Source organism: Chenopodium album, chromosome 7 (assembly GCF_948465745.1).
Source record: "Chenopodium album chromosome 7, dcCheAlbu1.1, whole genome shotgun sequence".
NCBI classification, from domain to species: Eukaryota; Viridiplantae; Streptophyta; class Magnoliopsida; order Caryophyllales; family Amaranthaceae; genus Chenopodium; species Chenopodium album.
The window spans coordinates 25933822-26005910 of NC_137840.1; the positions used below are offsets into that span (position 1 = coordinate 25933822).

The 72089-nt window shown below is 37.6% G+C and overlaps 2 protein-coding genes across 2 annotated transcripts; one reads left to right on the forward strand and one right to left on the reverse strand.

Moving 5' to 3' along the window:
* Positions 1-23113: 23113 nt before the first annotated feature.
* On the forward strand, positions 23114-24502 carry LOC145640105 (uncharacterized). The gene is made up of 4 exons (XM_081691416.1): positions 23114-23605; positions 23775-23906; positions 24000-24065; positions 24497-24502. Exons 1-4 carry the CDS (start codon positions 23453-23455, stop codon positions 24500-24502), a joined length of 357 nt encoding a protein of 118 aa, XP_081547542.1. The 5' UTR covers positions 23114-23452.
* A 439-nt stretch (positions 24503-24941) lies between these two features.
* On the reverse strand, positions 24942-38277 carry LOC145638969 (DUF21 domain-containing protein At1g47330-like). The gene is made up of 12 exons (XM_081690050.1): positions 37968-38277; positions 37053-37129; positions 36879-36962; positions 36671-36784; positions 34366-34452; positions 34099-34238; positions 33932-34019; positions 30228-30301; positions 28694-28806; positions 27378-27616; positions 25668-25714; positions 24942-25345 (listed from the first exon to the last, which is right to left on the reverse strand). The coding sequence occupies exons 1-12, from the start codon at positions 38155-38157 to the stop codon at positions 25279-25281; spliced, it is 1320 nt and encodes a 439-aa protein (XP_081546176.1). The 5' UTR covers positions 38158-38277; the 3' UTR covers positions 24942-25278.
* Positions 38278-72089: the final 33812 nt, after the last annotated feature.

Sequence of the window (72089 nt, forward strand, 5' to 3'; positions counted from 1 at the left end):
ACCTGTTTAATTAGGAATGTGTCTTGGCCTCTTGAAGAAGGAGAATTCAGAAAAATGCATGGCCGTGCTCAAAGGGATTACATAGTAATCATTTCTTTTGTAATTCTCACTCAGTTTTCAAGAAAAGATTTGTAGACTAATATGATCACGACATGAGATGCAATCATATTATCAAATCGACACACATTAACTTAAGGAATTTGAATATTGCGCACTTGTCTCAGACAAGTGGGAGATTGAAGGAGTTATGTCTTCGACTAGTGCAATTACTAGATATATCAAGGATCACTATTATGGAGATAATAAGTTCATTCTATAGGGTCGTCAATGTTTGGTGCTAGATATGACAATTGATCTTTGGGCTAGCTTAATAGCCCAAAGCCTTATAGAATGGATCCTACAAGGTCACACATAAGAGTATTGGGTTAAACAAGTTAGAGGCCCATTATTGGGCCTCATGAGTTCATGACATACCATATTGATATTTGGGCTTGGATAATTAGAAGAGTCTAACGGGTTTTGGACTTGACATGGTTTTATTTCTAGATATGATCTATAAATATAAACCATGCCTAGGATTGCTAGATAGAACGATTGACATACAGTAAATTGTCACACAAGCAACCAAGCATTCCAAAACCCTAATTCTCTCTCTTTCTATTCGGCCCTCACTCTTTCTCCTCCCTGTCCGTACGGCTCTCCCTTGTGGGCGGCGCGTGTGGTGACGCGTGGGTGGTGGTGTGGTGTGTTTGTGACTCGGATCTCCGTTGAAGGTTGATTGAAGCGTTCAGTCACAACTAACTAGCATTAGTAGAGGTTTAATCCGTGCTCGTGGACTAAGTAGAGGAATCACACGTGGGGTTCTTGTTCTCCTTATTGTTCTTGCTCGATCACTTGTGGAATCACGCTTCAAAGGTATTATTCTTACTCTTTATGTGTTGTGCATGAGATCCTTGGTTAGGTGCTATATGAATATGATTCATGATTGTTTCCGCTGCGTAGTACCTATAATCCCCTACAATTTTAACATTAAAATATGATTGTTACGATGCTTCCTATGTTCTTCCTAATATTTATGATTGTTAGTATCATGTTAGGGTTAAAGACTTGATTTTTATTGTTTAGTGACATACTAGGGTTTGTTATTAATCTTGTTAGTATCATGTCTAGGATCTTGCTATTTTTTATGCTTTAATATTAACATGAACATGATAATTATTATAATTGTTATAAGTTATGATGATTATGAATATTATTGTTATTATTATTCTGATGATGATTATTTTATCTATGATGATATTATTATAATTATTATTCATAATTATTGATTATGATTATTATGTTGCTTGATATTTATTTATCGCTTGATCACACATTTTTATGCATGTTTAAAAGGGAATTGGTACTTGTAATCACGCTTAATAAGATATTTAATAATCTAGTTTAGGGTTAATTGTGATTATAATTCAAGTGATCACCAATAATAGATTTATTTGTGCATTAATATTCAACCAACATAGATAAACAGGTTTAGGGTTAATCTTATTGATTGCATGTTAATTAAAAAGCGCACATGAATACGATCACAATAAAGTAGTGGCCTATTATTAGGACAGGTTCAATCTCTTTTAGGTTGAATTTATACCTTCATCCCCGAACCCTTATTTGGTTCTAGACCTTATGGATTTAACGAACTCTTGGATCGTTAAGGGGTGTAACCTTCACCTCGTGAACGGTTTACAAGTTCCTAAAAAACTTGTTGGCGACTCTTTTGCTCTATCTTCTTCCCTTTTGGATGCCACCGTACTTTAGTGTATGATCACAGTGGGGTTCAAGCTAGGGGTTTAACGCTTGAAATTATTCCCCACAGTTTTTTGGCGACTCCACTGGGAGGATTTCTATTTTAATTCCTGAATTTGTTTTGGCAATGATTTAGAATGAGTGGATGAGAGTCGAAAAGTTCTAAGTATTTCATGTGCGTAATTTTGATTAACATTACTGTCATGTGCATAAAAAAGATCTCATTGGAAAGACCATCCGACCATCCGTAATGAGTTAAAAACATAGGATTTTACACGTAGGAAATTTGAGGAATATCTTTCACAACTAGGACTGAAATAACACCGCGCGAAACTGGAAAATTTTATCGAGTACAGAAAGCTGCTGAGACATGTGGGAAGTAGCGTCAGGGGCCAGAGCTTGGAGCCAGCATTTTAGTCGTAGCGCCAGACGCCAATATTGGCGCCAGGCGCTACAGTTAAAAGCTGGCGCCAGTCTCTATTTGTTGGCGCCAATTTCCCCCAATACCGAGCCAGTAAAATGCGTTCTAATTTTGACCAGTTTTTCGTATTGTTTGCTCGATCCTACTTCCTGATTGAATTTTTTCTCACTTTTCTAAAACCCATATGTGTTCTACATATGGACATAACCCTCTGGGAATTCATGCTCCATCTACCCGATTGAACGCTCCATGCAACAAAGAGTACATCCGAGATGTTGAATTCACCAAACCATGGAAGCGAGTTTTTTCTAAAACTCGCGGTGTCCCATCCACTCGCGCCAACCCTTCACGGTTAGGCTTCCACGCTGTGCATCCGGACAATTAACCATGGACCCTCTATTGACTAACCCATATCCCAAACTTTAGAGAACTAGAGCCATGGTTAGGTTGCAAACTCATTGCATCATATTGTGCCTACTTGACTACTTGTGCATTATTTGTTGTGCATACTCTATGTGATTTTTCCTAACCGTTTGTTTGACTAGTGTTAAGACTAAATAAACCGATTAATGACTAAAGGACTTTGTTTAATTAATTAATTAATTAATTAGAGCTAATAAATATACCTAAAATCGAGTCATAGTTCCTTTAAGTCAACTCGGATTTTTATTCCCGTATACTGCACAAGCGTCAACTTGTTTTGGTTATATCTGGAGTTCTAGAAAGAAATACGAGTCGTACAACCTATGGATCTGTAGCCCCGAGTTTTACCTTTAATTTGGCGTTAGTTTCATACAAATCAGTGTCACAGATCAAAAGTTATGACTAAAATACCACAGTCTGTCCAGTTTAATGCATATACGTGAAGTCTTAACTTAGTCTTTGCTTGAGTCTAGTCACATAGTCTAGCCACATGGTCATGACAAGAGTCTCAACATGTCACCTACACTCACTAGTCTTATCACACACTTTGAGTACACATCACCATGGCCATGTCTTAGGTTCATGCATGAGTCGGTCTTTTCCGTCGTTTAAGTTGGGGGTACATTTTATTCCTAGTTCTTCATATCCCTCCATCTACATCATTTTTCCTCCATATTCTATTCTATTTTTTTTTTCTTCACTTCCTCCATCCATTGCATGTTGAATAAATTTTGAGTCAAATAATTAACAATAAGTATACCCAAATTCCTGTTCCACACTACTTGGTCGAGGAGAGAAGGGCGATTAATCAATGACAACCTCTTTGTTCAAGTCTCATGTTTTGATAAACCGATTTGTCAAAAGAGGAAGGCTAAGAAGATAATGGCAACTCAAGAGAAAGTTAATGAACTTAGGAGTCAATTGACTAACGTGACTGAGACACTGAAGATACTCACACTCAAGATCGATGATCCCGTGAAGCAACAACAAATGGACCTCATGCAAGAGTGTTTAAGCAAGTTGTCTAGCGACTACAAGTTTCAAGAGCTTATATCACAAGGGGTCTCGGTGGACAAAGATCTTCTTCCGCAGAAGTTCAACGCCAACGACATCCCAAAATTAAGAGCAATATATAACCCTTATTTTCATCTAAGAGCTTTCAAAACTATAATGAACATTAAGGGTATCGATAAGAAGGTGTTCCCCTCTCTGTTCCCACTATCTCTTGAAACCATTTTCCAACAATGGTTCTTCTCCCTTGACAAAGAGAAAACCTCTACCTGGGAATCGATAGTAAACGCTTTCGTTGATAGGTAAAAGTGCAATATCCAAGTTGAAACCGACCATAGACAACTTGACATGCTAAGACAAAAAGATAATGAAGGCTTTACTTCTTTCTTTAATAAATGGAGGGAAACTTTCGCTAAGATGATTGAGGTCCCCACCGAAAAGGAGTCTGTGAGGATGTTTATAAAGAATCTCCAAGAAAAGTGTTCAAAGCACTTAAAATATCAACACAACTTGAATACTTTCAAGGCCGTTTATTACATCGGAATTGAAATCGAAGACGACCTCGCAAAGCAAAAAGCTACTAACAATAGTAACCACGGTGGCTGGAAAGGAAAGAAGAACGACAATCCTTCTTCTTCCGAAAACGCCCATTCTAGTAATAATGTTAGTACCTTTGACCATAATGGTGTCTTAGCCATGGACAATCAAGGATCTAAAAGGAAACCCAGGCGAGAGTTCACACCCATTGGAATGACCTACGATGCTGCTTTTGATCGTCTCTATGATCGAGGATTAATCAAACCTATTGGCCCTACCAAGGATCCAACACCAGAAAATCGATCTTCGAGATGGAATCCAAACTCCTATTGCAAGTACCATCGAGGGCGCAATCATACCACTGATGAATGCTACAGGTTTCAAAACCTCATTCAAGATCTCATAGAGGCAAATAAGATCCCATTGCCTCTAGCTAGCGAGAAGACTGGATGATGACGAAGCGAACAACACAAGACAAGACGCGAGCTGCAACGACAAGATTTCACGACCTCTTTTTCTATTTCTTTTTCATTTTTTCCTTTCCCTAATAAGTCTAGCATAGACACTTTTTTTCTCCTTAGATTTATTTTGTAGGATCATTATATATTTCCTTTTAATGAAAATGAGCATTTATTCTCTTATATATGATCATTTCATTACATTGCATTAAAAAAAAAAAAAAAAAAAAAAAAAAAAAAAATCATTGTCGAATTAAGCACAAGGTATACCGATGATTTGAGGCACCCCTTTGTAGCCACATCATATCTCTTTTCACCTTTCAAATATACATCCTTTTCTCATAAGCCACTTTGAGCCTCGTCTAACGATAGACCTTTCTTTTTCAACCTACATCTACCTAACCGTGGGATGGGATGGTGTGAACTTATGCAGTTCTAAAAAAAGCTTGAATGATTTCAAAAGATCAAAATAAAAATAAAAGCAAATATAAATAAAAGTGTATAAAAGGGCAAGTGTTCCAATGTCTTTGATATGAAAATATCTTTGTTATGAACACGTCTCAGATTGCGTCTCTTATCGAGTGCTCGGTATCGTGCCTGAGAAACATGAATGCCGAGTGAGTGATAGACCGCATGATCGGGATTGTCCACACTTATAAAAATAAAATAAATGCTAAAGCAAAAGAAAGAGCTAAAAAAAAGAGTAGAAACTCAAGCATGAAAATACAAAGATTTAGAAGCAAGGTTGCACACCTTGGGGGCTTATCTAGGGTCTTGATCCTTTATCCCCTTCTTCTTCAAACCTTTAGCCTAACCATGTTACAACCCTTAAAAAGACCTTTTTGAGGTTTACACACTTGTGCGAGGTTCGGCTAGAGCTACGTTCGGCCTGATTCCTAACGGATACGTAGGCAACCTCACATCGAGGTGCGGCCGTAATATAAATGCATTCATATTCAAATTCACACACTTACACCATGATCATATCAAGGGATCTCCAATGCTCATCCCTATTCACTTAGAGCTAGACTTGGGGGCTTGATCCCTACATCATTAGCTTACCTAGCCTAAGAGTCACTACCATTTGACTCTTTTAATTAATATCTTTCCACACACTTAGGTCTTGCGGCCTAACTTTAGTGTCACTTTCACACACATCACAAATACATGACCAAAAATACTTCCCTTAGGAACCCTTTGTCATGGAATCTTAACACAACGTTGAAGCATGCCTTGTCATATCAACATCACTCATCACTAATAATTGTCATTACATAGAAATATGAAGTGCTTAGCCTCCGTGCCTAAGTTACCCAAATACTTTCATCATGGAGTCAACAATTGAGATAGCCTAGGATGGATTAATCCTTGCACCTTGAGAGATAGTATCAAATGACATTTGACTAAGCTCATTCAACATGCACCTTCAAACACTTCGATTCCTTTTCACGTCTTTCTTTTTCGGGAGAAAGTCGGTACTCTCCACAAAAATGAAGGAAAATTTTTGCTTTTTTGGCATTTTTGAGTCGCACGATCACATTACAATGCACACATGAGTCATGTACACATTGAGTCATGTCATGTCATATCACTTTGATTTGAGTCACTCATGTCAAACACTTTGAGTCGAGTCAACCTCGAGTCAGTCAATCAGCGAATCAAGTTTATACCTTGAGTCGTGTCAAGTCAATGAGTCAAGAAATGCTAAGCCTTAGGTCAACCCTAAGATAATTAAAAAGATTGGCAAAGTTCTATAGTCAAAATAAATACAGGTGCAGCAGAATAGGGAAGACCCTATCACAGCGTTCGGCGATAGAGTCAATTCTTGGCGCCGGAGATATTTCAGCAGCGATAGAGCTTGAAGCCTCTCAAAAAGGTGATTTCGACCTCATGCAACAACTTTGGGTTCCTTGGTACGCCAGTTAGCCCCTATAAGCAATTTGACATGATTAGTAGTCGGCTCGATTACAATCATAGTAAGTGATTGACCTGACAAAAAATCGTCTCACTTATCTTAAGCGCCTGAAACACTGGCTCATTACAATCGGTTTAAAAGCAAGCACTTAAACGACAATATTTCCAAATATGGATTGTCGCGCATTCTTCTTAAACGACAATTTTTCCAAGATTGGATTGTCATCTCTGGCAATATTTCCAAAAATGAATTGTCGTGCACCTTCTTTAAACGTCAATTTTTCCAAGATTGGATTGTCATCTCTGGCAAGGTTTCCAAGCGTGGATTGTCGTGCTCCTTCTCTGTTTGGCAAGTTTTTCCAAGTTCGGATTGTCATACATTCATAGATCTTTGGCAGATTTTCCAAGATTGAATTGTCATACACCTAGTTCCCTATGGAAAAATTTCCTAAAAGGATTGTTGTAGGCCTCTACTCATCATAAATTTTGGCAAAGGTTCCTCAACGTGGATTGTCATTTAGTGGCAAATTTACCGAAGGGGATTGTCGGTCGACTCTTTTTTGCAAATGTTCCAAGACGCAGATTGTCAATTGTGGAAATATTTTCCTAAAAGGATTGTCGCATAGCGTTGGCAAATTTCCAAGGTGGATTGCCTTCAAGAGTTATATTCCAAGATGTGGATTGTCGATCGTTGCAAAATTCTTATGAAAGATTGTTACGAAGCATTGGCAACTTTTCCTAAAAATTGGATTTTGGCAAATTTCCCTAAATCAGATTGTCATACATCATACAAGAGTTGTGATGGCAACTATTCCCAAAGAAAAGAGGATTGTCATCACAGCAAAAGCACCAACATACTGGTTCACAAGCAACAAAGCGCCGACGTACTAGCATAGCAGCATTAAGGATAAAAGCAGTGATCTTTTCGAAGACTATCACAGCGGAAATTGGAGTCATATAAAAAAGAAGCTCTTTGTTCAGAGACGCGTGAACATATCAAAAAGAAGCTCTTTGTTCAGAGACGAGTGAACATCAAAACAGCAAGGTGGCGTTCCCTATATTGTGGAAAGTTGTCACAAACAGCTGAGGATTGTTTCAAGAGAAGCAATCTTCGATGGTATTCCCTTGGATGTGGAATACTATCATAGCGGAGGAGGATAGTTTTAGGCGAAGCAGTCTTCTATATTGGAAGCAGTTACGGGCGTAGCAGTTTTCAAGCGGGATGGAATTCTCTAGCTTGCAGGAGGTCATCAAAACAACAGTAAAGCGGCAGCAAATCGGTTACTTTCAGAGACGTGTGCTCGACGGTGCAAGATACGCGTTTCTTAACTCTTTTATCTGTTTAACTAATGCTAGTTTTGCAGGTATCGACGTTACAAGAGTGGTTTAGGATCGCAGAACGTTCTGAATCATTCTCCGTCCCTATTGATTCTTTGACTTTTGTTTTCGAAACTTGTTAGTAACTCTTTTGCTCTAGCTAGCTTCCTTCCCTTTGGACACCACCATGCTTAAGTGTATGATCATAGTGGGGTTTAAGTTTGGGGTAATGCTTGAAATATTCCCAACAGTAGATATGTCAACAATGCTTGACTTTTTCATTAAATTTGTCAAAATTACATTGTTGGGGCCATACGGCCTTAATTACATTGTTCGGTCATCAAGACCTAGATGCATATAAAGCTTTTTGGCTAAGTAAGAAAAAAACTTTAAACATAATATTTCTTCAGATTATCCACGTTCCAAGTTCGAGGAATTGGACGCCTGTGTAGGGCTTTAAGACGATAAGTGTCATCTCGGACTTCTTCTATAATTTGGTACGGCCCTTCCCATTTTGAGGTTAACTTCCCGTCTTCATTTTCTCGGTCGACCGCTTCCATAATCCTTAAGACCAAATCACCCATCTTCATTGGCCGCTTAGACACTCGGTGATTGTAAGCTCTCATCATTCTTAATCGATAAAATTCATGTCTAAGCGCCGTATTGCCCCTTGCCTCTGGAAGAAATTCCAAAGCGGTTTTCATTGCCTCCCAATTTGCATTCTCATCATACAACATCACTCAAAGAGTAGGCTCATACATCTCAATAAGGAGCATAGCTTCAGCACCATAAACTAAGAAGAATGGGGTTTCACCAATCGAACACTTTGCTGTGGTATGTATGGACCCCAAAACATTAACCAACTCATCTGCCCACATACCTCCTGCTTTTTCAAGCTTCCACTTGATGTCGTTGGAAATCATCTTATTATAGGCCTCCCTTGACAATTAGCTTGTGGACGGCCGACCGAGGCAAAACAGTGAGTGATGCCCTGGTCACTTAGCCATTCTTTGAGTTGGCGAGTTTCAAACTGAGGTTCGTTATCAAAGACCATAGACTGAGGCACTCCAGAACGAGTAATAACATTCTTCAAAATGAAGGTTGATACGTCCGTCCATTTAATGCCTCAAACAGCCTCGGCCTCTACCCACTTTTTAAAGTAGTCAACAGCTACAAGCACATATCGCCGACCGGATGTTGGTGTATACGGCCCTAAGATGTCCATGTCCCATTTTGCAAAAGGGAGGGGGCTACTTATGGCTGATAGGCTGTCGGTTGGAAGTTGGATCAGGGTTGCAAATCTCTGGCACTTGTCACACTATTTTCATGGTGTCAGAATTGATGCTCGGCTAGTAATACCCCATGTGGGTAGCTTTTTCAGCTAAGGCACGTCCGCCAATATGAGATCCACAATGCCCTTGGTGGAGGTCGTCCTGCACATCATGCCCTCTTTCTGGAGTAATGCACTTCAAGTATGGTTTCACAAAAGCTTTTTTGAATAATTCCCCTCTCTTCATTTTGAACTAGGCCGCCCACTTCTTCATCAGCCATCTCTCTTTCAGATCGTCCGGGAGTATCCCATCCTCAAGTATAAGATAACTCTGTCCATCCATGAGGAGCTTTCATCTATGATTTGCACAGGCTCGGCATTGATACTTGACGAGTGGAAAACTAAGTCGTTATCTTATCTTCCCTCGGTCAAACTAAATTTATAAACACTGAACAAACCTAAATACGAGTATAGAGGCAAGTCAAGGGTCGAACCTAAAGGAACAGTAATGTTCAAGCACTTTCAATTATGTGCCTAAGCTAGGTCAAAGTCTATAGACACCCATTTGTGTCTCCCCAAAACCAAACCCAGTGATGAGTACCTTTCACGTCGAATCATAATCGAATGAAGCGAAAGTGTGGAAAGTCTAGTATTGCGGATAGTTTTAATTGCTTTTCTCTTCTCTCTGTTTTTAAAAACTTATTTTAAGAAAATAGCCAATCCAGTTTGGTTGGTCCATGATATGGGTCCAATAATAGTGTAGTTGGATGGGGCTTGCAAAGACCTTTCCAACAATATATTATAAGCCCAATTCCGATGAATATTGAGGAAATTATGGCCAATTTACTAAACTGGGCCCGGTTTGAGCCTTATATGCGGCCCAATGATCTAGGGGAGGGCCTAATATGATTTATCATTCCTAATGCAATTAGGAATGGTTTTAGTCTTCTAGAATTTTCTAGAATGTTCTTTTCATTCCTAATTCAATTAGCATTGATAAATTGACTTTTGACTTTTCAGAGTTTTAATTAAAATCAAATAGCATTTTTGAGGGAATTATATGATTTTATCCTCCAGTACGGAAAACTTATCTGATTTTCGAAAACGCGTTGAAAATAGGCTTGGCGCCTGGAACCAGGCCTGCCGCCTGGCGCTAGCCCTTGGCGCCTGGTGCCAGTGTTGGTGTCTGGCGCCAGTTAGCCAGGGTTGGCGCCAACTCTGTTTTTTGTGCGTCAGACTCTGTTTTGTTTATTTTATCTTTTTGGCTAATTTTCTCTATAAATATTGTATTGAAAACTCCGTTTTCAGGGACCAATCTTCACCAATATTCACCAATTCTCACCTACAATCAGTTTTCATTGGCAATCATTAATTCTCTAATTCTCTCTTAATCATTCACCAACTCTCATCAAGATTTTCTTGATTATTCTCTCTCTCTCTCTTTCTCTAAACCTTTTTTTCAAATACAAAATTCCGCATTCGCAAGATCTAGAAACACCTAGCCATATTCGAAGTTGTCTTCTCCCTAGACGTGAAAGGTTTAATTTCTAAGGGTTTGGTCCCAAATCCCTATTTCAATTATTTAATTTGATTGTTTTGATTATTATTTTCCTTGAAGTTACTAACGTGTGTATTTTGTTATTAGAAAGAGGTACGAAGCATCAAAGTAAGTACTTTAATGATTTTAATTGATATTATGATTTAGAAATCATGTTTACATTATTATTATGATATTCCTAGTATCATGTCTAGGGTAATTTTAACATTAAATATGATTGTTACGATGCTTCCTATGTTCTTCCTAATATTTATGATTGTTAGTATCATGTTAGGGTTAAAGACTTGATTTTTATTGCTTAGTGACATGCTAGGGTTTGTTATTAATCTTGTTAGTATCATGCCTAGGATCTTGCTATTTTTTATGCTTTAATATTAACATGACCATGATAATTATTATAATTGTTATAATTTATGATGATTATTATTCTGATGATGATTATTTTATCTATGATGATATTATTATAATTATTATTCATAATTATTGATTATGATTATTATGTTGCATGGTATTTATTTATTGCTTGATCACACATTTTTATGCATGTTTAAAAAGGAATTGGTACTTGTAATCACGCTTAATAAGATATTTAATAATCTAGTTTAGGGTTAATTGTGATTATAATTCAAGTGATCACCAATAATAGATTTATTTGTGCATTAATATTCAACCAACATAGATAAACAGGTTTAGGGTTAATCCTATTGATTGCATGTTAATTAAAAAGCACACATGAATACGATCAGAATAAAGTAGAGGCCTATTATTAGGGCAGGTTCAATCTCTTTTAGGTTGGATTCGTACCTTCATCCCCGAACCCTTATTTGGTTCTAGAGCTTATGGAGTTGACGATCTCTTGGATCGTTAAGGGGTGTAACCTTCACCTCGTGAACGGTTTACAAGTTCCTAAAAAACTTGTTGGCGACTCTTTTGCTCTATCTTCTTCCCTTTTGGATGCCACCGTACTTTAGTGTATGATCACAGTGGGGTTCAAGCTAGGGGTTTAACGCTTGAAATTATTCCCCACAAAGTCGAAGGTAAGATATAACACTAACAACTAACAAAACAAGCAACTAAACAAATTAAACACTAGGAACGGAGATCAACAAGTAATCATGTCAATAGCAACAACTTGGGAAGATCATGCTAATCAAAGGTTGTGAAGACTAATGATAACAGCAATCAATTAGAATCAAAGAGCTATATCCTAATTGTTAAGCTACGGTTCACAATGAATAACAAAATAAGATAATCACAATCCAAACCAATCAATAATTGCAATTCCTAAATCAATTGGTCTTGTCATTAGCAATTACAATGCAATCTAGGATAATTCTCAAGGCCTAATCGAATTACATACATGCAAACCTTCATTAATCACTTTAATCTCAAGAATCAACCAACACAATTCCCAAATTAATCACAATCAATCAATCATACAAGTTTCACCCAATTCCTAGCCAAACAACTATTCAAGAATCATCATCTATCAACTAACAACTATGGAAATCAAGAATCAACAATATATCAAGAGCAATTACACTATCAAGAATCAAACATCGAAATTAAACCAAACAAACGTGAAATTAAACAAAGCAATAAGGTGAGATAGAGTTAAGAATGCTCATTGATAATAGAGAAGATCTTCAACACAATTGTCACCCTTGTATCTTTATTCTCTCAATCACCATTGAAATCCCTCACTTTCTCTCTCTAAAACTACTCCTAATCTAGCAAAAAGACTCCTAAACTAATCTAATCCTCCATAGAGGAGAGAGAAACTATTCTAAAACTAAAGAATTACTTGTGTGAAGAATAAAGAAAGCCATACAATATATAAACAAACGGAGAAAAGAAATGAAATCGCAAAGAAAACCTAGAAAGTCGCGCCCGCGGAGAAGTCGGTCGCGCCTACGGAGGAGAACACCCCAAAGCCCGCGCCCGCGCCCGCAGCCAGCCTGCGGCTACTTACTACTCAAAAGTGGCAGTTTTTTGCTGCAACCACCAGCGCCCGCGGTTGCTGGCTGGACTGTCGTGCACTGGCTGCTTGGTGGCTCGGCTGCTCAGGCAGCTTCTTGGTGCTTGCGGAGCTCGCTTGGTTTCTTGATTTGCATGCTTAGCTTCTCGAACTCGGCTCCGTTGAATTCCTTGAATGCGCTTGAGCTCCCTCCTTGATGGTTAAATTCGGGAAACTTGACAAACCTAAAAAACAAGTCAAATGAACGGAGAAGCGAGAGAGATAGCCGAGAAATGAATAAAATAATAAGAAAATCATTAAAAGAACGTATATCTCTAAACTTACACACAAACACGCAATTCAAGCATTATTACTTAAAAATACGACATAAAAGACTAAACACGAGCATAAAAATAAGAAGAAAACCTAGCCTAAGAGTGCCATAAATGGCACGCATCAATACTCCCCTTTTCCTTTACTTCCTAAAACATCGATGTGGGAGTATCACATGATGCCGAGGACCCTAATTTTGAGGCTTGATGATTTTCTGATCGGGGGACTTGTTGAAGGGTAAAATGTTTTAGGCCCTCGACCTCTTCTTTGACCATCTGCAAATATTTCATCATGGCCGGCTCCTTGGGTTCATAGTCACCATTCACTTGGTTGACTATCAGCTGAGAGTCCGAACTTACATCAACTTTTGTTGCCCCGGCCGCCTTACACATTCTAAGGCCGGCCAGCTAGACTTCATACTCAGCCTCATTATTGGAGGCTTAGAACTGAAATCTCATTGCATATTCAAACTTATCTCCCTCAGGAGATTGACAAATAATCCCAACGCCGCATCCGGTCACTGTTCCACTACCATCCACACATACTTTCCAAATTCGGTCTTTAGCCGGCTGCAAGTTCGACCGAGTCATTTCGGCTACAAAGTTAGTAAAGGCTTGCCTCTTGATTGCCCTTCTGGGTTCAAACTTGATGTCAAAACCTCTAAACTCTAAGGCCCATTTTAGCATACGGCCACTGCCCGCTAGAGTTGTAAACGGATTCTTGAGTTGTTGGTCCGCATAGACCACAATTAAGCGCGCTAGAAAATATGGTCGAAGCTTCTTCGACGCCATATACAATGCAAGGCCAAATTTTTCAATGGGGGATACCTAAGCTCGGCAATATGCAACACATGGCTGATAAAATATACTGGAATTTGATGGTCGTCCCTTTCAGCAAGCAAGACGGCGTTTAAGGAATGTTCTTAAATAGCAAGGTACATGTAAAGTTTTTCATTCTTGATTGGGCTCACGAGCCGAGGCAATGTATGCAGACGGCTTTTTAGCTGGACGAAGGCTTCTTCAGCCTCTTCTGTCCACTCAAACATAGCTTTCTTCTTAATCGTCTGAAAAAAGTATCGGCACTTATCCCCTAATCTTGACAAGAATCGACCGAGTGCAGCTAAACAGCAGGGCAATCTTTGCACTTCCCTAATTGTCCTCGTCGACTTCATGTCCAAGACGGCTTGAATTTTCTCGGGGTTGGCCTCTGTACCGCGCTGGTCAATAAAAAATCCAAGAAATTTGCCAAACTCAACACCAAAGACACACTTCTTTGGATTTAACATCATCTTATATGTCGCCTGAGTTTGGCAAAGGTTTCTCGCAGATCCTTTAGATGGTTGGCCGGCTCTTTTGACTTGACAATCATGTCATCGATGTATGCCTCCGTATTCAGGCCGATCTAATCTCGAAATACAGTGTTTACCAGTCTTTGAAATGTAGTAGGGGCATTCTTGAAGCCGAATGGCATAACTTCGTAACAGTACAGCCCCTGCTCGGTCACAAATGTCGTTTTCTCTTGGTCTTCTTCCCATAACGAGATCTGGTGGAATCCGAAGTATGCGTCCATAAAACTCATAAGGGCATGTCCGGCCGTAGAGTCGACCAGTCGGTCAATCTTAGGCAAGGAAAAGCTATACTTCGGACATGCCTTGTTAAGATCAGTATAGTCCATGCACATCCTCCAGGTTCCATTCGGCTTTCTTACCATCACCACATTGGTCACTCTATCGGGATAAAAGAATTGCCGAATGAAACCAGCGTCCAGCAGCTTCTTCACCTCTGTTGCGGCCGCCTTATTTCTCTCTTCCTTGTGATTTCTCTTCTTTTGTCGGACAGGCTTTACAAGTGGATTAACAGTAAGCTTGTGTACGGCCAGGTCTGGGTTGATACCCGGTATTTCACTCACTTCAAATGCAAACACATCCTTGAATTCTCTCACACAAGTAGAAAAAAATCTAAAAGGCACCCCCTAATTGCCACCGGTTCAGTCCAAACTGGTGGCAAAAATGGCGGCCTAATGAACCAAGACATATGGCACCGGTTCACTTGAAATCGGTGGCAAAAAATAAAGCCCACCTTTGAACCGGTGCCTTTATTTAATAAAAAAAAACCTGGCCCTTTATAACCCCCCTAACCCTGATTACTCTCACATCTGTTTCTCTCTCCTCCCCTCCTCTTTCTCTCTTCTCTCCTCCTGCTATTTCTCTTTCTCAATCTCCTTCTCCCTCCTGCTATTTCTCTTTCTCGATCTCCTTCTCCCTAATCTCCTTCTCCTTTCTTTCTTTCTTCCTTTAATTCGAAGACCACCAACATGCAACACCAAGACCGTTCTCCTTCGATTTCAATTTCTGGGTTTTTTGTTTTTCGAGTTCTGGGTTTGAAATTTGTGTTTTTTTTCAATTTTGATTTTTTTTTTCGATTTTAATTTTTATTTTTTTTTCGATTTTAATTGTGTTTTTTTTTTCGATTTTAATTTTTGTTTATCGACTTTGATTTTTGTTTTTTGATTTTTATTTTTTATTTTTGTTTTCCGATTTTAATTTTGTTTTTCAATTTTGATTTTTGTTTTTCGATTTTAATTTTTTTTTTATCGATTTTGATTATTTTTCAAGGTTTTTTCTGGGTTTTTTTCGATTTCAATTTTTTTCAATATTGTTTTTATTTTAATCGATTTCTGGGTTTTTTATTTTTTCGATTTTGTTTTTATTTTTTTAATTTCTTGGTTTTTCAATTTTTTTTTATTTTGTATTTATTTTTTCGATTTCTGGGTTTTTTTATTTTTTTCTGGGATTTTGTTTTAATTTTTTCGATTTCTAGGTTTTTCAATTTTTTTTCAATTTTGTTTTTATTTTTTTCGATTTGTGGGTTTTTTCGATTTTGTTTTTAATTTAATCAATTTTTTTTTCTTTAAATCGATTTTAATTCGCATTTTTTTTTTATTTTCTGGGTTATTTTTATTTTTTTCACAGCTAATTCATTTTTTATCGATTTATTTTGGATGTTTTAATTGGCGCAGGTATACTATTGCTTTGCAACCCAAAATAGTGCACATAATCAAAGAATCAAGAATATGGGGATTTTTAGATTGTGATGTTGTAATTTTTTTTTTATTTATATTGTAGTTTTTTTTTTATTAATTTGTTGTAATTGATCAATTTTATAGATCTAGATTGTAATTTTTTTTTATTATATACTGTAAATTTTCGATTATATTGAATGATATTCGATTTATATTTTTTTGTTCTTATTTATTTTAGTCAATTTAATTTTTAAGTGAAATTGATTTTTTTGGCTTTTTTGGCACCGATTAACCGGTGCCAAAAACTTAGAATTAATTTTTTGTGGGCTTTTATGGCACCGGTGAACCAGTGTCAATTTCGAGTTTTGCCACTGGTTCAAACCGGTGGCTTTTCCATCCCCTAATTGGCACCCCCCACATTGCCACCGGTTCAAAATTGGTGGCATTGAGGGGTTTTGAACCGGTGCCAATTTTGTTTTTCCACCTAGTGTCAATAAACTGACTAAGTCTTCTCCAAGCAAACCCGCAGCTATAGTGTCGACCTTGACTATCCGTTTTGGTTGGTCAGGGTCCAACACTACATCCTGGTGATCACGGGGGTATCAGTTCTTCAGGCCGGCCGATGGTCATTAATTGTTATGTCTTGTCGGCCACAGCCTGCTTTCGCTTTTGGCCGGCCTGGTATGTTTGGAGTAGGGGTTCTTCCCCTTTTGACTCGGACGGCTTTCCCTGTCCGCGAGTTGTTAGCTTCACAGCCAGCTGATTACATTCCTTTACCATTTTCTAACTTCCTTGAATCGATCCAATCTTTCCGCCTGATCGTTCAAACTTTAATAACATCAGATGGGGGACGATCACAACCTTTGCAGCATTTAGGGTGGGACGGGCGAGTATGACATTATAGCCAGTCAATTCTTTCACCACTAAGAATTGGATGACCATGTCCCTTCCTTCTCCTTATCTGTCCGACTGGGTGAATAATGCTCCCCCCAAATCCCACCAAAGGGTGAGCGATGTCTTGTAGAGCGTCATCTGGGAACATCAAATTTTTCATTGCGGCCAAGCTAATAATATAGGACGAGCTTCCCATATTTACTAGGATCCAGCCGACTTTCAGATTAGCTATCCTCATGATAAACACCACGGGGTCGTTATGCAAGACCTTGACCTCCCCTCGATCGGACTCACTGGCCGTTACCTTTGGGAAGGGTTCAACTTTGACCCCCTCAGCATGCATCACCTTGTCGAGCTTCCAAGCATCCTGCTTAATTCCTTTCATGGTAGGGTCGCCTGCAGCAAAGCCGCCTGATATCACGACAACCATACAAAAATTTGTACTGTTACCATCATCTTTTTCAGTTTGCTTTTGCTTTTTTTTTTTTCTCGGAGTTGTTGTATGTCCGAGTGTAAGTGAATTTTGACTACAAAACATATGAGCTCAGCATGCCCTTCTCGGCCAGCTTATCCATTAATCACTTCAGTTTAATGCAATCATTCGTGTCATGTCCCACGTCCTTGTGGTAATGACAATATTTGTTCTTGTTGCGGTACTGAACCGAGCCTCTCATCAGCTAGGGCTTCTCGAACTCAAATTTGTCCTTAATCTCCATTAGGATTGAATAACAATCTTTGGTGAACTCATACTCAGGCTTGTACTTCTTTGATTTTGGTTGCTGATCATCCGCCACCCAGACTTTTTTTCGTTTCTTTCCTTCCTTTTTCTTTCCGGCCGAGTCTTACTGAGAAGATGGCTTCTTCTTAACCCCCTTGGTTTGCTGCTCTGCTTTGGTGAGTGAACAAAAATCAGCTGCCTCTATATATGGGTTTCGGCTTCTCGCTGAACGCCTGTATACATCCGAATCTTTTTTCTGACCAAATCAAACTTAAAACCATTATGCCTTAATCCCCGAAATTCTGAGTACGCCATTTTATCCGGAAGATTCTAAATCTGGGCTTTTTCTTGGTTGAGCCTCTTGACGTACGAGCGCAAGCCCTCATTCTTTCCTTGGACAATTGTGGGCAAGTTAATGCTGGTCTTTCTTGGGGGAATGTTATATGAAAATTTTCCAACGAATAGCATACTTAGAGTAGTGAAGCAGTTTATGCACCCGGCCGGCAGGCTGTTTAACCATTCCTGCGCCACACCCTTAAGGGTGGCAGGGAAGCACCTACACCAGGTGGCGTCATCAACACTTTGCAGTTACATCAAGTTTCTATACGAGGTTACATGCTCCTTCGGGTTTCCCGAACCATCGTAAGCACCCACGAGTACGCTCTTCACCTTCGCAGGTTAGGGAGAGCTAAGAATCTCCTGAGAGAACGGAGGTTACTTGTCCCCAAGATTAAGCAAGTGCATTTTCCAATCAATAGGATGAGGCTGTCCAACCAATCCGCCCGGGTAAGGGGCTTGGTAGAACGGCTAGGTGAATTGTCCATATTTTCCGAGGAAATTAGGATTGTGTGGAAAAAATGCATTCAAATTCTAAGGAATCTGATACTGAACGGGTTGAATTGGTTGAACAATAATGGGAGTTAAAGTATGCGCAGTCTGACTTATGCTGGTCCTGGCCGTGCTAGTATGTTGGGAAAGAGAGTGGTTATAGAATTCATCCGGCATTGTGGAAGTGGAAGCCGTGTCCGACTGAGCAGCCTGCTCCCGCCAGTTGTGCATGTAATCCTTGGCATCCTTCCAGCATTGAGACGGCTCAGGATCCTCCCTTCGAGGTTGTCTGGTCTGCCCCCCAAACCGACTGGGTTCTCTCAGGGAGCCTTGACAAATTAGTTCGTGGCACCCGGGCAGACCTTCCATGCGGTCGACGAAAGGGAGTGTTCCCAGCATCTTCGGCGTCAGTTGCCTTGCTCTGATTTCTTCTCTAAGAGTCGTCCTCTACCCTTCTGGAGGCTGTCTAGAAGTGGACGACCTCTTTTCCTCCAACTCCTTTCGAAGCTTACTTAGAGCAGCCTTTAGAGAAGCAGTAGTAACTGTTAGATCCTAGACCTCATGAAATGCGGTGATCAGAGGATCATTAGAATTGATTGTTGTGGTTATATCCTCTATATTGTTGTGGTTATATCCTCTATATGGCCGTCATGACCAGGGCCAGGGCTGGCATTAGGTGTCTGACTATCTATTGCCATTACGGACGAGTATCCCCACAGACGGCGCCAAATATTTTGGGGTTTTTTTTTTATTCCCTCGGGACACTAATCACGTACTGCTGGCAATGAGACTTGACACCTGCAAAACAACAAATATTCCGTTACCGGAATATTCGCCTCTGACGGTCTAGTTAGTAACCGGAAACGGAAAAGCTAGAGAGAGAAAGTAGAGAGAAACTGTAGCTGTTTTGATACTCTATTAAATGTTATGTCATAATCCCCCTCCCATCATAAATGATTAGGGTATTATAGGGGTGGGAATTTGTGTCCCTTTAGGGTTTGTGCCCTAAGTTTCCGTATCATAATTGGCTGCGCAATCAGGGATTGACACGTGTCACCTTAGGGCGCCGTTTTGCTGCTTTCTACAAGAATATCGGGATTTGGGCTCTGATGTAGGAAATGCCCTTTTTCTCTCATTTTAGGTGCTCTTTGTTAGCTTATTACACGTGTCATCTTCCCATTGGGTCACGTGTCACCCTTTTGATTGGACCACGTGTCACTATGAGATTGGACCACGTATAAGGGGTATTTTTACCCTAAACACACATGCTCCAACTTGAGGAGGGCATTGAGATATTATGGGATATTATTTGATATGGTAGAATATTATCTTGTATATTTTAGTTAACTTTCTATTTTCCTAGGATTATCTTTTTATTCTAGGGTTAGAAGTTGTAACTCTATATATTATTCATGAGAATTAATGAGAGACAAATTTTTTAAAAAAGCCGGTGTTCATTAATTTAATGAATGGCGAAATTTTCGTGCTAGCAATGTAGTGAGTATGCACGTGCGGTGTAATGATTGCTAAAATTGAATAAAGAAATAAAAGTTTCTCTCTCCTCGTTTTTCTCTTGCTTTCTCTCTCCTCGTTTTTCTCTCTCTAAAACCAGTGAACTTGCGATTGCGATCGTTTTCTCTCTCCTCCGTTGTTGCTTTTCGAGCTTTTTCTCTCTTTTCTTTCACTTGTGAAGTTGTTTATCGCTTAATTCTGGTTAGTTTACTTATTTTTTTGAGATTTTTGTTAGTTTAAATTGTTTTGGTTCTTCGATTTTTAGGTTTTTTGATTTTGATTTTGTTTTCGTTTTTTGTAGTGTTAGTTTCAGCAATGGTGAAGAAGAAGATTTCAAAGAAGGCTGTAGATGCTGAAGAAGGTGTGTTTATTTAAATTTTTCATCATTTTTTCGAATTTTCAATTGAATTTTCGCTTATATATGTCGAATTAGTAGTGTATGTTATTTTTTATTGTTTTCTGTTGATTTATTATGCATATTATGATAATTGAATTTCAATTTTGAAGTTATTATGTTTAATTTTGCTTTATTTTATTGTTCATTGTGATAATTGGTTCAAAATTTGATATATATGTGTTGTGGTGTTGTTACATGTTAAACAAATTTTGCATGTTTGTTTTCAGAAGTTTTATTCATTATTCTTCAAATTTTGATGTTAGGTTTTAGTTAGATTATGAGAATAGTATGCATATCTGCATTGTGTTTGTGTATATGTGTTTGAGTACCAGTAATATGTGCATTGTGCATTGTGTGTGAGTAATATGTACATATATATGTTATTTATATGCATGACAAAGGTTATTTTATGCTTTGAAAAGGGTCACTTTATGCTGTGAAAAGGGTCACTTTATTCTGTCAAAAGGGTCACGTTTGTATTTAAAAGGGTTACTTGTTGTAGTTTAAAGGGTGACTTTATGCAGTGAAAAGGGTCACTTTATATAGTTAAAAGGGTCACTTTATGCTTGTTAAAGGGTTACTTTTTAGTTAAAAGGGTTACTTGTTGTATTTTAAGGGTGACTTTATGCAGTAAAAAGGGTCACTTTATTCTTTTAAAAGGGTCACTTTTTGCATTTAAAAGGATTTTTATGCATATATTCTAAATTTTCCCATGAGTAATTTGTGGATTTGTAATTTATGGTTATCCTCTGTATTAATTAGATATTGGTGGTTCAATAGGTGGATATCGTTATAAATTGCCTTCAAGGGGAAAAGGAATGGGTAAAGAGCCTGCTAAAAAGAACATGACAGCTCCTGAGAAGGACAAACCAGAGTCTAAAACTGTGAAGGCTAAAACTGTGAAGGCTAAAACTGTTCCTAAGAAGGCCAAAGTAGAGCCTCAGAAGGTTAAAGCAGCTCCTAAGAAGTCTAAAATTGTATCTAAGAAGGCCAAAACAGATGCTGAATTGCAAGTAGTTTCTGATTCTGATACTGTTGTGTAAGTATAAATGTTTTTTGTTTTTTTTTTAATCATATATATCATGATTCTGATTCTGATTCTGATATTGTTTTACTTATATTATTATTATTTAGGGAAAAAAGACCCTTGATTGCAAGGTGCAGACCACACACATTGGAATTAATGATGAGTACTTTTAGTCCTAATCAACAAAAAGCTGTTGAAGAAATAGGTTTTGGTGGTTTATTACATCTGAAATTGAAAACTTTGAATCGTCAAATGCTACATTGGCTGGTTGAACACTTTAATGGTGGTAGCTGCATGTTCACTATTGCTGCTGGTAAAGAGTTTGTAGTTACTAAAAATGATATATGTGATGTCTTTGGCTTGCCTATGAGTGAGATTGCTGTTCCTGAACTTCAGAAGACTCCTGAAGAAGGTAGTGTAGATAAACGTATCATTCAGTCATGGAGACTTGATTATGGTCTTACTGAGAAACAACCTCTGCATTTGTCAAAAGTGGAGTCTAGGATGGTTGATTTGGATGATGGTGGTGAAGAATTCAAGAGATGTTTTGTGCTACATGCTATGTCTAGCTTCTTAGCTCCTACTACTAATAGGACTGTTTCATTGAAGTTGTTGAAGGCTGTGGAAAATGTTGATGAAATCAAAACATTTGATTGGTGTTCATATGTTTTGAAAAAATTAAAGAAGGCTGTTGTGAAGTATAAGAATGATGAAAATGCTCAAAATGTAAGTGGTTGTTTGCTAGCTTTGCAAATTATGTATTTTCATCGATTAAATTTCCAAGGAGAAAAGGAAAGTAGTACCCTTCCTTTGATTCAACATTGGACTGATGCGAAGATTAAGAAGCGGATCAATTTGGAGATTAAAGCTGGTGATTTTGGGCAGGGACCATTGGATACCCTTACATATCCTGTTTCACTGCCTGAAGTTAGGGATCCTGTAACTCCTGTTGTTAAGCAAACTTGTGGTCAAGGGGCTTCTACAAGTGGTAGAAGTGGCCGCATTCTTGCATTTGATCTTCCAGAAAGTGTGATGACTGATGATGAAATTAAAGAAATTTCAACTGATGTAAGTGTTCTTTTTTTTTTTATTTAGTTATTATCTCTTTATATGCACTAAAGTTACCCTTTTTGTGCACTAAAGTTACCCTAAATATTCAGTTATAAGGGTTACTTTATGCATTTTAAAGGGTAACTTTATGCATAATAAAGGGTAACTTTATGCATTTAAAAGGGTAACTTTATGCATATATCATGAATTTTCATTTGTTTTTTATTTTTATTTTTTACATTTGTATAGTTTCTTATTGGTTCATATGTTTGCAGGCTGTTCATGAAACATTTCTTTTGGTCAAAAGAAATATGGATGTATTATTGTTGGTTCAGTCACAGGGTTTTCAAACCTTGAGTGATATGATTGCTTCTCGCAGAACTGAATCATTATCCTCTGATGATCCTGTTGTATTTTCTCAAACACAACAGCTACTTACTGATCCTCATTACCTGAAGCTTTTAGATGGTTTAATTGAGGAGTGTAACAAGATGAAGTCTATTCATGAAATGTTTCATGATTTTTATGAACCTGAAGGTCATAACAATGATGTTCCTGATAATGAACCTGAAGGTCATAACAATGATGTTCCTGATAATGAACCTGCAGAAGATTTGAATTTGAATAGGTCTGAGGATGATGTCAATGGTAAAGGAAAAAATGTTTTGATGAATAGGTCTGAGGATGATGTTGGGCCTTCTGTAGCAAATGCTTCTAGACGTATCGTCAGAGGCAATAAATCTTTTTGCTCACTCGACTGTGGGCCAGTAGGTGTGGATGTTCCTTTTCTTACTCTGTTTTTGAGGGCTAATGCTCGGATTTTCAAGAATTTGCCCAAGTTACATCAAGAAATTCTTGATTATTGTTTACTGAAGGATGATTCAATGATGAGGAAGTTAAGTGTCATTTTTTATGATAATTATATTTTATATGTTTTTTTTCCTTTATTTTTTTTAATGCTTGTCTTATTTTTTATTGTTGCAGTGAGAATCTTGTTACTATTGGTATGAATTTTTTAATTCCAAGAGAAGACATGGTATCCCTGGTAGCTCCACTTAGAATTAGATGGTGCATCATTGATTGCTACTGTCTGTATTTGAACGAGAAGGCATGTTTTGATTCTGGTCCTCGAAAATTCTTCTTTGGTGTGAGGCAAAGTGTAAGTAATTTGATTTTTTTTTTTTTATATGCACTAAAGTTACCCTTTATGTGCACTAAATTTACCCTTTATATGCACTAAAGTTACCCTTTATGTGCACTAAAGTTACCCTTTATGTGCACTAAAGTTATTATCTTTTTCTATAAACAAGTTCTCATACTTTTAATAGTTTGCATTCTTGCATGTTTGTGAAAACATTGGCAAAGGTGAAGTTTCACAAGCTGTTAATGATTTGCACGGTTTATGGGAAGGTTGGGTGAGCTATGAGAATCCTGAATGTGATATTATGGATGCTGAACTGGTATATTTCATGATAAATTACTATCAAAACTTTAAAAAAGTTTTGTTTTGTGTTAATCTGTCTAAATCAGTGTTTTAATTTTTTCTGTTTCAGATATATTTTCCTGTTCTTCTTGAGAATCACTACATTTTGTTTGTTATTGATCATACAAAAGAGGTGGTATATTATCTTGACAATATCATCTGGCGTGATGATGCTCTTGAATATACCAAAGAATTGTCTTCACACTTGGTATGTTTATGTTGATTCATTGTTATGTTTCTGTTTACTTATTGTTTCCATTTAAATTTTTTTTTTCTTTTTTCTTGTTTTATTTTATTCTAAACTTTTATATTTTATGTCAGTGTGATCAAATGGGTGTTTTTCTCGGAAAAAGAAATCATCCAAAGAGTTCTCAGCTACCTTTTTTCTCCTTGATTGATGATCGATTTCTACAATTTTTGCGTTTTCTAACCTTCTTTCTCCTCGATTGATGATCGTTTTTTGCAATTTTTGCGATTTCTCACTTTCTCTCTCCTCAATGGATGATCGAGAGCTGCGTTTTCTCACTTTCTCTCTCCTCCATTGTTCTGCGTTTTTTTGAATTTTAGGTATAAAATTCCGCTATTTTAAATTCCGCGATTTAAAAAAAAAAAAAAAAACAATAAATAAGTTGCACGTGAGCAAAACCCGATGTACAGTAAAAATACTGTACACCGGGTACATGCAAATGGAATTGTTAATGAGAAGGCCACACAATTATATTTTCTCTCTAATTTAGCACAATTAGTGTAACAATGAGGACACGAAAGAGGGGCTACAAAATTGGGATAGTTTAAAGAGAAACTTATCAATTAATTAACGGGTTAAAATTTGAAAGTAACTTCGAAACATATGAATAATAAATTTGTTGCAAATAATCTTAAATGGAGACGAGGTTATAGCCTCCTCAGTAACACTTGGTCTTGAACAAGTATTGACTGAAATATATTGAACCACACTTTGAAAAAAAAAAAAAAACGAGAAAGAAAGAAAGAAAGAAGGAAGCTTTACACGTTGAAATCATCTAAAAAATCAATAGATGATCAATTAATATAATCTTCCAAATATACCTGTGTTTCTGTGTTTTATGATACAAATTATATATCATAAAAATACAATTTCTAGTACAATTTTTCAAAGAACGTATCTACAATAAGAGATTACCCATTCATACTTGCATTACATTCTCTTCAGTAACTTTCGGAGCACCATTTTCATATAAACATGCAGCGACAAAAAGAAACTTAATCACCAAATACATCTCACTAGTTTACACATCCGCCTCACAAGTTTTACTCATCGTAGTCCTATAAGCCAGTCATTACTGTTCGCAAGTAGTAGATGAGGTATCTCAAAAAGGTTGTTCAGAATTTATGCCAGGAAGCTGCTCATGCGATGCATTCATGTTGACTTTGATCCTGTTATTACAGGGAGAAACTAACACATTGATACTTGATACCAATGATCTAATTCAACACAACTGGCATACTTCAATCTTCATTGAGATGTTCAATTTTATAGGCATTTAAGGACTAAGGCTTTGCTGTTGATGTTGTATAAGGCCTTTGGTTCTAACATTATTTTGTTTATTGTACAAAATAGGTTACACTAAATTGAGATATGGATGTAAAACTGGAAAGAGAGCCAAAATTGTAATTTCCAGTCAGCTATGTAGTGTTTATTGCAGAAAAAACAAAGAATAGTAAGTTAATGTAGAAGTAAGGTAATGTTATGATATACCTGTTGTGGATGTTTACATATTCATCAGTTTCATCCAAAATTTCCTCCTGTAGTAAAGCAATGAGAGATTAAATTAGAAACGGGGGATAAAAGCTGAACAATTGGGGCTGACAGATAAAGATGCTTGAAGGGAGCTACAAAATTAACAGCTCATTTAAAAAGACCGGTCTATTCAATGCACCCACAGAATTAAGACAGCATCAATCGGCCATTCTTAGGGTCAAGAGACTCAAGACCCCTAAAGAAATTATCTATTTTTTGCTCCGGCTTCTTTGACATATCACACATCCAGCACAACTGGTTCTGACTATTACATACACCTTTAAGCTCAATTGTTCCCTGCATTATACTAGGACTTCAATGCAGAGATTTTTGATCAAAGTCATTAGTAAGGAAATACTTGTTTAAATACTTCTAAATGTCTCCCATAACTTAATCTTGGATATATTCAGTTCTTTTTTTGCTTCAGTCTTATACGATAATAGGAGCTTAACTCCTGAATAATTTCATTGTCATAGCCTTCAAGTTAAAGACCCTTTCAAATTCAATGGACCTAAGTCAATCTAGTTCCTTCTAGCTCAGATTCAATCTTGAGAACCGAGATTATGACATATGTAGGACTTGTTATTTCATCCTCCCCCAGCATGTTCAATTGCAAAATCACCGGCACCACTAGCCTTCTCTTTATGGAATTCATCACTATTATGTTACATATACCTTCCTCATACCTTAGGCTTTAAAGATAGTCAACGAACAAATTAGCTGGCCCAATTGATTATGAATTACTCATGTATAGCCTTAAAGCACGAATTTAATTGTTTGGCCAATCAAGCATAACTTAATCTATGATTCTATGCCATGTTCTTCCAGTGGATTTTCCAAACAACTCATTTCTGCCTCCATTCTAAAGTTTAAAAAGATGTTTGTCTTGGGAACGAAAGTTGGTTCTTTCAGCTAAAATTTATGTTTCAGCTCTTAGAGTGCATTGTAGGCTAAGGCCATGTTCTCTTTACCTTAAAACAAGTTTCAATCAGTTAAAAAATCAGCTTTAAATCAGTAAATAATAGTGAATCAGTAAAATGAATCTATAATCAGTAAAGAAAACATAAAGTTTAACACCACTGACATCAGAATAGTAAAATCAGTGTTTATATATATAAATATATATATATATATATATATACAAGAAATGGCATTAGTCAACCAAGATAGTTTTAGAGATGAAGACAAAATATCCTCACAGAGTAACCAAAAGAAAATTTACAAACTAGTCCACTTTATGAAGCAGAAATCAATTATAATCAGCGTTTTATACCGATGAAATTGTTCTTTGAAAAAAAATTAGGTGATTAGAGTCTTCATGTTCTTTGGGGGCCTTGACAAAGTGGTGACAGATTAGTAGGGAGGACAATTGAGCAGCCACCTAACATTTAATGACTTTATTTACAGATTGCTTGTTGCTACAAATATGTGGTGACTATCCATGTTCCATACTAGAGCTTGGTTTACATAATGCCTGGATTTTTAGAGTGCATACAAATAAATAAAGCAACAGGATCAAATAACACTGTTAAAATCAACAGATAAAATCTTCTTTCTGCCATTGGATTCCTTTACTAAAGCAGGTTCCATAAGTGATTCTATGTTATTACTAGATCATGTAGCTCACAAAGGTATGCCTTACAGACATAGATCTATGTTAATACATACCTTGAGCAGTTCTTCAATTACATCTTCCATGGAAATCACACCAACCGCGGCTTGATTAGGAGGAAATTCTGGAATAGGCACGTTCTCAACATCCAAAACACAGAAGGAGCAACCTTTATGTCGTTTGAGGGTTGTAGTAACAGGAATTTTTTGCACTTTCTGGCCTCCACCATCATTAGTAAGTGCATAAACATCTGTCGCCTTTGGCTGAATTACATCACTACCTGAACTATCATGCTCTGAGAATTACCAGAATTATCACAAGATTTTAGACTTTGTTCTCTTCGATTCAAAACAGCTTATTTCAGGAAAAAAGAATTTTAAAACGTTAGTTTTACAGCTAACAGCTAACAAGTTAAAACAAATTAATACCAGGTCAATTAGTAGTAGTTGGATCAAAATTTGTTTTAATTGGCTGATTAACTATAGTTTAAAAATTGATTTAAATATAAAAAAGAACACAGTTGTAGTAATATTGAATATAAAGACCTTCGGAGGCTCATCAACTCTAATTCAAAAATTTTTGCAATATAACATGAGGGTCCCCGGCATGAGAATATCCAAATTTTGAAAAATTTATTTATTTCGTTTAAAATTAATTGTAATGCATCCAATAAGATCGTTTTTCTATAATTATTATCAATTAACATGAACTAGGGTCTGAATACAGCCAGTGACAAGAACTTGTCAGTACATATATATATAACCTTAATTTAGCCCCTATAGATATGTTCACTTCACCTAATCTGATCTGAAATTAATATATTCTGATCTAATCTGGTCTGGTTTTACACTCAGTGGCATAAACTGGTCAACATAGACACATTGGTGTAAACTTTGTCACTTAAAACCCATTCCAATTGACAATGTTTGCTATACAATTATCAAGATTGTGTCACTGAATGTATTTAGTGACCATTTTTCATGTTAATTTCATTATTTAGACAAGTTCATATCAATGGTTGTAGTTGGACCACATTTCATGTCAATGAGTAAATTACTATATAGTGGTAACTGGTAGATTAAGGAGAGTTCATGACCAAAGCTAAATATGATCAACCTGTGCATAAGTATATTGCCATAGCTTCACAGTAGCACAGATTTATGCATTTATCAAACTTGGGGATGTATGAGAAATTACCAGCTAAACAGTGAGCTCGTGATAAGAACTTTGGGGTTCTTCAGTAACATAAGCTTTTGTGGTATTACTGAGATTTTAAAATCAAAAAAACAAAAAAAAAAACACACACACTAATACCCTTCTCAGCATTTCTCATTCAATCCCCTTATTACATAGTCAATGCTCCTGAACTTACCATCCAGAGGCTTTACATTTGTCTGATTTAAATCCTTGTAAACAACGGCAATGTGACTGTGGCCCTTCTGAAACTGGTTCAGGATGTCATACAGTGGCATATTTTCAGGAACCCTGTAGTACCAAAGAAAGCAAGATAAGTGACTACAAATTAAGACATTGGACATATATGAATCAATTAGACACCAAATAAAAAAGGAATGTAAGTTTTTTAAGGAGAAGGAAAAGGAGATTTTAAAGAAAGGGGTAAAAGATAAACAATAATTAAAGTAAAAACATACAGTGTACATAACATCACTTCATCTACACCCATTTTAACTTATACTTTCCTGTCCAAGAGTAAAGACAATTTATAAAAAGCTTGCATTTTTTAGGGCCAATATGAATTGTCAAATGTCCATATTGATTATCTATGTCGAAACATCATGTCCAACATAATAACTTTTAACATAACCAAGAACACAGTACATGGGCACCAAAGATTCATAATTCCAACAAAAATTTGTACACGTTTTTAATCATTTTTCTACCTCCAATATTTTTGATAACCTATCATATTTTATCATTTTTCTTTCATTTTGCAGAAATGGAAACAGCTTTGTCATCGTCATCATCAAAAAAATGACAGTTTAACTCAGGAACTTTTAGATATCAGGAGTCCTCTGACAAACCTCTAATGAAACAAGCAGAACACCAACAGACTGCAGATAGAAAAAACACTTAAAGTATGTAAGTATGTTAGTAAGTAAGAAATGCATTTTTTTTTTCTCCGCTCTTCTTTTTAGCTTTCAGTTCCTGCTTATGGTCAAAATATACTTTTTTGCTTTCCTAACCTCTTAACCTGTTTGGTGAAAGTTGCATTAAGTGGCCAATATTGGTCATTCCAGTACTTGGTTCTGAAGGATATCTTCCAGCTCAAGCAGTAAGCACTAAGAAGTCAACTATATGCTTATTATACAGCTCAAACTAAATTACCAAGCTTTATTCTATAAAATTAGCACAAGCATGAAAAGCAAAACAATTCGTAGATAAAACTTGTGAAGTAGCACTGTATTGCAAAAAAACCTCCTCTCAGAAGCTCTATTCATTAGTTCATTGTGTTTCTAACAATTCAGAAACACCCAAGCATGCAGCCTTGCTAGATATTGTGCAACATATGTTAAGGAAATTAAAAATCATAATTAATTTGTAAGAACTAATGATGCTGAAACTCTCATACTACATATGCAATTCACCCCCCCAAAAAAAAAAAAAAAAAAAAAAACACTACCACCATGATGATAACCTTGTCCATCTTCTCAAAATGGATTCTAAACATTTGATTAGGGTGGCCTTCTAAAGTTATTTGCTATTCCAAACAACCTAATACAATGACTAGTAAACAACTAATATTTGCCAACTGAGTACTCTAATATCAAGTTTAACATAATCTAACCTTTTGGATAGCATTTCTTTTTAGGAGACTCAGTCAAATGTTTGAATTCACATAGCTTTACAGAAAGAAGAAAAAAAATATATCAAGAAAGTCCTATTACCTGGGAATTTTTCTAATGGTTATCTTTCTTAGAGGCACTCCTTCATCAGGGTCAACACCTAAAAGATTTTTAACCTGTACATGACCGAAAAATGAAACATATAAAGGCAACACAGAGAAAATTGCATACATACAGATGTATTGTTCTAAGAATACAAAAGGCACTTCCATATGAGCAAAAAAAACCCAGGGAAGACACCTGCAACATGTATCAATCACATCATGCCAGTGTGAGACAGAATTCTGCTAGAAAGGATCCCAGATTAAAGGCAATTATACAGCTTGAAAAACAAGGACTTTACTACCACAACCCTCTCACAAAGTGCAATCACTCCACTCAGATGCAGTTGCGATTTTGAAATGGTAACAGAACTACTTTTGCAGGCAATGTGGATAGTTTGTGGTTGTTGCAAGCTTGCAACCTAACATCTCCGTCATAGTAAGTTAAAAAACTAATACAGTGCAGCCAATTTATAATACCATGATCGCCACAACACTTTAGGCTCCTTACTTCAATGATGAATACATAGTCCAACGCCCCAACATCATAATGCTCAATGGTTGAGTTTAGCTAAGGAAATTGGCAATCTCACAATTCACAAAATTTCTGTCCCAAAAATGTTCTCGCATTTAAGAATAACCCACACACATTGTATCCTATACAATAGGAAAACAGCTTGAAGCCATGGTTCAGTTAACAATGATACCTATCCTTGGGATGTACTAAATCAGTCAAAAGGACAACATGAAGAAAGAATACCATCAACATTCCTGACGAGGAAGCTCACAATAACTATTCCCAACCTCCCTTTCTTAGACCATTTGAAACAGAAAAACTATAAGAGCATATGCATTCTTAGTGAAAGAGTCTAAGATTAGGCATTACTATATTAATTTCTTCTTAGCTAAGGAGTAAAATCTATCAAAGGGAAAAAAATCGTCATAGCCAAACAATTAAATTGAAGAAAAAGGCTTACAAATCAGGCTACCACACTTTACATCATGTAAGGAAATGCCTAAGGAAAATCCCTATAGAGTGGCAACAAAAGAAAGCAAGCTAAATCACTTTATCCAATACATATGCTGCTGTCAACCCTAGCACTTTGGTTTAAGCTCAAAGTGCAGCTAGGCAGGTTGATTCCACAAGGAAACTCCTCCGTTACTTTCAAAACAAAAACAAGAAAACATGATATGTTCCAAAGTAGAAGGTAAAAAGACCCATTGAACATCCATCACTTCAGATAATTTATCCTTAGAATCATAGGATTAAAACCATATAGTATGCCATATTAAAGGGAATGCCCTATTTGTCCATTAAGATTGCATATCAAAATTACCTAAAGCAAACTTTAGGAAAAAGAATGCATATATATCTTAAAGATACAACTTTAATGGATATTCCGCCAAAGAGTGCCACATAAGTAAGGTAAAAGGAGGACTATGTATATCCTGGGAGATGTCTCCGACAGGGAATTTGTCGCATTCATTATTAAGTTTGAGAGGAATGATGTGTTCGGTCCATTATAATGTGTTAGTAATTGAATTTGTCACGTTAGGCCCATTTGACGGCCAAGAACATGTTCGACTATTAAAAACTCAGATGGTGTGCTAGTAAAAGTTTACAAAACCAATATTTTGAAAATATATATTCAAACAAATCTAAAAAGATCCCACATAACTATATTTTTTTTCTTATATATCAATAAGAATTTACAATCAAAGTTGATGAACTTTGACTACAATAAGAAGGAAATGGAGCAAACAATTAAGAATGTAGGAAGTACTAGAAAGAAATTCCTTAAACACATTGACTTAAATGATTGAAGAGCAGTCGCATAATTATCACAGCATTTTAGCAGATCATACTACTTTCCAAAAGTTAGATATTCCTAGGCCCACTCCTACAAATGGGTAAGGACTGTTAGAGGTCTTAGGGAACTTTTAGGAATAAATAATAAAATAAAAAAATTAAAACAGTAAATGAGGATGTGTAATAAGGAAACAAAAAATATGCCAGTACCAACTTGATCTACATCTATCAGGCCCTGTTTGGTTCAGCACTATGTGTCATTGTAGATTTCAATATCAAACCCTTGAATTTGAGATATTTGATTCCAGAAAATCTACACTTAATACCTAGTGTTAGGTTCAAATCCACCATTTTGCAATTGGATAAAAGACTTTGAAAAATGTATATAAAATCTCTATTTTTCCTAGAGCCCATCACAGATATAAATTAAAAATAAATAAATAAAAGCAAACAAATAAAAAAACAGATTAAAAAAGTTATGTAGTCTGGACTCCGGCAACCCTTCTTTCTTCTTATCCTTTTTCTTCTCACGTCAAGCTAAGGCCACCATATCAACCAACCAAGACAGCCACAAGCAAGCTCCAACACCAGTCCACAATTTATCCTAATTGTTCAAACATAACCAAGGAAAGAAGGCCTGCTAGATACTCCTATATTATCACCATTAGTAGGCATGCAGAAGATAGTGGCAGCTGTTTTGGTTTCTGTGGTGGTGGCATCAGCATTTGATTGTGCAAGAAGAAAGTCTGACAAGTGACAATGATGTAGCAATGGAAGAGAGCAGGCTATGGAATTTGCTTGTTGGGGTTTGAACATCCAGTATATTTGAGTTTCATTCATTATAAGGTTAATCAGAGGTGGGGGTTTGGCTGAACCCCACCCCCCCTTTAAGAATGGAAACCCTGCACCTAGTGGGTGTAGAGTGTGAGCTCTACTGGTTTCAGTTTTTTGTATAGTTGTGAATTGAACAATATGCTTGAATTTAGTTGATTCCAAACCCATATATGATACCTAAAATTTACAAACTAACACCCACAAAGAACAATACCCATACTCCCATAGGACCTAGGATAACAATCTAATATCAATATATATATTAAAACTCATGGCAAGACATGATGTTTTGCCATGTGTCAACAATTTTGCCATTTGACATATGATGTGTCGTCGCCAAATCATACCATAACATTAATACTCTATGCATTAACTTTCATGTATTAATGTTAAGTTTAATTGATAAACTCTTCTTATGCATGACAATTTCCCTTGTACTGTAACTTCTTAACAATTACATAATAATAAAGTTAGTAAGAAATTAAACATTTACTCCATTTTTATTTTGTGCATTAACATAACTCATAAAATTGTAATCATAGTGTAAAAGATTTTTGTGCATTATGGAGAAGTATATATTTTGACATCAAATCTATAAAGATTTGATTTATAATATTTTTATGATTTTAATGTAAAAAAATGATTCTTATAATCAAACCAACTCATACAAGCAACAAACTACTTAAGCTATCATATTAAATAAATAAATAAATAAAACCACCACTTAAGCTCTCAATGAGAACAAGCCAAAATATATATAGTTCGATTAAAGTAATAAATTTATAATGACCCGGGACATTGCCCGAGCCAATAACTAGTTTACTTTTTATAACATATGAGAGTATGCAGAGTAGTCTTCTTAATACAAGAGAATCAAAAGCTATCTTTCAATTTTGAAACATCTAATGCAGGTGATATGTGACAGATACTATGCAAGCAACCAAAGTACAGATAATAATGAGAACTTGTCAGCAAATAAGCAATCTAGAAAAAATGGAAGTTGATATTTATGTAAGTTGCAACTCTAGGTGAAGCATAACATGATATAGAAAAGGAAATACCAGGACTAATCCGATTATGTTCAATGGGTTTTGATAATAAACAGGAACTCTACTGTGTCCCATTGCCATAATAGCATTAAGTGTTTCCCTGCAGAGGAAAAATGATATTAGAGATATGAAGGCTGTGTGAGACACTATGTAAGACTCAAAATCAGCAATAGACCCACAAATTAAGAGTTGCATCCAGATCAAGGGAAAATGCCTTCGATATCAAGGTCATGGCATCCTTTGCAGTCTTCTCAGTCATTTCAAGGGCACCTGTTATGATAGTAGTCTCATCATGTGTTAAATCCCCACCTTTCCCAGCCTATTTAACAAACATTTAGAGCAATGTAAGGCCAACTGTTAGCAAAATGTCATCAAGTTCCACCAAAATTGGCAAGAAGAGGTAAATCAGAGATGACTCTTTTGCAAGGGAGTTCCAACAAGTATACCTCATTCCCATGAAAATTAACAAAAGTTTTAAGCTCAGCTCTTCGTAAGAGTGCAGTCTGTCCCTTGCCCAACATCCAGTCTAGAACCTAATTTCAACAAGGAAGCTAATATTAATATAAGAAAAGAGTACCTGCTGATTCAGACAAGATTTACAACTTACGGTTCATCCTCAAATATGGAACTCTAGCTAAGAATGAAAAGTAATTTTATTAAGTAGGGAAAGACATTATGATCTAAATTCGGCAATGCCAATGCCACTTTCATAGCTTGTCTAGAGCAGTTATTAGTAGTCTAATAAAAGGCTTGTGTTCACGAAAGATGTTTACACTTGGATAAGAAATTTTTTTCATAAAAAAAATTAAAGAATAAAAAATTAAAGAAGCTGAAACAGAGGGAAAGCTATCGTATATAGAAAAAGAACAAAAGAAATCTGAAAGTAAATTTTTAGTAGAAGCACACAATGCCACATGACACAGAGGCTAAAACACCAAATGATCCCAAAAGTCCGTAACACCTTCACCAAATTAATTTAAATACTTAATCATGAAAGATAAAATCATCACTTCAGCCAAAAGCACCCAAATTACTGTCAGAAAAAAAACATATCATGAAAGAAACCAACCCATCTCGCTTGTGGCCGATCATAAAGGCAGAGCAGAACCAGAATTCTCCTTTTAATGCTTCATCTGATGCTTATCACTTCCAAAAAGTACCAGCTATCTTGCAGCAAATGAAGAGATAAGCATCAGATTCTGCATATACATAAATGTGATCACAAACACAGCTTCAGAAGGGCTTAAGAGAATGATTTAATTTTTTCTTTCCTTAGGTCTCTTTTTGTACATGGGTGGACCCCCTCTGTATCTTTCTAATTTATTCCCTCCGTCCCCTTTTGATAGTCCCTTATGGGCAAATTTTAGTCCCAAAATGCTCACCCCATTTGCTTTTTCCAAATATTAATTTTTTACCAAAATTCCATCCAACTAAAAACAATAGTTGTGCAAATTTAAATTTTCCATGTAAATTTTGCTTTCCCATGTACTTTTATTACTTTCTCTCTCTACTTTTTTGCATACCCAATGTCAATTTACTTTTTCAATGTATTTTAACTATTCTTGTTTGTGTTTATTAATTCTCGTGAAAAATGCCCATAAGGGACTATCAAAAGGGGACAGAGGGAGTATATCTTTATTTCTAAATCAACAACCAAAAAAAGTGTTACATAAACTAGGAGATAAGGCTCTTGTAGAATACTGCAGAAGCAAATAATTATGCCTACATCTTGTTTTGAGAATGAAAGCCTTGAATTTTATTGGAACCTTTTAGCTTCCAAACATTCAGTGATTTTACGTTTTTTCACAAGGACTTGAAAGCAAAAATACAAAACGTGACCTGATGATTGAGCAAGCCAAATTCTTTGATCAAGATGACCAAAGAAAACATAAAATCTTCGAATCTTTATAGGCAAGACACATCACCCAATTTCCTTACATATAAATTTTCATAGAAAATGAAGAATCCAAAACAAATGTAGACCTGTAAAGATCAGTTACAGATAAATTTTTCCAGGACTGTAGGCAGCAAATTTCAACAAGTGCATGGACATTCTTGGACACCACATTCCCTACAAATAAACTCAAACCTCCCAACCCTTTTTCCCTTGACCAATTGATTAGATCTCAAATTACAAGATGATCCCCTTTCTTAAGTGTTAGAATCCACCTGATCTACCTTATGCATACTAAGGCCGAAGGGGGACCTTCCACCGAAGCCATTTGGGGCCCGGCCTCTGGTACATTATTGCAATTAATTAGCTATTGAACTTAGTGATGTTCTTTTATTTATAAAAATTTGGAATATAGTGATTAGTTTTGAGCAACTGGTAAAATATTCATATCCCGGTCCCTTTAATATTTTTTACCAAGATCCGCCACTGACTAAGGCTACATTCTTTTCTGCTTTTGCTGGAAAAAATATTTAAAAAGTAGCAAAAAATTAAAGAAAAAAAATATATATTTCCTTGTTTTTAGCTAAACTTATTTTTGCTACACTTGATTTTGTTATAATTATTTAGATAAGCTAAGTACAAAAGAGCCTAACACATGCTTGTCAAGTATTTTGCTCTTGTTTACCCTTCTTGTGATCCAATGATCTAGTTAAAGTAATCTAAAGGTGCAACAATCATTCACTAGAAAGCATTGTTATAGACAATTTAAAGCCGTATTGCGAATGTACTTAAATTAAAAACCTACAAATCATACTTGCCCTCATCATATGCATTAGTTTTTCCAAACAGAATCTTACCTTACTAATTGGATAAGAAATGGGGAAAAATAACCAAAGTAATACACGAACAAAGGGTGCCAATGTAGCTCCAACCACTAGCCCATAGCGTGTGCAAACTGCCTGTGGCAATATCTACAAGGAAAGAGGCAAATAAAAACAATAAAGCATTGTATGCAAACTAAAGGTCTTTTTATACGAAGTATAAAAAGTGAGAAAAATCTCTCACCTCACCAAACATAAGAATCAGAGTTACTGATATCACAATTGCGGCCCATGGGGGGACAAGTTTATCCAAAAATATGGGAAGAGCCTGCAAAAATAAGGAAAATACAAGTCAATATAATCAAAGCTAGATAGCTAGAGGCTAGAATCAACACTGGTTCAAATTATCGTCCCATACCTCCATTGCCAAAGAGTTCCCAATAAGAAGAGTACAGAGAAGGAGATGCTGATTCTTTACCACTGGAAATATTTTTGCTGCCAAAGAAAGATGGGTCGTAGCAAGTCAGTGGGATGATAGCAAAAAAACACAACCATCCATCACTCAACCAAATAAGCCCTCCTTTCTTATTATAACAATCATCTCAAATATATTGTTCTGGTTAAGACTCGCTTTGTAAGAATAAGGGGACGGTCCAATTTCGAAACGTTCCAATGATTAATTATCTAATAAAAATGACCATCTATTTGCCAAAACTAGAGCATGGTACCAAATTGAACCTTTTCAATCAGAGTAAAGGAAAACTATCCTGTCAAATCATATAAACCCAAAAAAAACCTCTGAAAAAATCCTATCTTTCTTGATTAAATAGTTTACTCCATAATCCACATACATACAGTAGCAAACTACGCAAAAGTTGGTACCAATTCAATATTCAGCATCAGCAGTCAAAGATGTCTGATCATTCAACTAATAAACAAATAAATTATTGTCCCCAAAAGGATAATTAATTCCTCTAGGAACATAACACAACATAAACCCAATTCAAATAAACCCACCAAAAAAAACCTCAAAAATTGAAAAACTGTTTGATCATTTGTTTAAATAAATAAATGAAAGTACTGGTCATCAGGAAAATGATTAATTCCTCGAAAAACTGTCGCATCAATAATATAATTTGAACTAGTAAAGCAACAAATAAAACTCGATGAAGAGGGTAACTAAGTATTGCTAAATCCAATCCAAATAAACCCAACAAGAAAAACCCAAAAACACGGTTGAATTTAGCATAAAATAAACAACTGCAAAATCAACAAGAACAACAATAATAATGAAATATGATGAATTAAAGAAAGAGAGAGAGAAAGTGGGGACCAGCGTGGATACGATCCTGAGGACGACCAGCCTTGATGAGGACTTCAAGGTCAACAAGAGCGAGAGACATGAGACCGAGGGTCAGACCAGCCATCAGACCAGCAAATATAACTAAGCTTACTATTATCACTAGATTTTCTACATATACTGATAACGTTATACCACCAGCTTCATCGCCATGATTGCTCATCTTTATTTCTCTCTCTCTTCCTTGCTAATTCAACTCCTTACTCACTCCTCACTTTTCCCTTTTTGTCTTTGTTTGGTGATTTGATGATCCCTTTTTGCTTAAATTTCCGAAAGATACACGCGTTAATACACGGCATAGGTTAAAATGTTACGAAGTAAATAGGACTGCACTAGCTTAAGTCTCGAACTCCTTTTTTTTTTTTTTTTTGACAGCAAGTCTCGAACTCTCGACATGCACGATTTTATGAGTTTTTTTTTTTTTTTTTTTTTTTTTTTTTTTTTTAACGAGAAGAAAAAGGATTTTATTAATGAAAGATAGTCAAACGATATTTACAAACAACTCCTAAGAAGTTTAAAATTTCAATATAAGTACAAATCACCTCAGAACTAGTTACATGCAGATTCGATCGACGATCGCCTTAATAAAAAACTTCATCTGTAGCAATACAATATGTGAGTTAGCTCTAATTCGGCTTGAGATCCACGGATGAGTAGTTGTTTGAGTGAAGAAACTCATATGGCCTTCTATATACTTTCGGAGACGATGAAACCCTAAATCTTCGATCTTTAGCACACAAACAAACAAAAAAAGAATAAGCCTAATTCAATAAACCCCATCATAAATATGGGATCCTTTTATTGAAATCAATTAAAAAGTTTTTTGGGCCTTATCACCGGTAAAACCACTAGTGAAAGCCCCTACAAAAATTTACAATTGAGATCAGAAGAAAATAGATGGATGAGAAGAGGAGAAAGGAGAAGAGTAAGGAAAAAAAATCTAGCAATGGAGGCTAGATAAACCCTTCCAAGGGAAAACCCTAGAGGGAACCAAAAAAACCCTCCCAAGGAGAAAACCTAGAGGGAACCAATAAGATGTACTACTAAATTTTATATATTTCAACAATTATGTATAAAAAAAAAAGGAAAATTAACAATGGTACACCCAAGGTTTGAGCGTTTATCAATAATACACCTACTTAACTTTTGTTTATCAACGGTACACCCATGGTTTCATACACTCATCTACAGTAACCCTAACATTAAACAAACGTTAATCATAGGTTAATTTTGGCATTTTTCTATATTTTTTAGCTTACAAAACTCCCTCCTTTTTTCCGTCTTCACTTTCCTTCATTTATTTAAACTTACCCTCCCTCCTTTTTTTTCCCTCTTCACCCTTCTCTTGCTTCACTAGAATTTCCCTCTTTTACTTTTTTTTTTTTTTTTTTTTTTTTGAATTTTTGAATCTGAATGGCTTCTTTTGGCAATGGCTAGCAACAGGAATGGTAGGGGTTTGTGGTTCAAATTAGTGAATTGCAATTGTGACCCCTCAAGATATGCTGATATCAGATTCTCAAGCACTGTTTCAAACCCGGGAAGACCCTACTACAAGTGCAAGTTGTGTGAATTCTTCATGTGGGTCAAGGAGGACCATATTGTTACTGACTAGTAGATAGGATTGCTAATACAATTGAAGCTACATGTGTTCAACTTTCGAGGAGAGAATTCAATGAGTGCATGCACAAAATAGATGAATTTGCTGATTTTTTCATTTGGCGGTCAAAGTTGCCATTGTTATGTATTTGGTGTTATTAGTGGTAGCTCTAAAATAATTGTAATTTGCTATTTGATATCAATAAAAGCTAAGTCATTGCTGACTTTTAATTTCAATATTACTGAACTTAATTTCAATAAAAGATCTGAAACAAATTGTAATTTGCTGACTTTTATTTTCAATATTGTTGAACTTTATTACAGGACAAATGTAGAGCAAATCCAAATGCATAATGATGCTCATAAATACTGACCAAATTAATCAGCATTTGCCATTCATTGCATATGTCCAAAGCTTACAGTACCAAATTCATTGTCAAAAGCATAATTCAAAAGGCTAAAATTAAAACTGATTGTCAAAACCTACTACAGACAAAAACCAATCCAAAGTATCAATACACAAAATTCTGAGAAATCTAAGCATCAAGCACTATGAAGCATCTATGTTTGGGATTGTGACTGGTTGAGAGGGGTTTGACTCTGCATTTGTGAAGCATCAAACGCTGTTGCCATCTGTTGTACAACATCTTTGTTGGTGGGACCTCCCTTACATGTCCTAGAATTATGGCTGAAAGATCCATATTGTTTTGGGTGTTTTTGTCCCTCGGGAGAGTTGCAGCTCGAAGACTGGTTGCACGCGGCATGTACCTACAACGGAGACTCCGAGTATTTAGAGCTCCGCCTCCGACGATCAAGTTAGTACTTGAATATGAGTAGGAGAAGGTGCAAAAATTTAAATGAGATCTCCTCGAATTCCGAGATCAGGTGTTCTCTGATGTGAGAGAATGTAGGGTAGGTGTAATGAATTATTGAATCTGTCCCAAAATTGGGGGATATCTCCCTATTTATAGGGTCACTGGGGAACGTGCCCTCTCTTAGGTCATTTGACCTAGATTTGGTGGGCTGCGCCGTTTTGCGGTGCCCTTGAGAATTGGGCCTTGAAGGCCGCAATTCTGGAAAGCATATGAGGCTAACACGTGTGAGCTGGCAATTGGCTCAAATGGACCTGCCTATGCTTGACACGTGTCCCTCTCTGATTGGTCCACATGGACAGGGTATTTTTACCCAAAACATTTGCCCCTCACAGGTGTCACGTGGTTGGCCACGTGGCGCCTGTGACACGGGGCATTCAAGGAATGGTGAACAGTATAAACCATTCACCTTCTAGGGTATGACAAGGACGCCCCCATTATTACCCTTCTATAAATAGAAGGTTTACCTTCTCTCTCCTCATTTCATACCAAAGCATTTGACTTTTTAGAGAGAGAAAATCTGCATCTGTCTACTATGAATTTGCGTTTTTTCCGTCTGCGTTTTGAGGAGAACATCCGGTCACCGCGTGTAGTAATTTTTAGATTTCCAGAGAAAGTTTACAGGTAACCGCCTCTACTCCCTTCAAGCTTTTTATACTTTTCCACTTATGTAGTTAGGCTTCAAAAATAAAATGGACTCTTCATCAACCCACATGGCACCGCCTAGGTCATTTAGCCAGCCTCCTGGTATGGCTGAATCTAGAACCGGGGGTGCCTATTTTGGATATTCGGACCTGCTTTGCTCATCCCCGAACACCTCCGTCTATGTGTCTATGCAGGACACAATGCCTAGAGTTAAACAGGCGACTAGGAGGCGGCCTACTAAAAGAGTGCCGACTAATGAAGTTATTCTTGATGAGGAATACATAAGAGGAGCAGACGGGTTCTTCTCCGGATGGAACCCCTTTAATCCCTAGTGACACAATCTTAGAAGAGGTGGACGACAAGGAGGATTCTTCTTCCTCAGGGTGTTATGAAGATGGGTAAGGCGACGAGGGAGCCAGCGAGATATCCGGCTTAGAGGCGTCGGGCTCTGGCCAAGAAAATATGGCGGTTGACTACTAGCAGCCACCTAAAGGACCAAATTAGCCCAATCCCTTGGAAACTAAAATGCTTCGTAGGGACTTAGCTATTATGCAAAGCATCTTTAGGGACTTTGAGGAGACGCAGTCGGTAGGAGAAGGCTGGAGAATTGAGGTTCCGCCACTTGAGGCAATGATTGCCTGGGAGGATGATATTGATAATGTCGGCAGTTGTTTCGGCTTCTATGAAGCCATGATCAAAGCCGGCCTCCGCTTTTCCCTTCACAAAGGGATTATGAAGATTTTGAAGGGGTATGACTTGGGCGTCTAGCACCTTACCCCCAATTCGGGGATAAACATTCTAAGTTGTATCGCCGCCTGCGATTTTAGAACATAGAGCCTAGTTTCTTGGCGTTTGCTCATATGCATTATATTAGTCGGGCCCTAGGGGAGTATCGGGCGTGGTACACTCTTACCACACACCCGTAGTATCTGATGTCCTTGGACAAGCCGTCCAAGTGGTCCGGCTGGAAGGAGAGATTCTACTTGGTCTCTTCCCTAGCATTGGGACACAACCAGTTTATACGCCGATAAAATCAAGATCCGGCGCTGCTCGGGAAAAAGTGCGCCCTTCCTTGGATGTCATCCAGGACATATAAGCAGATAATGGAGTCAGGCTTTTTTGAGACAAGGACCGAGCCCTTGGAGGATGGGACTCAAATAATCGTTCCAAAGAACTAGATACCCCATTTGAATTTTTTAAAGAATGAGGCCTTCCTCTCTGCCTGTGGGCTTTGCACCATGTTCCCACAGGGTAGACTTACTACACATCCGACAATTTTCCGTCTGTATTGATGCTTTTATTGTTTTTGGTAATCTTTTTAACCAACTGTTTCCTTTCTTATTGTAGATGAAGCAAAGAATATTGTTTCTCCTGAGATGACACTTGCTAAATTGGTTGCCCTTCTGAGGAAGGAGCAGCTCCTTGAGAAAAAGGCCGCCTTAGAAGTCAAAAAAGGAGGGGTAAGCCCGCCTGCTATACTTTTCCAGCTTTTATAACAACTTAGTTAATTACCGGTTCTACCCCTTTCCTTTAACTTACAAATTTTTCGTCTATAATTCCTTATTTTGTTATTTGTAGAGCGGAAGAAAATCAATTCCCCACTCAATAACCAAATTATTCAAGTGGCTGAGGAATGAGCTGAGCAAAACCCCAGCTAAGACGGGAAGGAAGAATCCTCCCCACTCCTCATCTTCAGCCAACCCTGATAGACCGTTAACTAAGGGAAAAAGTTCGGCTGTTATGAGAGCTCTGAGCGAAAGCTCAGAGCAAGGGTAAAAAAACGGATGCTTCTACAACATCGAAGAGTGGCGAGCCACTCACAACTGCAATCGGTTCTGAAGCGGCTGAAGCAGAGTCTCCTTAGCTTCGCGTCCAAGGTAAGACACGAGTAGAATTCCCCTAGCCGATTGACTATATGCGAGTCAAGACTCGGGTCAATCCGCCTGAAGGTTCGATGAGCAGCTGGCATGAGTCAGGTGCCGCCTATAATGCTTTCTCACCTAGTACTTCTTTTGATGTAGATACTCCCTCAACACCGCCTGACATGCAGGTGTTTGCTAAGAGGATGGTGCAGACCCTCACTCGGACAAAGAAACACTCTGTGTCGGATGTGCAAATGGTGGATTTTGACCGGATCCAGGGCCTGCTTGCTTAGGTAACTTTTTACTTAGGACCACACTCTTAATAGTTTTTAACTCACTTTGCTAACCATCTAACCCCACCTTTTTAGGCGATGCTAAGGGTAGACGGGCTTAAGGTCCCCTTCAGACAAAAGGAGAAGAGGTAAATGACGCTAAACAGAGGGTCGTTCAAGCTCTCAACTCTGATGAATACAGTAAAATACAATGTGATGTTGAAATTAAAGCAGTAAAGTTGAAATAGGAGGAGCTGATAAGGAACTTGACAGCTGCTAATGACGCCGCTAACGAGCGGATAGCCAAGCTTGAGTAGGATCTGAAGACTGCCCAGTTAGACCTCAAGGATTTGGAGGGATCTGACAAGGAGAATCCCCAGCTGAGAGCACACGTCAGCCGCCAGGGTGTCGAGCTTGTTAATGCGTGACATTTATGTCACTCTTAGGAAGTATTTTTAGAGTCATTTTCCCGTTTATTTTATCCTATTTTCCCTTTCTTTCTCTTGTTTTCTCTTAATAACATTTCTTGTTTATTTTGGTAATTTTGTCGTGTTTTAGTTCTTTTCGTAGTTTTTAGTTTATTTTCGTATTTTATTTGCTTTTGATTTGTTATTTTTCGTTCTTTATTTTTCCTTGAAAGTTTTCTAGTTTACTTTTATTTATTTTAATTAGTTTTGAGTCTATTTTATTTCACTTTCTTTACTTGTATAGTTTTATTTAATTTTTATTAGTTTAGTGTTATTTATCTTATTTTATTTTACTTTATTTTACCTTTATTTTATTTTATTTTATTTTATCTCTTAGTAATACCCTCGTGTTTTTGGTGTTTAGGTTGATGCTCGATTTTCAAGTCCAAATCAGGTTCAAGGTCCGAGGAACCATCGGGATTATCAAGAGGAGGAAGCTAAGCTCAAGGGAAGCTAGAGGAAGCATGATTCAGAAGAGGTTCGGCCGAACCTCCTAATGGTGTGGCCGAACCTGCTCAGTGGTTCGGCCGAACGTTGAGGCAGGGGCAAGATGAAAATTGGCAGTTTTGCAGGAGTGGCCGAACCACATGAGTTCGACCAGACCAGGATCAGGGAGGTTCGACCGAACCTACCCATGGTTCGGCCAAACGTACCTTGTAGTCCGGCCGAACCTACCCTGTAGTCCGGCCAAACGTACCCTGTAGTCCGGGAGAACCTTCCCATTTGTTCGGTCGGACCTCTCCTTTTATCAGCTGGCTCTGTACGGACTATATAAGTCCCATCTTAAAACATTCAATAAATATCATCTATTCTTCTCTCTAATTAGTTTTAGTTTTAGGTTAGGTTAGGGTTAGTCTTCATTGGTAGAGAGAGAAAGTGAGGTTTTCTTCATTAATGAACTTGGATTTTGAAGAAGGAGCTTGTTCAATCCTTTGTAGACCTTCATCTTCAATTAATGAGCAATTTCTTACTCTTTCTCTTTACCTTTGTTCTTGATTTTGTTTATTTGCTTTTATTTTTCTTCTTTGCTTATTAATCATGTTGATGGTTATTGATTTGATGATTGATATTGTTTTCAACATGATTTGTGAGTAGTCATCTAGCCAAGGGTGTGGGGATGGTGTAGTTGCTAATTGTTCATGCTTTTAATGTTGGGGTTATGTTAATGGTGATTAAAGTCTTTGCATGCTTGATATTCTTTGGTCTTTCTTGCAAGAGCACATTGTTAGTTGATCAAAGATGAGTCTTTACTAACAAGTAACGGAAGTTGACTTAGTTGAGATTCATTACTATCGATTGTTATTTAATAGTACCTCCTAGTATATGGTTCTAATGTGGAAACATAGAGGCTATGTTAGGAGAAGCCAATTGACCCCGGAAGGCGGCTAGATTGGACCCTTTACTTTGGTATTCATGCATGTTTAGTTTACCATTGATATGCTACTTTGTTATTGTATGGTCAAGCGTCAACTTCACCTACCCATTTCCCTTGGTGCCTTAATGTTTTATTTCTTGTTTTAGCATCTTTAGACTTTAGTTTATTTATCTCCTATTCCGGACTAGCTTAATTGTCGATAACATTTGGTGGTGTTTACCGTTCTCTGTGGTTCGATCCCTATGCTTGCCTTATACTCGTATTAGGTTTGTTTAGGTTGTATAAATTGTATTTGATCTAGGGATAGACAATTGACGACGCGTTTATTCCCTTGCCACTTGTCCAAGAAAGGAACCGGCATAAGGATGAGATTGCCCAAGAGCAAAAGCGGCTGGTTGCTGAGAATGAGCGGGATACTAAAGCCCGACAGCGCATTGCATGGGGTCTGCTCCACCCTAATATTGAGTTTGATGTGCTCAAACTGCGATATGATTATGCCACTGAGGTGTATGACGCACAGCAACTCAATGAGCAGGCCCCTCCTCCCTTCAAGGCATGGGCCCTTGAACAAGGCTTTGAGGTCTCTAATAATAAGGAAGAGCTGGTTGCTAACCAAGTTAATCAGGTTCAGGCTAATGATGCTCAAACTAATCAAGTCTAAGATGGCTATATCTCGGATGGGCAAAAAGAAGCAAGCCTCCCAGCAAGTCAGAACCAGCCGGAGCAGGTCAAGCAGCCTTGATTCAGCCTCCCTTCTTCTGCGGCAGTATGCTAGTGTAATCTTTCCGGCCTGTGAGCCGAGTAGTTCTGTGTTTTTACTAACTAAGGAGTCGGGTGACAATTTACATTTTCTTTTTGTCCCGGATGTTATCCAGTTAACACTACTATCTGGTTTTTACCGATTTGAATGAAATTTTCCGACTGAGTCGGCTTAATGAATTTGCTGATTTTGTTTCAATTTTTGCACTTAAATTCTGCAATTTTAATTTTTGATTTTTGCCTAACTTTTTAGAGCATGCGGCAATTTAAATAGTATACCGGCTACTCTTTCCCCTGGCGACTGTGTGGTTAGTGTAATCTTTCCGGCCTGTGAGCCGAGTATTTCTGTGTTTTTACCGACTAAGGAGTTGGGTGACAATTTTTATTTTCTTTTTGTTTTGGATGTTATTTGGTTAACACTACTATTTGGTTTTTACCCTTTGAATGAAATTTTCCAATTGAGTTGGCTTGATGAAATTGTGATTTTGTTTCAATTTTTGCACTTAAATTCTGCCATTTTAATTTTTGATTTTTGCTTAGAGCATGTGGCAATTCAAATAGTATACCGGCTACTCTTGCCCCTGGCGGTTGTGTGGTTGGTTTCAATACTTCTTTGATTGATTGAATTTTGAATGTTTGATACTTTAAAGAGTATGGAATGTTACTAAGTCAATCAATCACAGTAGTGATTGCCCCAAACCAAGTACACAACCGTCCACATAACTAATAAGTAGCCGTTTTACCTAACTGGGGAGTAGGCTAGATCATAGCCATTTTTCCCTTTTTGTGTATTCGCATTTCATAACTCTTAGTGAGCCAGGCGAGAACTTGCCGCCTGGAATTTAATAGAATAGGGAACATATTTTTCGCCTGCCTAATGGTCCTTAGACGACTTAGAGCCCTTCTGGGGTGCCTGCAATTCATTGCACCTATTTCGTCTTCCCCATTAGGGTGACTGGTACAATTTCGTCGAATAGCCTAATAGAGAACTTTAGTTATTAATCGGCTGATGTCTTTTGACATCCGGTCTCTACACTTAGCCGTTCTATTAGGCTATTTTGGTCAGATAACTATGAGTTAACCAATTAGGCCGTTCAATCTTTGTCGTCTGCATATGCTAGTAGAGAAAACGATAGAATGCCCTCTAAGACGATAACACCCGGAGGGGCGTCGCCGGACACCATACTCATATGGGAGCAGACAAATTTATAAAATAAGTTTTGCATCCGGCCTTTGGCCTCTTAAATTAAATATCATTTTCGCCACCAAGTTTATTAACTTAGTTTTATTCATTGTATTGACCGTTGTAGGGAGGGTAATCCCATCGTAAAAGGTACTCTCCTTAAATGCCCTTGGCCACTTAAAAGCCTAGGACTTTACACTTGTTAGGGTGTAGTAGGATTTGAATTCCTAATTGTTTGGGAGACCTTGAATTAGAAATGATACTCTCATCACGCTTTTTTGTAAGAAAGAAGTAGGAGTCGCCAATGAGTTTTAGGAAACTCATAAACCTCGTTCATGCCTTTCTTCCATGTGGAGTTCATGGAATAATTAGCACGAATCATAAGTTTATTCATGCCCAAATTGGTCTACATAAACCAGAAATGAGTTCGGGAGCGAGGGTACTAAAATAACGTTCCTTTTAGGAAGGAATCAATATTCTAGCCCTAGTACGACCTCTACTAGCTCTTCCTTTTTCACAATTTCATTACCAAACAATATATGTAACGTGATACCTAAAACTACGTTTGTTGATTTTATTTACAAGCATTAATCACATAGGAATTACATTGCAAAAGTCGTTATTCTTATTTAATAATATTCGTGAAAGAACAATAAATAAACAAGATTTACCTTGTCTTAAGTGATAAAACAACAATTAATTATTCAAATTCTAGTCTTGATTAACGAAAGAGTACTATGTGAGTTAATTAATTTATAGTATGTTTAAGTGATCAAACAACACTAATTAATCAATTAAAATTATTTAAACAATAAAAGAAAAGTGATTTATCTAAGTGCTCAGGAAACTAAACGTTCTTCTTTTATGTTCAATCTCCGTTTAATGTGTTTATGGACTTTCTTTCTTCTTTGTACCTCAATGGATTTCAATGGATTCAATTAGGGTTGGAAAGTATTTGGGAAGAGAGAAGAAACAGTAGTATGATAGTAAGAGAAGTTGAGAGATTAGGGTTGTGAGAATATTAGGGTTTTAATTCTGAATTTTTCGGTCCCCGTAATGCTGAATAAAGACCCCTATTTATAGGCGTAGGGATCTAGGTTTAGGGTTTTAGAGCCGCGTCGTCATGTGGCGCGCGCAACTCTTAGAGTCGCGTTGGGGTTCTGCGTGCATCTCATATGAGTCGCGCGCGCAACTGATTGAGTTGCGCTGGTTTGCGGTTTGCCTTATACAAAAACGCGTTTTTAAAACTTCCATAACTTTTGATTGCGGAGTCGGATTAAGGCGTGTGAGATATCATTGGAAATATCTGAATGTATAATTTCCAATTCCGTTTGAATTAAGTTAAAATATGTTATGGATCAAAAGTTATGGCCGTTGGAGTGCAAGGATGTCGGTTTTAGGGCCCGGTTTAGTGTTTTGATCATAACTTCTTCGTTTTGGCTCGAAATTGGGCTTATAATATACCGTTGGAAATCTATTTGAAAGGGATATCCATCTGTATAGGCCTTGCATGGAAATTTAATGGTTGGTCTATCTTTTTTGCTGGATTTTCAACAATGTAGGTTCCATTGGATCCAATCATTGCATTTGCCGCATTTGGGTCCGTTATTAATCAAGTTTAAACATGTATGAACATGTTTTCGGTCTAATTAGTAATCGAACAAGGCTGTAAGATAACTTGGTCTCAAATATGGGTTTCAACTTACTTCATAATTCTTTTCATAGTCCATAAACATTTTAACTTTGATCTAACATGAAGAACGGATTTTTGTAACATCATCGCACTTCCTTTCGGGACAAGAGGCCAAAAGTAGGTGTCTACAGTTAGCCCTCACTTTGATCAAGTCTAGAATAGACAATGATCAAAGTAGTAAAGGAAATAACTCCGAGACTCATTCTGCGAAGTTCTCTAAGGATAAAGAATCTTTCAGTAATGTTTAAGGATGTCGAAACAATCCTTGGTTCGCTAGGTGTTTGAAACAAGTAGCTATTAAGGCTAGAAAAAGTTTTTCCTAGTCTTAACGCGCTAAAGAATCTAGATTGATCCTTTGTAATTGTAGAACGCTTTTACAAGTAAAGGTGTTCTAGGTGATGTCAAGTCATGAGAAGAGATCGGTTTTAAAAGGATAAAAGGGGATGATTTCTTCTCAATCGTGTCATCGTTGGTCTAAAGTCCCTCGATATGTCATTGAAACTTTAGCTTGACTTTAACAAAGTAAAACGATGAAAAAGGGGTTTTCGGTATTCGAGCCGAAATGGTCTGGTATTCGAGTCGGGTCCGGTATTCGAGCCGGAAGTCCACAAGATAGAAATACATGTCTTAGGACTAGAGGCATATATCCAAATTCAGTGAGAAGGAAGAAAGTCAGCAACTTAGTTAACAACACTGTGGCGCCACCCCCCCCCCCCCCACCACCACCATCACAAACCTCAAAACCCCCACAACTTGACAACCAACATATAACTCTACCCCATCCCAACCACGAACAATCCCCATCCACGACCCTACAATCAGACCCCCAAAATATTCAAATCCCCCTCCCCCCTTTGACCTCCCATTTCCTTCCTTTATGGCTGCTTTCATAGGGGCTTTAATTCCAAGCTTCCCATACTTCTTTCATCATCATCAATCAGCATCACAATAATATAATCTACCCATTGAATTAGGATGAAACAAATTAAGCCATCCAAAATCATCAATTCCATACATATGGTATGGTCAGTGCCGATACAGAGATGTGGGTGCGTTACGGTGCTTTAGATTGGTGGTCCGTAGGTGGGTGGTGGGCAATACATGTGCTGCTGTAGTGGTGTGATTAGGTGGTGGTTTCAGGTTCTAGGTAAGTGGGGTTAGAATTTTGAGGTCTAAGTACTTGGGGATGGGGTTTTTGGTGGTTACGGGGTCTAAGTGAATGGAATTGGTGGTTTCGATTTGGTGAGGTGAGTGGTTTCGAGACTGGGTAGCTAGGGGTGGTGGTGGGGTAAGTGATGGCTGAGGTGGTGGTGGCAATGGCGAAAGGTTCAAGGATGTGATGGAGTTGGAGAGAGAAGGAAGGAGGGAAAAAGAATTAAGAAAAAAAAAAGTTACCTGAAGTTCAGGTAACCAGTCAAAAAGGTTCGCTAGAAGATAATAAGTATTAAACTTAGGATTATTCTAGGTTAATCAAAAGGTTGGATTATTGTGGGAGAATAAAGCAAAGGTTGGATTATTCTTGTTAAATTTTCCTATCTCATTTTTTTTATTTTTTTTTTGTTGATATTGGAGCCCCCATGTGTCGGGTTATGCGCATTCTTACTATTTCGCAAGTCTTGGAGCCCCCAATTGGTGGCAAATTCTAATGACTTGCTAATGTTTAGGCCATTCATATGATATTGAGATGGACCTGTGTATATATCCTATTTTTGTTTTTGAAATATTTAGGACAGTGATATGGCTTTCACATTTTAGTTAAAGTTATTTTCAAGAAAACAAGTTAGTTTTTTGCTTGTTTATAGACCAAAAACAATTAAGGTTTAGTAATCTTACTTAATGTCTTAACGTTTGTAAAAAAATTGCGGTGATTTTATTCTTCAAAGTATTCAGAAATCAAATATTTTCTTTGTTCTTGTCAATATTTGATTTTGGTCTTGTAGGTGGTTCGTTTACCATCCCTTAGTCAATAAGCGAGAACAAGTTCGGGTCAAGAAGAAGTCGAATCTTAATTCATTCCTTTTGGAAATATAAATGTACATACACGTATCATCCAAACGGTTATTGATAATCTGAAAATTTATTTATTTGAGGGAATGAAACAAAGATTCAGAATGGAAATTTTTGAATACTATTTTTTATTAGAGACAAGTTATTTTGAACTAGAATTCAAAATTTGGCAAGGGTCCAATAATTTAAATAAAAGTTTGTTTTGAAAAGCAACTTTTGTAGTTGGCAAAATACATAATATTTTTTTTCAAAATTGAACCCAGAATGGAAAGAGAAGTTTAGCTCGTAATAGAGTGTGACTTTTTTTGTCAAGATTGATGAAGTTAAGTTGTAATTTGCAACTTATTTCAACAAAGATATGAAAATGTGAACAAACTTCATATATTTGATTTTGTTTATGTTTTTCTACTTGTCATCATTGTCATATTTTTCTAATTAAAAGTGAAGTTCTTTCAATTAAATAAGTACCGTAGTTTGAAAATGAATGTTTATCAAACCTAGGTTTGGTGAAGTGTTAGAATAATTTATAAAATCATTCGAATCACTTTCTAAAATATGGTCTCATTTTAATATAAAAGTTAAGGTGAGACCTATATTTTTAATTTGAAGCCCCCAAGCGTAGACTTTAGGTGGCTTTTGGAATTCATGTATACATATGCTAGGGGATGTTTCTCATGTTTATTTAAAGCCCCAAGGTTTGTATTTTTAATTTGTGGAATATTGCATATGTTTATCATGAATTGTTTGATCAAGTAACATAATTAATTATCTTGGTCAAATAATAGGAAGTGGTATTCTTCCCTTTGTCATTTAAAGTTAATAAGATGGTTCGTAATAAGCTTTGCATGACATTGATTTCGCACCAAAAATAGCGTGTTCAAATCTGTAAATAGAGAGAAGTGGGGATGTCCTGGCTTTTTTAAGCCCCCAATTTGAGGCAAAGAGCGGAAAAATTATACTATTTTCGAGTATTTTAGTTGCCAAATGGGTGGGATCATCCCGACTTATCCCCCTAAAAAAGAAATGAACAAAAAAGACAAATTTATATAAAAAGGAAGGGGAATCCAACTTTCTTATAGAAGAATAAAGAAATAAAATTAGACATGTTTTCGAAAAGCAAGGATTATTGACTTAATATTTGAATCATCGTGATGACTTGACAGTGAGGTATACGTGTGATAGCGATAACGATCATTTTTTTCATGTAGCGATCATGTTTAATCATTATTCCTCGCTTAGAGAAGATAGAGATATCCCACGTAGGCAGACATTTTAGTTGCTCATGACAAGTCAAAAGACCAATTCTCAAGAGTTGTAAAAGACATCTAAAGTTGATGTTGAGGCTGTCGATATATCAAATCAATTTATTGTGTTAATTCTTTTTCTTTCTAGGCATTGTATATAAAACCTGAATTACCTTGGTAATAAATGGCCCTATTATTAAAAGAAAATAAGATGATTGTTTGTTTTTTTAAAGTGATAATCATCTCATTTTTCTTTGGCCAAAGATATGGAAAACATCAAATTTAGTTTGATTCTATTGTTTTACTAACATGATGTAATCAAGCCAATGGCTATCAAATCATCCAAATTTTTTTTATATATGATCTTGTAATCATAACTCAACACTTCATGTATTTTATATATGGGCATGACTACTTAATAGTAGGTCCATATGTGCAAAGGCCTAAGATTGGCCATATTTTCATAGAATGATGATTTTGGTATATGGTTATGGTCTACCTCAAGGAAGGCCTTTCCAAGGTCGTAACATGGCTAGGCTTGGGGTTATGAAAAATGGACAGGCTCAAGTATACTCCCAAAATCCCTTACTTTTGGTGCTTCTCAAATTTAAACATTTCTTCTTTATGTGGCAACTTCCTACATTAGGTGCCTTTTCCTTGTCATATCTCCTTTCTTTCTTTTTTTTTTTTTTTTTTTTTTTTGACAAGTTTTATTTTGGGTTTAAAACGCTTTCTTTCTTTCTTTTGCATTGGATCTTTCCTTTTGGGTTTAGACTAACTTTGTGTCCCCCTCTTATGTTTTGTTCCCCCAATTTCCTATTTGTATCTTTGAACCATTCCCATCCCAAAGTATGGAATAATGTAGGTTGAATAACTAAGGCTCAATTGACGAGGATCAAAAGGGCTGCCAAAATGATGGATTTTCTCTAAGGTTAAGAACATGGGATTATATTTATGGAGTTTCAAGTTGCCTCCTGTGTTGGTGAAATCATTATATCCTTTCTTTTGGGCCAAAGATGGGCCTCTTTTCGTTCGATAAATCTAGTAATCCAAAGCTTATCAAGATTCTTAAGGTGTTGAGTATGTATGCCTTTTGATATTGTCTGTTTGTATGTATATGTTTTATTTAATTCAAGTCAATAACAATAAAGAGATTAAAAATAGAACAAGATAGACGTACTTGAAAATATATTTTTTATTCATTAATTAATGAGTGTACAAAATAAGTAGATTCGACAACATGAATCTCTTAGTCTATCATTAAAAAAACAAAGGAAAGGAACAAAACAAGACCTAGGGTGCTACATCTTGAATTGTTGATAACTTCTTGAGATTGCGTCTTCGAGCTTTGTCCGTTTCTGACGTAGGTGAAATCCTCTCTAAAAATCAAGTCCATCTATATGATTCATGGTTTCATTTATCAAGTCCCTTTCAATTAATGTTCCCACGGTATAGACTTTTTTAAATGTGTCTAAACCAAGGTATTGTAAATGGGACTTGTATGGTGGAGACATATTGTCTATGAACTTTGGGACAAGTTCATGATCCGGAGGTCTTTGTGGAATAAGAGCAACCTTTGATCACCACTTGGAAAAGAAGTCAATGAAGGTGACAGGGTAAAGTCGTATCACCTAATCAAAAGTAACTAACTAATAATAGATAGGGAAGTAGGGTTGAATCCACAGGGAAACAAGTCTTTTTATTCCTAATTAACTAATATAATCTAGATTATGAAGTAACCAAAATATTATAATCAAAAGGAACTAAACTACGAAGATTAAGAATAAGGAGAAAACAATGGATAAAAGGTCTAGGGCATAGGTGATCGAGATAAGATAGGTCGTTAGGACTACTAACCCTAACCAAATTAGAAATTTATAATACCTAAACTTACACTAAACTAGTTAGTGGCAAGTAAAGGGTCGACCCAAAAGGACTAAATGTATCAATTTGTGCTAATTAGACTACTAGGAAAGCTTGTGAGATAGAGAGAGGTACAACTAAACACAACTAAGAACAAATAACTAAAACTAGGGAAAGTGGAATCCAATTACATTAATACATTCAATAACATCATACAATTATATGAAAATGACCTTGATTAGGAACAATCAACACATTTAACTCACTCTTGCATAATTAAGCATGTTAATTATCCTACTAAACTAATTCACTCTCGTGCAACTAGCCTAGCAAAGGTATGGAAGAAATTAGGGCTCTCAACCAACTCACTCTCGCACAATCGATTGAAAGCACAATTAAGAACATAGAATCAATTAGCTATAAAGATTCTAATCCATAACAACATCATCCATACACAATAATCAAGAAATAATTCCATACTAATCACAATCAATCATTCAATTTATTGACATAACCTTCATCCATTTCCCTAGAACAAAATCTAAGCTAACATAATGTATAAAGACATGGAAAACAAGGTAAAATAAGAATAAAAACAAGATTAAACAAATAAACTAATTAATCTGCTCAAATCAGTAAACAAAAAGCAAAAAACTAAGAATTAAGCAAGAAATAAAGATGAGAGAAAGTTAGAAAATGCTCATTGAATAGATGAGAAGAAGTTCCACAAAGTTGCTTCTTAAACCTCTCAAAAACTCCATGGAAATCCAAGCTTTCTCTCTCTAAACTACTCCTAACCCTAAGAGAGAGAAAATAAAGTCTAAACTAAAACTAATCTATCTAAAAATAAAATGTTGATTGATTCCCTTTAGAAAATAACCCAAAGAGGGTATTTATAATACAAGCTAAAATAATATAAAAGAAATTAAAAAGAAATAAAAACTAAACTAAAACAATTAAAATACTAAACTAAAAACCAAAAAAAAAAAAAAACAAAACTAAAAGTAAAATAAAATAAAAAGGAAAATGAAAATGAAAATGAAAAGGAAAAAGAAAAAACCAAATCCCACTAATTTCCCCCTAGAACCACGAAACAATCAGACCCCCCAAACCCCTTCACTTTCTCATTTCTTGGGATGTAATCCCCTACTTCACGCCACACCAAACTCCATCATCAATCATCACGCAACCATCATCACCACCATCGCAAGCATCCATCATCATCTAGCATCAAATCGTGGCCGTCCAATTCTCATTAAAAATCACATGAAAAGCTCGTGATTAACCCACGTTTGCGCGCCCGCGAAGAAGACGCACACAGGTTGCGAAAAGCTTCTGCCTCGAATCTGATTTTGGACTCCATTTTGTGCGCTTTTTGACAGGGCTGCGTGGCCGCGAATTGGTTGCTCTATAAGTTTGGGTGTTAAGCGAAATGCGGCTGTAATTGGTGAGTAATTGGGTGGTGATTTGGGTGGTTAATTGTGGGTGAAAGGCTGGTGGTTTAATTGGTGTTGCGGGGGTCGAATTGAGGTGGTAATTGCTGGCGGTTTGGTGGAGAAATGGGAGGTGACGGTGGTGTTGGTGGTTTAATTGGTGCGAATTGGTGAAGGAGGCATGTTGGGGTTTGCGTGGTAGTGGTAGTGGCTGCTGTTACAGTTGGTGAATTGTGGCGGCTGTGAGTGGTTTCGGTGTTGGGTGAATTGCGGTTATTGGTGGGTGGTGATTGGAGGTGTTTTGGTGGTTCTTGGTGTGAGGTGAGCAGGGGCGCTGTGGGTGGTGATTTTGGTGGCGAAATGGGAGGTGAGGCTGGGTATGAGTGGCGCTGCTGGTTGTTGTGTGTGAGTGTAGTGGAGGTTGTAGGTGGATGCGGGTTGGTTGCGGTGGGATAGAGGTGAGGACTAGGTGACAAAGGGAATAAACGCGTCGTCAATTGTCTATCCCTAGATCAAATACAATTTATACAACCTAAACAAACTTAATACGAGTATAAGGCAAGCATAGGGGTCGAACCACAGAGAACGGTAAACACCACCAAATGTTATCGACAATTAAGCTAGTCCGGAATAGGGGATAAATAAACTAAAGTCTAAAAAATGCTAAAACAAGAAATAAAACATTAAGGCACCAAGGGAAATGGGTAGGTGAAGTTGACGCTTGACCATACAATAACAAAGTAGCATATCAATGGTAAACTAAACATACATGAATATCGAAGTAAAGGGTCCAATCTAGCCGCCTTCCGGGGTCAATTGGCTTCTCCTAACATAGCCTCTATGTTTCCACATTAGAACCATATACTAGGAGGTACTATTAAATAACAATCGATAGTAATGAATCTCAACTAAGTCAACTTTCGTTACTTGTTAGTAAAGACTCATCTTTGATCAACTAACAATGTGCACTTGCAAGAAAGACCAAAGAATATCAAGCATGCAAAGACTTTAATCACCATTAACATAACCCCAACATTAAAAGCATGAACAATTAGCAACTACACCATCCCCACACCCTTGGCTAGATGACTACTCACAAATCATGTTGAAAACAATATCAATCATCAAATCAATAAGCATCAACATGATTAATAAGCAAAGAAGAAAAATGAAAGCAAATAAACAAAATCAAGAACAAAGGTAAAGAAACAGAGTAAGAAATTGCTCATTAATTGAAGATGAAGGTCTACAAAGGATTGAACAAGCTCCTTCTTCAAAATCCAAGTTCATTAATGAAGAAAACCTCACTTTCTTTCTCTACCAATGAAGACTAACCCTAACCTAACCTAAAACTAAAACTTATTAGAGAGAAGAATAGATAGTTATTGAATTCTCTTTCTAATTACCCCAAAATTGGGTATTTATACTAAGCTAATAAAACTAGGAAAAAAAAAAGAGAAATAAAAGAAGGAAATAAAATAAAGAAAGAAAAGGAAATAAAAAGAAAATAAAATAAATGAAAAAAAAACAAAAGAGAAAAGAAATAAGAAAAGATAAAGGAAAGGAAATAAAAATAAAAGAAAAAGAAAATGAAAAATAAAAACCAAATCAATTCCCACCCAAAACCATCAGCACCACGATTTCCTTCTTCTTCTCCTTCACATCGGCTGCTCTATCTCCATTGAAGCTCATCTTATCACCACCGTTCATCAACCATCATCATCAAATCGAGGCCGTTCGATCCTCATTAAAAGCCATGTGCATAGCTCGTGAAATGGTTCGATCGAACCGTGGGTTAGTGTGGCCAAACTACGGGGTTGGTTCGGTCGAACCATGGGTATGTTCGTCCACTCCTCTTTGATTAACGAAACCCAAAAAGTCTCTGACTCGAACTTTGACCGAACCACCAACGGTTTGCCCGAACCCGATTGAAATCGAATTTGCTCTGATTTGGGGCTGTTGCTGTGCGAATTGGTGATGATATGGCGCAATTGCTGCTGTAATTGATGCTGGGTGCTTGCGGTTGGTGGTTTGTGATGGCTGGTGGTTGTTGTGGGGTTGCGCGAGGTGGATGAAGGTGGGTTGAGTAGTGCGGCTGCTGCAATTGGTTGGAGGTTGGTTGGTGGCAGCAGGGGAGTGGTGTTGCGGGGTGCGCGTTGGTGTTGTGAGGGTGAGTGGAATTGATGGTTGATTGCGGTTGTTGTTGCTGATTGGTGGTTGGTACGGAGGTGATTGAGGGAGGCAGCTGTGGCTGTTGTTGGTGGTTGAGAACGGTGGTGCGGCTGGTGGTAATTGGTGGTTGATTGTGGGCGGTGCAGTGGGTTGTTAGTGCTTGCGGAGTTGCAGGCTGGTTTTGGGGTTGGGGCTGCACGTGAAGGTGGTGTGTGGTGGTTTTGGGAGGTTGCAATTGGTGGCGGTGGCTGGTTTTGTAGGTAGATTGGGTGATTGTTACGGGGGTGATTGGTGGCTGCTGTGTGCGGCGGCATTGATTGGTGGCTGCGGTGCTGTGAGTGTGGGGAGCTAGGAGCAGGGGAGATAATTATGTGCTTGGTGTGGTGGAGGATAGGTGTGGTGGGGTGAAGGATAGGTGTGGTGGGGTGAAGGATAGGTATGGTGGCAGCAAGGGCAGCAGCTTGACTTGATTGACTCGGGTCTCGAACATCCAATGCAAACCACTTGACTTTGAAATCCGTGCTTGAACCCAAAAACATACCTACACAACCAAAAATACACATTGGAGAATCGGGACATAAAATAAGATAAATAAAATAGAAATAAATAAAATGAAAATAGATAATGGACGAAATAAAACAAAACCACGACAAATAGAATAAAATAAATAAAATAGAAATAGATAAAATGAAATAGAAAATAAGAGACATAAAACTAAACTATTAAAAATAAACAAAAACTATACAAGCAAATAAAGTAAAATAAAATACGAAAATAAACTAAAGCTAAAAAAATAAAGAAAATAAACTAAAACGCTCCAACACTACTAAATAAACAAGAAACTTTATTAAAGAGAAAACAAGAGAAAGAAAGGGAAAATAAGAGAAAATAAACACGAAAATGACTCTAAAACTACTCCCTAAGAGTGACATAAATGTCACTCATCAAATTCCCCCAAGCTAAACCTTTTCTCGTCCTCGAGCAAAGCTAAGGCAAAAGAGAACAAGATGGAATTGTTTAATGCAAAAGAAACAAAAAATAGAAACAAAGGGAAAGAATGTACACTAACTCACTGCCGTAGGAATCACGGATGCATTTAGCGTATGCATCAAGCCCTTTAAACCCCTATGTCGCCAAAGAGGACGAGTACGCTCTCGTGAGGGTTTCCTAAGAAGTTTAACCCACAACTCTTGGCAACACATAACATTCAAGGCAAAGGTGAAATCAAGAAAACTCGAATTTTGGAATTTCAAACCAAACACAAACAATGGGCTAAATGCACAAGAATACAGTCCTTTCTAGACATTAAAGGTATCCAAGCAAAAGAATAGCTAAGGTTGATGCACACATAAAGCATGCAAATGGTAGAGAACTTAGAGGGACTTACACTCCTCCTTATCTCCAACCAAACTTCCGCATCCTCACTAGTTTTGCATCCACTTTTAAGGTGATATCTCGAGATTCCTAGAAGGAATCGGAAGAAATAATCAATGAAAAACATTTAGGCTACCTGACATCTTGGCATTGATAGCTCGCTCAATAGGCTTGGCTTGATAACCCTCCATCGGTAGTAACTAAACCTCACTAAGGTCAAAAGGTCTCAAAAGGGTTGAAACGTTTAGGCTAGGGTAAAGGGTGTGGAAATAAATTTGGAAATTGGTGGTTAACTTAGAAGTGAAGCAAGGTTTATCATTCCTCAATTCAAACTCAATAAACTACCAACTTTCAAATAAAAAATTCTAGCAACTCCTCCCCCAAGCTTATTCTTTTTCAACCAAACAACAAATATTTTTGTATTTTCTCAATATTTTCTTCTTTTTTTTTCATTTCTTTTTATTCTTTGCTCTCGCCTCTTTTAACTTTGAGCGGCTTTTTCTTTCATTCCCTTTATTTTCTTCTCATTTACTCAAACCATTCAACATAACAAATATAATCACAAGTACCAAAATTTGAGTTTTTCACTTCTTTTTCATTCTTTTTCTCACTTTCATTAATCCAAAAATCCAAATCAAGTCCCAAGAATGCTTCACAAAAACTAATAAAGGTGAAAATAAAGCAAAGGTCCATTGGTTTGTAATGTGGTTATGCCAAAGAAGGGAAAATGGCTCAAATTGGGTTACTAAATGAGCAAATGCAAAAGAAAAATAAAAGAAAAGAAAATAATAAAACAAAACAAAAATCCTAATTGCCTTCGTCTTCCCCTAGGTTGGTTCGGTCTCGATCTTGGTTAGATTAAGCCAAATTCTCGATATAAGCTAGCAATGCCAAGGATCCAAACGCCACACATGCAAGAAATGTAGAAGGCTAGAACAAAATAGACACATCCTCACAAAAATGACGGTAGTGGAGTAGCAAAAATCACCTTTAAACCTTCAACTAGTTAGAGAGCGACAACCATCTTACCACAAACCAAGTGAGCTAAGGTCTCATAGCCCTTAAGTTCTACTACCTTGGCAATGTTATATGTGTGAACCAACCTCGACATTCAAGTGCACGAAAACCTCTAACAATTAGCAAAGAGGGTATTCTAGGTGTTAAAGCCCAATTATGTCTAAGTTTAAAACAAAAAATTTTGAATCTTGCCTTGAATGCCATGCAAAGACACTATACACACAAATATTCACAAAACCAACAATACTCAAGAATGCATATACAATAGTGCAATATGAAAGCATGATCAATCAAAATTACATATACCAAAAGTCAACTCAATAAGGCGCTCATGGCCATCCAAACATAAAAACCAATCTCAATAATAGACTTTGGCAAGTACGAGAGAAATAAATCAAGCAATCATGAGACTATGGATTAAGAAACCACCAAGAGATATAGATAACCCCCCCCCCCCCCCAAGCTAGCAAATAGCTACTCCCCCAAGCTAGAATGGAGCATTGTCCTCAATGCTCAAATTAAAGGCACAAAGGGTGGGTGGGAGGGGAAGAAAGAAAACACATTCACACAACAATTCATATTCATTCAATCCAAATGCAATTAAGAAAGCAAATCCAAGATGAGGGAAGAAGGAAAGAGTAAACCAAATGTGAGGTGGGTGTTAAAACCCGCAATTGAGCACATTGTCCACAATTTCATCTAATTCCTCTTCTTTGTTGCTTTTCCAAATGCAAGCAATCATTGGTGTGCTTCTTCTCAAGGAGCTCAATCCAAAATCCTTGCGCATGAGAATATGCATCGAGTACCTATACACATAGACAAGAGAGTAAACAAGAATGAGAAACACAAAAGAAAGAAAAAGAAAGCAGTAAAACACGGGTTACTTCCCGCAAAGGCTTGCTTAACGTCCAAGCATGACCAATCTAGTAAATAACCCGACAAAGAACGCAATAGCTTGTCATATGCACCAGCAAACATATCAAGATAGAGCATACGCGATGCTCATATGACAAGCAAACATAAAGTACAAGGAGACTTTATGCTTGAGAGAAGGGAGAAAAGAAAAAGTAAAAGAATCAAAAGAAAAATCAAGAAAATAAGAAGAAAAAGAAAAATCCTCACAAAAATCTTTTTGGTTGGCATTATAACTCTGTTCCTCATCAACAATGAAAGAGTTAGGGATTCGGAAGCTTGAATAGGAAGAGGATCCCTAAGAGGTTCTTTGAGAAAAGAAGGGAGGAACAAAGGATAGTAGGAGATATGGTTAAACCTTTGCGAAAAAGGTGTATGAGAAAGGCAAAAAGGGGTAGCTAATCCCTCATCACAAGATCTCACATCACTAATGAGGGAATGAAAATCATTCATGGAATCCTCAAATGAAGAACCCTCATGTTCTACATCTCCCTCAAGCTCAAAAACTCCAAATGATTCAATCTCAACCTCCTCTTCACATCCTTGAACATCTCCCTTAAATTTCTCAAGGCCTACCATCTCAAAATCAAGAGTGTATGGGGGCAAATTTCTCTCAAACTCATCTCTTTCTAATGAAGCCTTATCAATGAACTCACTCATAAGGTTATTGGCTACCGTTTGAAACTCAAGAAATATTTGGGCCATAATCTCAAATGAGTCCAAATCATCATGGATAGACGAGTCAAAAGCTTGCTTATTGGAATCATCTAGGGGACTATGGGGCACACCTTTAGAATTCATGCAAAAATCGGATGCAATATGAGAAAGAGCATGCACTTCATCATCATTAGAATGTACCTCATTACATTGAGCTATAGAGGGAGGGGAGTTGAAATCATGCATTACATGGTCACTATGGGGAGCATCAAGCACATCATGGGAATTCATATTAGACAAATCATGACAATTAACATCAACATTAAAAGCATGAGAATCCCGAACATAAGTCTCATGATTGGCCCTCTCCCAATCATAATTATCCCTAGCTAACCATGAATAGAAATCCCAAGCTTCATCCAAAGACATGTCTTGAAATTTACCATTTAACATATTATCAACTACTCCTCTAAAATTCTCATTTAATCCCAAATTGATGATTTCACAATAATCACCCTTGGTTAATCCTTTAACACCATCTAGGAAATCCTCAGTCTATTGAAATACACCCAAAACGGTTCATTATCAAATTGAGGAATAGAAATATAAGCCATTTTTCAAACAAAACAAAGAGAACAAAAACAAATTAAAAGAAAATATATACAATGGACTAGTCTCAATAAGATAACATAACGGTAATGGAAGCCGTTCCCCGGCAACGGCGCCAATTTGACAAAGGGAATAAACGCGTCGTCAATTGTCTATCCCTAGATCAAATACAATTTATACAACCTAAACAAACCTAATACGAGTATAAGGCAAGCATAGGGGTTGAACCACAGAGAACGGTAAACACCACCAAATGTTATCGACAATTAAGCTAGTCCGGAATAGGGGATAAATAAACTAAAGTCTAAAAAATGCTAAAACAAGAAATAAAACATTAAGGCACCAAGGGAAATGGGTAGGTGAAGTTGACTCTTAACCATACAATAACAAAGTAGCATATCAATGGTAAACTAAACATACATGAATATCGAAGTAAAGGGTCCAATCTAGCCGCCTTCCGGGGTCAATTGGATTCTCCTAACATAGCCTCTATGTTTCCACATTAGAACCATATACTAGGAGGTACTATTAAATAACAATCGATAGTAATGAATCTCAACTAAGTCAACTTTCGTTACTTGTTAGTAAAGACTCATCTTTGATCAACTAACAATGTGCACTTGCAAGAAAGACCAAAGAATATCAAGCATGCAAAGACTTTAATCACCATTAACATAACCCCAACATTAAAAGCATGAACAATTAGCAACTACATCATCCCCACACCCTTGGCTAGATGACTACTCACAAATCATGTTGAAAACAATATCAATCATCAAATCAATAAGCATCAACATGATTAATAAGCAAAGAAAAAAAATGAAAGCAAATAAACAAAATCAAGAACAAAGGTAAAGAAAGAGAGTAAGAAATTGCTCATTAATTGAAGATGAAGGTCTACAAAGGATTGAACAAGCTCCTTCTTCAAAATCCAAGTTCATTAATGAAGAAAACCTCACTTTCTCTCTCTACCAATGAAGACTAACCCTAACCTAACCTAAAACTAAAACTAATTAGAGAGAAGAATAGATAGTTATTGAATTCTCTTTCTAATTACCCCAAAATTGGGTATTTATACTAAGCTAATAAAACTAGGAAAAAAAAAAGAGAAAAAAAGAAGGAAATAAAATAAAGAAAGAAAAGGAAATAAAAAGAAAAAAAAAATGAAAAAAAAACAAAAGAGAAAAGAAATAAGAAAAGATAAAGGAAAGGAAATAAAAATAAAAGAAAAAGAAAAAGAAAAATAAAAACCAAATCAATTCCCACCCAAAACCATCAGCACCACGATTTCCTTCTTCTTCTCCTTCACATCGGCTGCTCTATCTCCATTGAAGCTCATCTTATCACCACCGTTCATCAACCATCATCATCAAATCGAGGCCGTTCGATCCTCATTAAAAGCCATGTGCATAGCTCGTGAAATGGTTTGATCGAACCGCGGGTTGGTGCGGCTGAACTACGGGGTTGGTTCGGTCAAACCATGGGTATGTTCGTCCACTCCTCTTCGATTAACGAAACCCAAATAGTCTCTGACTCGAACTTCGACCGAACCACCAACGGTTTGCCCGAACTCGATTGAAATCGAATTTTCTCTGATTTGGGGTTGTTGCTGTGCGAATTGGTGATGATATGGCGCAATTGCTGCTGTAATTGATGCTGGGTGCTTGCGGTTGGTGGTTTGTGATGGCTGGTGGTTGTTGTGGGGTTGCGCAAGGTGGATGAAGGTGGGTTGAGTAGTGCGGCTGCTGCAATTGGTTGGAGGTTCGTTGGTGGCAGCAGGGGAGTGGTGTTGCGGGGTGCGCGTTGGTGTTGTGAGGGTGAGTGGAATTGATGGTTGATGGCGGTTGTTGTTGCTGATTGGTGGTGGGTACGGAGGTGATTGAGGGAGGCAGCTGTTGCTGTTGTTGGTGGTTGAGAACGGTGGTGCGGCTGGTGGTAATTGGTGGTTGATTGTGGGCAGTGCAGTGGGTTGTTGGTGCTTGCGGAGTTGCAGGCTGGTTTTGGGGTTGGGGCTGCACGTGAAGGTGGTGTGTGGTGGTTTTGGGAGGTTGCAATTGGTGGCGGTGGCTGGTTTTGTAGGTAGATTGGGTGATTGTTACGGGGGTGATTGGTGGCTGCTGTGTGCGGCGGCATTGATTGGTGGCTGCGGTGCTGTGAGTGTGGGGAGCTAGGAGCAGGGGAGATAATTATGTGCTTGGTGTGGTGGAGGATAGGTGTGGTGAGGTGAAGGATAGGTGTGGTGGGGTGAAGGATAGGTGTGGTGGCAGCAAGGGCAGCAGCTTGTCTTGATTGACTCGTGTCTCGAACATCCAATGCAAACCACTTGACTTTGAAATCCGTGCTTGAACCCAAAAACATACCTACACAACCAAAAATACACATTGGAGAATCGGGACATAAAATAAGATAAATAAAATAGAAATAAATAAAATGAAAATAGATAAAGGACGAAATAAAACAAAACCACGACAAATAGAATAAAATAAATAAAATAGAAATAGATAAAATGAAATAGAAAATAAGAGACATAAAACTAAACTAATAAAAATAAACAAAAACTATACAAGCAAATAAAGTAAAATAAAATACGAAAATAAACTAAAGCTAAAAAAATAAAGAAAATAAACTAAAACGCTCCAACACTACCAAATAAACAAGAAACTTTATTAAAGAGAAAACAAGAGAAAGAAAGGGAAAATAAGAGAAAATAAACACGAAAATGACTCTAAAACTACTCCTTAAGAGTGAAATAAATGTCACTCATCACTAGGGGGTTAGTTGTTGGGTGCGAAATGGGCTAAGGAGATGGAGCAGGGGAGATGATGAGGAGTGTGTGGTGTAGGATAGACAATTGGAGTGGTGAAGGTTAAGCTGGCAACAGGGGTTGGCTCAAATTTTGTGCCTCGAACCTTGGACCTCCGAACACGAATATGACTTTGAAACCCGGATCACCAACAACCAAAAACACGAGGGTATTACTAAGAGATAAAATAAAATAAAATAAAGGTAAAATAAAGTAAAATAAAATAAGATAAATAAAGTAAAATAAAATGCTAAAACTAAAGAAATAATAAAATAAAATGAAATAAAATAAAATAAAATAAAACAAACTAAAAACGAAAAGAAAATAAATAAAATGAGAGAAGAGGGAAATTATTAACTAAAACTAGAAAAATAAACTAAAAACTAATAAAAACTACTAAAATACTCAAAATAAAGATAAAAGACGAGAATAAGCAAATAAAAGAAATAAAGGACAAATAGGGTTAAATTATTGGAAAATAAGCCAGAAAACGACTCAATAAACACCCTAAAAGTGACATAAAAGTCACTTATCAGTTTTAGGCCTAATTAGTAATCGGACAAGGCTCTAAGAAAACTTGGTCTCAAATATAGGTTTAAACTTACTTCATAATTGTAGGCGTCGCTCGATGTGCGCCTACGTAAAAGCATGTGGTGAATATGCTTGGCACTCATAGGAAGTGGGAATCAACATATTACGATTAGGGACAAGGAAAGTAGGGAGCCGCCAACAAGTTTTTAAGGAACTTGTAAACCGTTCACGGATCATTTTAGGCAACCACGATAAAGGGACAACGATAGGCAACAATGATTGACCCGTGAAGGTTACACCCCATTCATAATCCATGAGATAACTAACTCCATATGGTTCGGAACCACGAAAGGAGGACCGAGGATGATGGTACGAAGTGAGTCATGGAATCACATTCAACCGTATTGGCCTCTACTCGATTCTTATAGTGAAAAGTGATTCCTGCGATCTCAAAGGCATACAAATAAAATATTCAATTCGTTCCAAACTATTATTATGTCAAATTGGTTGAATATTAATGCAACACATAATTTTAAAATATTGTGATCACTTGATTAAACAATAAGATTAAAAAGGAACCCTAAACCGGTTGTCCAAATTATCTTATTAGGCGTGATTTTCAATTACATATTCCCTTTAAACATGCAATATGGTGATCATAAAAATAATAGAATTATCATTAATATTGGAAGCAATTCAACAATAAATTGTTAATAAAATCATATATAAAATAACCTAATCATGATGCTAGCAATATTAGAATAAAATAAGAGTAATTAAATTAATTAATTACTTACATTACGCGCGTTCCTTTAAATTGCTACATCATGAATAAATTGTTAGTAACTTCAATAAAAATATAAATCAAATGAAAACAATTAGACTAAATAAAAGTAGAGTTAATTTGGTCCAAACCCTCAGTCAATTATACCTTTCACGCCTTGGTTTAAGTATTGAACTTTGGGTATTGTATGGAATCCTTGGAGTGCTTAGGGGAAGTGTTATGAAAAAAATAGGGAGGCTAGTGTTTAGGCTAAAGAGGGAGAAGAGAATTATTTTATGATCAAGCTTGTTGATGATTGGAAAAGGGGAGATATAACCTCTATTTATAGAGAAAAAAAGAGGGTCGAATCAAGAAAAGATAAGAATTCGAATCGGATAAAATCCTTGCGATAGACAGAGTTTTTGCGGTTTTTGTTTTTATCATATCTTTTGATCCAGAAATTGGAATAAGATAAATAAGATATTGTTGAAAAGATATTTAAGTCTAATTTCTAACCCAATTATAATCAGATTAAAATATTTTGTAGAAAAAAAGATATGGCCGAAATAGTGAGACGGTGTCAGTTTTGGATAGAGTTTGACATTTTATTCATATCTTTTCCGTTATAGCTCGGAATTGATATTATAATATATCATTGGAAAGATAATTTAAAGGGCTATCCAACAATATAAAATTTGGATAAAAAATATGAGGAACGAAAATAATATCTGTCTATCTTTGAATGTCATTCAATTTGAATAAAATTAGGACTTTTAAAAAAAGGAGTTTTATTCAATTTCAAATTCTTTAATGTTATCTTTTCAAAAAGGATAATTAAGATCTTTTAGAAACTTATAGAATTTTCCAATTAATCCTAATTGGTTTAAGAGTGGGATTAAATAATTTGGACCCTCCACATGATCATTGGGTCGTAGGTAAGGTGGGCTTAGGTTCAGTTTGTGCTCAGTTTAATATTTTGGCCATAACTTATTCGTTATAACTCAGATTTGGGCTTATAATATATCGTTGGAAAGATCTTTTAAAGCCCCAACCAAATACTAAATCATAAGACCCAGATTATGGACCAAAATAAACTGGATTCAACGTTTTATAAAAAGGACACGAAATGAATGATTTTAAAGGACACGAAATGAATTATTTTGGGTTTAAAGGCACGAAAAGAGGAAAATAAGTGAAGGTTTGGGAAAATGGGCTAGGAATTGGGTTGGTTTATGAAATTAAAATATGGATTTGAATATGGATTTAAGCACTCCAAAGATTAAATACTAAACCTGACCAATAATGGTGCTGAAAGGTTGTTCATCATCGAGTTTGGTTTTGGGCAGACATTTTTAGGTGTCTACAGAAGCCCACACTTTGACTGAGTTTGTAGAAACGTCAGTTTCAAAAACGATAGTCAAAGTAGTTGATAGGGACGGAGAATGATTTAAGACGTTCTGCGATCCTAAATCACTCTGTATACGCCGATACCTGCAAAAAAATATTAGTTCCACAGATAAAAGAGTAAAGGGATAAAATACGTATCTGACACCAGTGTGTCAGTGACAAATGAGTTTGGTAGCTTCCTATGCTTGAAGGAATCCACCGGATGACGTATGTTGAAATGCTTTCCATGCTTGAGGAAAGCCAACAAATGAGTTTGGTAGCTTTCTAAGCCTGAAGAAACCTACCGGATGACACTTTTTATGCTTGAGGAAAGTCGACATATGATTTTGGTGTTTTTCTATGCTTGAAGAAATCCACCGATAATGCTTTTTATGCTTGAGGAAAGTCGACAAAGGAATTTGGCGGTTTTCCATGCTTGAAGAAATCCACCGGATAATACTTTTCATGCTCGAGGAAAGTCGACAGATGATGAGATTGCAAGTCTCTGTGTATCGAGAACCTTGTGTTTCGGGGGTTTTTGTCCCTTGGGAGAGTTACAACACTAAGATTAGATTCAGCTAAGGACGCCTGTACCTGCAAAGCAAACGGACCGCCGGATGGTCGGTGGTCCGCCTCCAAAGATTAAGTTAGTAAGCGTTCGGTAATAAAACGTGCGGAAGTAAAGTTATCTGCTCGGATTCCAAGCTCAGGTCAAGTGTTGTCTGTTCTTTGAAAATGACAGCTCTATATTAAGTGACGTGTTGTCTCGTATTGCGTGTATATCTGTATTTCTGTCTTGTCATAAATGTAAGAATGTTCCTATTTATAGGGTCCTTTTGGAAAGTGTGCCCTCCCTAGGATCTGGTGACCTAGGGATTAGGTCATGCCGCAAAACGACGCCTCAAGGTTTGGGCGCTTGAAGGCCGCCATTCCAGAGGCAATGCCTGAGTGACACGTGTCATTGATCCCAAAAGGCCTTTGGGCATCTTTTAGGGTGACACGCGCTGCCCTCTGAATGGTCCATGCTGGATCATTAATCTATTTAGGGCAGAAGAATTTCCGCCCTCCACGTGTCATCATCTCATAGGTCCAAATGGCACCTTTACTGAGGACACATGGCAATCTCTGATTGGGCCACCTGGCCGGGTAAAAATACCCAAATCATTTTCCCCTCACAGGGGTCACGTGCATTGCACATGGCACCTGTGACAGGTGTCTTCATCTAACTGGTTGGATTTTCAAATTGTATTTTTGGGAGGAAAAATTAGGGTTTCCCCTTTCTATAAATAGGAGGGTTTGACTTCATTTTCGTTTTCACACCTTTGCGAATCTTGGAGAATCTCTGGACTTATGACTTTCAAAGACTCTCAAAGACCCTAACTTTGTCAAGCATCCGACGCTCGGCTTTTCTATAAGACTGCTTCAGCCAACCAGGCGTCTCATAATACCTTCTTCTAAGGTAACCGCCTGCTCTTTTCTTTTATTTTTTCTTGCATTTTTCATTTATTCAAATGGTTTCCCAAACATACACGGCACGACCTAGGTTAGCGATCAGCCGGTCACCGGGGATGGCTGAATCTAGAACTAGGAGTGCCGAATGCTCGTTCGAGAACTTTCCTTTAAGTACATCTCCAAATCTGACAGTGTCTGTGCATTTGCAGGACACGATGGCTCGAACAAAGCAGACAACAAGGAGATATAGGCCGGATGGTTCCTTTTACCATTCGGACAGTGAGACTCCAAATTCAGACGGCTCCATTAGGGTGCCAGTTAGCGAAATCTCTGAGCACCCCCCAAACCCTTCTTCTGACCTTCCCCAAACTCTAACTTACTACTCTCCCCCTTCTTCAAGCGGCACCCCCAGTGATACTATACTGCGGGAAGCCGACAGTCAGTACCAGGCCGAGTCTTCAGAACAGGCGTCAGAGGAGAGTCTAGGGGAGGACCCTACTTGCCCTAGCCGGCAGTCCCCTAGCTCTGGTGAAAGTTCTGATGACGATTCGGCCTCGTCATCTTCTGATAGTGCCTCTGTTAACTCAGAGGAGGCTCGAGCAAAAATAGACACTACAAGGGAATCCTTGTCAGTAAAAAAGGGGGAAGGCTGGGCGGAGCTGAGTGCTTCCAGGCGCTTGGAACGCGCCCCCTACTATCACCATGTTCCGCAAAGCAAGCGCACCTCTATGACATCCGGTCTTGCTAATTTCAAGTGCAAGATCGTAATGGGGCATGGCCTTTCCTTGTCCGTCCTCAACAAGGATGATACTATAATCTGGCCCTCCCTGGCCAGTTATAAGGACCAAGCCTTCGGCTGCTACGAGGCGGTCCTTCAGGCTGGTTTACGCTTCCCTCTCCATCCGGCCGTGGAGAGGATACTGGACGGATACCAGCTAGGTATCTGGCAACTTGTCCCGAATTCATGGATCAATATCATCGGGTACGTTGCCGCATGTGAAATGCTGGAGGTGGATCCCAGCTTTGAGGCATTCGCCCACATGCACTATCTCAGCCGAGCGCCTGCCAAGGGCGGCGAAGGCTGGTACACCTTGTCCACCTGCAAGGGGTACATGATGGCAGTCGGCAAGGAGAACAAATGGAAGGACTGGAGAACAAAGTCCTACATTTTCCATTCCTTTGAAAGCCGACTGAACCAAAAATACAATAGGTGGAACAAGGATCCACCCCTTCTGGCTGATAAGAGCGCCTTGCCCCCTCTCCCTAGGCGGGCCCAGGAGGAAATTTTTGACCGAGGTCTGTTCAAAGTGTCCGTTCGGACAAATGAGCATGGGGAGAAAATAGTCGTCCCCCAGAGCTACATTCCCCTTTACAAGTGGCTGGAAGATGGGGTGTTCTTGGCCGCTTGTGGGCTAAGCTCTAAGATGCCGAGAGGTAGTCGGCCGTCTGATTTTATGCAACCTTTAAATTGTTTTTCAATGTATGTTTATAAAGCCTAACTCCTTCTTTTGGTGCAGACAAAGCAATGGAAAATCTCTCGGCAACAAGGAAGCCGGCTGCCGTCTCTGCAGCAAAGTACCGCACCAACGTCCTTAATCGGGCGAGTGACGAGCAGAAAATAGCCGGGACTCCCAAGGTAGTTGTTTATGACACTTGGTATATTTTTCAACAAAGGTTAAATTTTGCCCGCCTGCTTTTTTGACGCCTTTCTTTTTGCTCATGCAGAGCGGTTCCACCAGGCCTTCTCCCTTCAAGCAATCCCAACCCAAGATTCAAAAAACTTGGGCGAGTTATGTGAGTGCATCTGGCAAGAGCCGGAAGCACATTGCTCACAAGCCCAAGAGAGGGGACGGCTCTACTCTTGAAGCTGACAGGGAGGTCAGCAAACCGGATGCTACTCAAAGCATTGAAGGGTGGCTTTAAGCAACCCAGCACTTCTGTCGGCTCAGCAGGAGAGAAGAGGCGTCATGGGAAGGAGGAGGAGTTTCAGTCAGACGATATAAACCGCGCCTTTACTGAGTTTCTATGTCAAGATAGTTTCTTAGAACTTTGTCTAACTTTTAATTTTGCAGCTCCTATGCAAAGGCCGACCGTCGTCCAGATGGCCAAGGAGATGCTGATGGCGCTTGATCCAGAGGACAAGGCGTCCGTGAGAGGAGTTGGCACCCTTAACTTGGATGCCATCTTGGGGAACCTCTGTGAGGTAAAAAGTTAGCTTAATTTTCCTTAATATTTAAGCACATATCCGACAGGTCTTGACCATTCGGCTCTTTTCTCATTTCCAGGCCATGCTGCGCGTCCAGGGGCTAAGAAGGCCAATCTAGGAGAAGTCTAAAGAGGTAACAGCCGCTAAAGCTCGAGCCGAGTCCGCCTTAGACCGAGCTCAATTTGAAATTGCTCAGAATGAGCTTCTGACCCTTGATATGATGTATTCCCAGGTGGACGCCAACCTGCAGGTGAAAAAGGACTTGGATTCAGCTTGCTCCAAAATTAATGACCTTAAGGCCGAAATTAAAGGCCTTAAGGAAAAGCTTGAGCCTCTTCAAGAGGCCAAGAAAGAGGCCGAGAGGGCCAAGTAGCGGGTTGGCCGCCTAGAGGTGCGCCTGTCGAACCAGGAGACGCAGCTGAAGGCCAAGTTCCAGTCCCGGGCTGAGGAGGAGAAGCAGGCCCTTGTCAAGCAAATGATGGAAGACTAAGAAACCATCATGCGGACGGCATGGGAGGCGGTACAGCCAGGTGCTGATTTTGGCATTTGGAAATCCAGGTTTGATCAAGCAAACGAGGATTTCAATGCTAAACTCCTTCGCCAGGCTGAAGAGGAGGCAAACAAGGCTGAAGCTGATGGTGAAGAGGCCGACTCCTCTTTAGGCTCCTCTGGGGACGAGGACGGGGAAGAGGAGAATGATGAAAATGAAGAGCAGCCGGAAGCTGATGATGCGGCTGCCAATGTTGATAATCCCTCTGCCCCTTGAAGCTTTTTATTAGTTATTTTTGCAGCCGAATGGCCATTTATTTCAACTTCCGGCCTATGTGCGGAGTATCTATGTATCTTTACTGACCGAGGGGTCGGATAATTTGACAATTTCTCTGGCTTTGCCAGCAAACAATCTTACCCAGTCGTTTGGTGGCGATTGGGCCTTTTAATTTA

Excerpts from the sequence above, each read along its gene's own strand:
- LOC145640105 (XM_081691416.1), top strand. The coding sequence starts at position 23,453 with ATGAATTTTTTAATTCCAAGAGAAGACATGGTATCCCTGGTAGCTCCA. Across the intron at positions 23,606-23,774 it reads TCTTTGGTGTGAGGCAAAGT|TTTGCATTCTTGCATGTTTG; the intron begins GTAAGTAATTTG and ends TACTTTTAATAG. Across the intron at positions 23,907-23,999 it reads ATATTATGGATGCTGAACTG|ATATATTTTCCTGTTCTTCT; the intron begins GTATATTTCATG and ends TTTCTGTTTCAG.
- LOC145638969 (XM_081690050.1), bottom strand. The coding sequence starts at position 38,157 with ATGAGCAATCATGGCGATGAAGCTGGTGGTATAACGTTATCAGTATAT. Across the intron at positions 36,963-37,052 it reads GGAACTCTTTGGCAATGGAG|GCTCTTCCCATATTTTTGGA; the intron begins GTATGGGACGAT and ends TTATTTTTGCAG. Across the intron at positions 27,617-28,693 it reads AAATGTAAAGCCTCTGGATG|AGCATGATAGTTCAGGTAGT; the intron begins GTAAGTTCAGGA and ends GGTAATTCTCAG.